The sequence below is a fragment of the Elephas maximus genome, chromosome 12, assembly GCF_024166365.1.
Source record: "Elephas maximus indicus isolate mEleMax1 chromosome 12, mEleMax1 primary haplotype, whole genome shotgun sequence".
Classification (NCBI taxonomy): Eukaryota; Metazoa; Chordata; class Mammalia; order Proboscidea; family Elephantidae; genus Elephas; species Elephas maximus.
Genome location: NC_064830.1, coordinates 60758454 through 60830542, shown reverse-complemented (window position 1 = coordinate 60830542; position 72089 = coordinate 60758454). Strand labels below are relative to the sequence as shown.

Sequence of the window (72089 nt, the reverse complement as noted above, 5' to 3'; positions counted from 1 at the left end):
CATAAGAGAGGGAAACTACAGCCAGCTGTGAGCCACAGGTGGAAAAGGCTTTCCCTGTTCCCTTTGTAAATAAGACTCTCAGAACAGCGGAAACAATAAGGATATATGGGGTGAGCATGCAAATGAATGCAGCAATTATTATCAGCCCTGCTACGGTAAGAATCATCAAGTCGTTGACGTGTGTGTCAGAGCAGGAGAGTTTCAGGAGAGGAGTCACATCACAGAAAATGTGGAAGATCGTGTTGTCTGAACAAAATGAGAGTCGAGCCATCAGCAGGGTATGCAACAGAGCATTCAGATTGGCAATGACCCATGACCCAGTGACCAGCAGGGCACAGAGCTGATGGGTCATCTCTGTTGTGTAGTGTAAAGGGTGGCACACAGCAACAAAGCAGTCATAGGCCATCACAGCCAGGAGGAAATTGTCTGTGCCACCAAACACAATGAGAAAATACAGTTGTGTGAGACACCCTGAGAAGGAGATGATCTGACAGCATCTTTGGGACAGTGGTGGAGGAGAAGCAGACATCCACAAAGGACAGGTTGCTGAGGAAGAATTACGTGGGGGTGTGCAGGTGGGAGTCTGCACTGATGGCCAGGATGATGAGCAGGTTTCCCAAGACTGTACATGCTCAGAAAGAGCACAAAGAGGAACTACTGCTGCTGGGGCTGCCTGGAGAGCCCCAGGAGGAGGAACTCGGAGACATTCAACTGGTTTACCCTGATCATGGGCATAGGGACCTAAGTCCACATGCACATAAGATGGGATCAATTTTAAAACCTGGAAAAGAATTGTTAAGGTGGGAAAATTAAGAAGATTGCAAGTGGAAATTTCTGTGTGACATAGGTAAGTTGTTAGAATTTTACTTCCTTGGGGTATCAGCCAGCTACTGGATCTCTCTGAGCCTCCATTTCTTCATTAGCAAAATCAAAACAAACACTTATGCATACATAGTACCTCTGAAAGGATGCTCTGAAGGTTGTGGCTGTGGTTTTATCTGTAGATCCTTTTGTACTGTTTGAACTTTCTACCATTACCATGAATTTTTTTTAAGTAAATGTTATAAAGCACTATAAACATAACATATTAATAGAGACTTCAAGACTTGTTTTAAGTAGTGGACAACATGTATGTACAATAATTACCATAGAGACTGATATGTACAAAGTATTTAATATTGTCAACTTATGTCATCAGTATTTTCAGTGATGTTGCCTCAGAGGAAATGTTTAAATTCTCTGAGTTTCAGTTTCATGATCTTTAACTTGACACGGTATACATTCCTAACACATATGCTCAGAGAATTATATCTGCAATCCCTCCACCACTGCTTCCAAAATGACAGTGATAAATTGCTGGTGCTGTTACTTCTGTCTACCTGGGCTCATGCTTACAGAGACTTTACAGAACCCTGAGTCAGGACTTCTTTGCTGTGTCCACTGAGCTCCCTAAGTCCCACTGGTAAAATTAAAACGGAAATGACCCAAAGGTATAGGCAGAAACTCAGCCAACTAGCGATACCCACAGTCCAGGGACTCATAAACAGGCAGGACACGCACTGGTCATTCCTGGGTGATCTCAAGAAACATCTGACGTGTTTAGAGCTGTGGCTTCACTTAAAAGACTTAGTGAGGAACCCCTCTATAAGGCTTTCCACCCCAACAAGCAGTTATTGATGAAGTCTCCACTGGTGTGACTCTACATGGGAAGAATTGCAGTCCTCACTGTCACCAAGAGTCCCAGGCTCACTTCACTTTTTCAGACCTGGTCAGAGGTTATTAGTCAGAAGGACAGGGACTTGTCACTGGGGTTTGCAGGCTAAGTATGCATGAATGAGGAGCTGGAATGCATGGCCTCAGCACTCAGTGCTGGAAGGGTATTTGGGGGAATCTCAGGGTGAGAACTTTACAGGAGCCTCCACAGCCACTGGGGCCATATTTCCCAAGAGCCTCATTAGCAATCCAACACTGATAATAAAGACCTGTCATCCAAGTTATGTAATTCCTGCCATGGGACTTGGCAACATCAGAAATGATGCATTCTTGGGGTAATCACTGGCAACAACCCTTCTGCTAAAGAGAACTCACAATCCTGTACTTTATACCTCCCCCAACCTTGTGTGGTATCACTGCTGGAAAACATACATGGAGCTGTATAGGGATTACGAGTATCTGTGGATCCACACAGACCTGTACTCAATTCCTGGGTTCACCTTTACCAGTTGTGTGACCTTGGATGTCGTTGTTAGGTGCCATCAAGTCAGCTCCGACTCATTGTCACCTTATGTATAACAGAAGGAAACATTGCCCAGTCCTGTGTCATCCTCAGAAAAATAGGTATTTTTTAGTTCATTGTTGCAGCCACTGTGTCAATCCATCTTATCGAAGGTCTTTCTCTTTTTCACTGAACCTCTACTGTTCTTCTTCAGAGATGTGTCCTGCCTGGTAATATGTTCAAAGTAAGTAGCCAAGCCTTACTGAATTACGTGGTACACATGGCTAACACATACGTTTGGAAAATTTTATCAGCCACCCACCAATCACTGCTTCCAAAGTGGAATAGTTTGTAGAGTGGAGAAATACTATTCACCTTGTAGAGTTGTGAATACTAAATGAGGTAGTTTATATTAAGCACTCCTCGAGTCCTAGCCTCATCAAAGTACTGGGCTAGGACCACACCCACTAGGTAAATATTAAAGATACTAAGTGATATTTATATCCTTCACTCTGCTCGATCACCTGGGTTTTGGATAAATATTATTTGAAAGTAGTGTCACATGCTTGTCTTTGTATGTCAGTAGTCATTTTTATAAAGGGCCAGATACCAAGTCATTTCTTCAATATTTTAATGTTTGGGTAAATTAGGTGGAAGTAGAAAACCTTGAAGAATCCACTTATAAATTGGTAGAATAAGGACTCCGATGAGGAACAGAGAATTCCTGAGTCCAATAGCTGTCACGCTTCAAGAATTTTCCTCTATGGTTTTTCTGAAGACAAGATCTGACTTTAACTTTTCCACAAAGCGTTTGACGTTTGATTATAAAGTTTACTTTCCTGGGTTGATAACATTAAAGAATTGCTCATGAATACATGCACCCTGAGACTAAGGTCGCAGTTGCATCCTGAAATTTGTTCTCTGGACACCAGAGTGTTCCTCTAACTTATCTTTCACTTGGAGTTATTTATAAACAATGTGTTCCTCATTCTGAGTGATATCTTAATAATTAGCATTCACATACTCCCAATAATTCAAGATAAGAACCTCAAGTAATAACGAACCCTCATGTATCCGTCAGACACATATTATCAGGCATCAAGTTCTATCCAGCCTTCCTTAAGGAAAAAAAAAAAAACCCACAAAGGGGGAAATACGTACTGAGTTAGTAATGACATTAGTTTGCAAGTGATAAAAAATCAATTCATATTAGCTTGAGTAGAAGCGGAATCTGTTATGTGCTGAAATTGCAAAGTCCATGGTATCTGCTTGCAAAGCCTGTGTGTTCAGGTAGGGCTAGATTCAAGGACCCAAATAATGGCAACAGGACTTTGTACTTCTCCACTCTGTTTGTGTCTATTCGACTTCATTCTGCATACTCTCTCTCTCCAAGTGGCAGGCAAGATGGCCATGAGTAGCTCTGAACAAACATTCACCCATCATAGCAATCCCAGGGCACATAGAATCCAGGTCTCCTGTATGGAAGGCAGAAATTCTACCACTGAACCACCACTGTCCCCATAAGCCAGTTGCCTTCAAGTTGATTCTGACTCATGCTGACCCTAGGTGTGTCAAACAGAACTGTCCACAGAGTTTTCAAACTCCTGACTATCTACTCTCTATTGAAAGTAGATTATCAGGACTTTCTTCTGAGGCACCTCCTCTCCAAGACACAGTGGAGTTGAACCCCAACCTTTCAATTAACACCTGAGTTTCATAACTGTTTGCAACTCCCAGGGTCTCAGAACTTCTTTCTCTATCGGTGATTATTCATTAATTCTGGGAAAGTTATCAGCCCTAATTAGGTCATCTTTCTAAGCCTGATCCAGCCATTCTGGATGACAGAGTGAGGTATTCTGGTTAGACTGAGTCTTAAACCTGCTCTATGGCAGATGGGGATTCAGTGATGGACATTTTCACTAGGACTAAGTGAAGTAGCGGAGGAGTTTCCCAAACAGAAGTGAAGAATGGAAACGGGAAGTGAAGTCCATGAACAAAGAGTCTAGTTACCATAATCCACTAGAGTCACTCCATCAACAGGGTGGAGAAAAGGATTAGAGAGGGAACACTTAAGGTAGAGAGAGAAATTAGTAAGCTGCTTTCAAAGTTAAGGTGAACTGAAAAGACCTGTAAGCAAACGACAGCCCAGTGTCAATGAGTTCCCATAATACCCAGATCTTTGTTTCTAAGTACCAATCCGTAATAAAATGAAATAGGGTTCCCACTATGAGTTGGAATCGATTGAATGTCGACAGATTTTAGCAGGTTAGAGAAATGGCTGCTTCCAGGTCTGGGACAGAAAAAAGATCAACTGAATCACCATCTCTGTATGGTATTTAATGTACTATTTTTTCAATTTCAGTTTAGGTTTCAAATTTTTTTTTAATGAAAAGCTGTAAATAAACAAAAAATATTGAAGTTGTCAAGGCTTTCATTTCACATGGATCCACAATCAATGCCCATGGAAGTAGCAGTAAAAAAAAAAAAAAAGTTGTATTACGTTAGGCAAATCTGCTTCAAAAAACCTCTTTACAGTGTTAAAAAGCAAAAATGTCACCTTGAGAACTAAGTGGGGCCTGGCCCAAGCCATAATATTTTCAATCACTTCATATGCATGCTAAAGTTGGACAATGAATAAGGAAGACTGAAGAAGAATTGATGCCTTTCAATTATGATGTTAGTGAAGAATATTGAAAATACCATGGACTACCAGACGAACAAAGAAATCAGCCTTGGAAGTAGAGCCAGAATGCTCTGTAGAAGTGAGGATGGCAAGACTTTCTCTCATGTACTTTGGACATGTTATCAGGAGGGACCATTGCCTGGAAAAGGACATCATGCTTGGTATAGGGTCAACAAAAAATAGGAAGGGCATCAGTGAGGTGTATTGACACAGTGACTGCAACAATGGGCTCAAGCATAACAAAGAGTATATGGGTGGCACAGGACTGGGTGGTGTTTCTTCTGTTCCTCGTACGGTCACTATGAGTTGGAAGCGACTTGATGGCACATTACAACAACAGCCAATAAACAGTGTTTTTTGTTTTTTTTAAGGAACACAGATGCTTCTTTGAAAGTGCTCCCCCACTGGCCAAATTTGGAACAATTTCAGTGTCAGAAAGAATAACAACTACAAATGACTATAAAATATTTTTATTGTTGTCAACCAGCTGCTCCTTGGAAACCTTATGGAGCAGTTCTACTCTGTCCTATAGAGTCACTATGAGTAAGGGTTGACAAAAACTGGTTTGGTTTTTTTGTTGAGTCTGTTCCAACTCATAGTGAACCTATGTACAACAGAAGGAAATACTGCTCAGTCCTGCACCATTCTCACAATGTTGCTATGTGTGTGACAATTATCATAAAGGGGTGTTACAAGCAAGAGACAAAAGGTTGTTGGAAACAGGATATTCACGTAGTATCAAATTATATCAGTGTACAGGTTGCTCACTAATTACAAAGGGGAAAATAAACCCTTATGGTAATGTGGGTGATTTCTAGAGGCAGTATTTTGGACTGCTGTTGGTGTTGTTAGTAGCCGTCGGATTGATTCCAGTTCATGGAGATTCTGTGTGTTACAGAGTTGAGTGAATTCCAACTCATGGCGACCTTGTGTGGACACAGTAGAACTGCTCTATAGGCTTTTCTAGGCTGTAATCTTAAAAGAAGCAGATCTCTAGGTCTTTTCTTTTGTGGTACTGCTCAATGGGTTTAAACTTCCAACCTTTAGGACTACTCAGTGTAAATTTATGCCATTCGCTATGACTGTTTTCCTATCTTGTCATTCAGGGTAGATGAAAACTGATGCTAGCACTGAAAGATCTCTACCCGCACTGTAAGTAGTATATTGGTGAGGCATTGACTTTAATGAGCTCTTTCTACACAATGAAAGTTAATGTTCTAGGTAAAGAAATAATACTACAAAAATTTTCAGTTTTTAAATTTAAACTTTTCCGTATAATCTTTTGGGGATGATTTCTGCCTACATATCCACCATAAGCATCAAAAAAATGAGTTGCTGTCCAGTGGATTCTGACTCATGTGTGTCAGAGTAGAGCTGTGCTCTAGAGGGTGAACTCTTCTCCTCTTGGTGGTCATTCTTGTTTTCTTACCATATCAAACTCTGCTGCAATAAAATATCCTGTACACACATTGGGACTTTTATTCTATAAGATGGATTGAATTCATAGGATGGAATTAATGGGTCAAGGAGACTTGTAATTTTAATATGTCTCACTAGAATGCATTCCAAAAAATCAATGACATTTCACATTTTCCCAACAAGGTATGAGAATGCACTGCTCTTTCTTTCTTCCTTTCTTTCCTCAGTATGTTGAATGAGAAGTAAACATTTCACCTTACTTCAATTTGCATTTCCCTCATGCCTAGTGAGATAAGCCATCTTTGTTCTATGGGATTACCGAAATATGAAGTTACTCTTCCAGGTATGTCCAAATTCATATGACAGAGTTAAACTGCCCCATAGGATTTTCTTGTCCATAATCTTTACAGAAGCAAATGGCCAGGTCTTTCTCCCAAGGAGCCAATGTGTGGGTTCGAACCACTAACATTTTGGTTAGTAGCCAAGCACTCAACCATTGAACAATCAGAGCTCCTTCACATTGAGATCAGTGTCTGTCAGTTTGCTGTACTGTGGGGAATTGTGTGTTGCTATGATGCTGGCAGCTATGCTACCAGTACTCAGATACCAGCAGTGTCAGCCATTAAGGACAGGATTCAGCTGAGTTTCCAGACTAAAACAGACTAGGAAGAAGGACCTGGTAGTCTACTTCTGAAAAGGATTAGCCCATGAAAACCTTATGAATAGCAGTGGAACACTGTCTGATGTAGTGCCCGAAGATGAGCCCCTCTGGTTGGAAGTCACTCAAAAGACAACAGGGGAAGACCTGCCTCCTCAAAGTAGAGTTGACCTTAATGACATGGATGGAGTAAAGCTTTCAGGACCTTTGTTTGCTGATGTGGCATGACTCAAAGGGAGAAGAAAAAAAGCTGCAAACATCCATTAATAATTGGAACCTTAAGAGGCAGGGCCAGGATGGCAGAGCAGTCAGACACTTCCAGAGATCCCTACTACAGCAAAGACCAGAGAAAACAAGTGAAAAGATTATATATATGACAAGGTAGAAGACCTGAAAATCAAAGGAAAAGTTAGAAAACAGATTGGGTGGCAGGGGGACAGAAAGACAGTTCAGAAGGGGAGAGGAGGTGCCGGACCTGAATAGTCTGGAACCCTCAGGCACCATTTCCTGTAGTGACCACGGCAGGGCTAGCAGTAGCATTATGGAAGTGATTTTCTCAGGGAGAGACAGTGAACCACACAGTCTACTCACACCATCGGAACCACAGAAAAAGGGCACTCTCCACAAAAGTGAAGTACTTTGTTTATTTTACTGCACTTCCAGCCCCCAAGCTGGTTTTAGTGCCTGTCCATTTCCCTGGGCCTGAGGTAGTTTCTGCTGCATGGCCTGGGCCATTCTCCCGGAATTGGAGAAGGAATAAATTAACAATTGGGGGAAAAGAATATCTGCCAGCTCCAGTAAATTGGGGAGCTCAGGACAGAAGCAGATCCTGTCCAGGTGAAAATGATCCATGGACTTTGAATACCTTTCACTCCTGCATGGACCTGTGTGTGCCCATTTCAAGAGAATAAGCCCTTGTTGGCAGACTGCAACTCTTTCAGCTGTGCAGTGGAGAGGGGAGTGTTTGATGTTTGACACCGATTTGGCTATTAAACAGTGTCCTCATTTATCCATATCAGGGTCCTAAGGGCTGGTGGCTCTACCCACGTCACCTAGCTACCCACGACATGGGTCCAACAATAAGTGGTACCTCCCAGTCCTTACAACCAAAAGTATTGAGTGCCTACGGCCCAACTACAGAACCCACCCACGTTTAAGCTCTAGGGAACAGGGATGCACTTTCCTCACAGACACTCAGGGGATAGTTGTTATCCCCCAGCCTTGTTCAGAGTGTGACCCCATGCTGCAATCAGGCACCTATACATACACCAAGCAACCCTGCCTGTCTAAGACTGTAGGACAGAGCCTGTACCACACACTTCATGGCCAACTACATGGACACCTGAGCTGAATCCATACAAGAAAAGTGAATGGACTCCTAGGCTCATATGCTTGGTAATAGCTCTAGCCACCTGGTGACAGGATGTTAGAGCTTCAAAGGTGAAATAATCAAGCTAGATCACTCAAGCAGCCTATTAGGGCATATCAAAACAAAACAAAGCAAGAAGCTAGGATACAGTAAGCAAACATAAAATAAACTAACACAATAACTTATAGATGGCTCGGAGACAGCAGTCAATATCAAACCACAAATGGAAGCAGGCCACGATCACTTCAACAAGCTCTCAGAACAAAGAATCAAGGCATATTCTGGATGAAGGTGCCTTCCTGGAATTATCAGATGCAGAATACAAAAGATTAATATACAGAACTCTTCAAGACATCAGGAAGGAGATCAGGCAAAACACAGAACAAACCAAGGAACACACAGATAAAGCAGTTGAAGAAATTCAAAAGTTATTCAAGAACATAATGAAAAATTTTATAAGCCTAAAGCATTCATAGAGAGACAGCAATCAGAAATTAAGAAGATTAACAATAAAATTACAGAATTAGACAACTCAATAGAAGGTCAGAGGAGCAGAATTGAGGAAGTGGAAGGCAAAGTTAGTAAGACTAAAGATAAAACACTTGGCACCAATACATTTGAAGAAAAATCACAAAAAAGAATTTTTTTTTTTAAATGAAGAAACCCTTAAAATAATGTGGGACTGTATCAAGAGAAATAACCTAAGAGTGATTGGAGTACTAGAACAGGAAGGGATAACAGAAAATACAGAGAAAATTGTTGAGGATTTGTTGGCAGAAAACTTCCCTGATATGGTGAAAAATTAGAAGATATCTATACAAGATGCTCATCGAACTCCACACAAGGTAGATCTCAAAAGAAAGTCACCAAAACATATTATAATCAAGCTTGCCAATACCAAAGATTAAGGGAGAATTTTAAGAGCAGCTAGGGATAAGCAAAAAGACACCTACAAAGGAGAGTCAATAAGAATAAGCTCGGACTACTTGGAAGAAACCATGCAGGCAAGGCAATGGGATGACTTATATAAAGCATTGGAGGAAAAAAATTGCCAGCAAAGAATCAAATATCCAGGAAAACTGTCTTTCAGATACAAAGACAAAAATAGGACATTTCCAGACCAAGCCTACAAAAAAAACTAAAGAGATTACTCTGGTTAGAAGATCAATAATATCAGATATCACCCCAAGACTAGAACACAGGACAGAGCAACCAGATGTCAACCCAGATAGGGAAATCACACAAATGAATGAAGATTAAAAAAAAAAAAAAAAAAAAAGCTCCAAACAGGGAAACAGCGATGTCATCATGTAAACAAAAAGACAACATTAAAACAATAAAGAGGGACTAAGAAATGTAGTCATAGCTATCTCATATAGAGAGGAAGTCAAGGTGATATAAAGAAATGAAAGTTAGGTTTAAACTTAGGAAAATGGGGGTAAGTATTCAGGTAACCACAAAGAAGACTAACAATCCTACTCATCAAAATGAAATACAAGAAAAAAATAAAGACTCAGCAAAAAGAAAATGACCAACGAATAAGAGGAAAGGCCAATATAAAAAAATAAGCTACTCAGACTGAAAAATTAAGCAGGAAAGAGAAACAGTCAACATCTCACAAAAAAAGACAGCAAAATGACTGCACTAAATTCATACCTATCCATAATTACACTGAATGTAAATGGACTAAATGCACCAGTAAAGAGACAGAGAGTGGCAGGATGGATTAAAAAAAAAAAAAAGATCTGTCTATACACTACCTACAAGACACACAACAAGGACTTAGAGACACAAATAAACAAAAACTCTAAGGATGGAAAAAAATATATCAAGCAAACAACAATCAAAAAAGAGAAGGAGTGGCAATATTAATTTCTGATAAAATAGACTTTAAACTTAAATCCACCACAAAGGATAAGAAAGGATACTATATAATGATTAAACTGACAATATACCAGGAGGATAGAACTCTATTAAATATTCATGCACCCAGTGACAGGGCAGCAAGATACATAAAACAAACTCTAACTGCATTGAAAAGTGAGACAGACACCTCCACAATTAGAGTAGGCGGCTTTAACACACCACTTTCGGAGAAGGATAGGTCTTCCAGTAAGAAGCTCAATAGAGACGCGGAAAATCTAATTGCTACAATCAACCAACTTGACCTCATAGACTTATACAGAACACTCTACCCAACAGCTGCAAAGTATACTTTTTTTTCTGGTGCACATGGAACATTCTCTAGAATAGATCACATATTAGGTCATAAAACAAACCTTTGCAGAATACAAAACATCGAAATACTACAAAGCATCTTCTCAGACCATAAGGCCATAAAAGTAGAAATCAATAACAGAAAATGCAAGGAAAAAAAAATCAAATACTTGGAAACTGAACAACACCCTGCTCATAAAAGACTGGGTTGTAGAAGACATTAAGAAGGGAATAAAGAAATTCATAGAATGCAACGAGAATGAAAACACTTCCTATCAAAACCGCTGGGACACAGCAAAAGCAGTGCTCAGAGGTCAATTTATATCAATAAATGCACACATACACGAAGAAGAGAGAGCCAAAAGCAGAGAATTCTCCCTACAACTTCAACAAGTAGAAAGCGAGCAACAAAAGAACCCGTCAGACACCAGAAGGAAACAAATAATGAAAATTAGAGAAGAATTAAATGAATTAGAGAACAGAAAAACAATTGGAAGAATTAACAAAGCCAAAAGCTGATTCCTTGAAAAAAATCACAAAATTGATAAACCATTGGCTAGAATGACTAAAGAAATACAGGAAAGGAAACAAATAACCCAAATAAGACCTGAGATGGGCCATATCCCAACACACCCAACTGAAATTAAAAGAATCATATCAGATTACTATGAAAAATTCTACTCTAACAAATTTGAAAACCTAGAAGAAATGGATGAATTCCTAGAAACACACTACCTACCTAAACTAACACAATCAGAAGGAGAACAACTAAATAGAGCCATAACAAAAAAAGAGATTGAAAAGGAAATCAAAAAACTCCGAACAAAAAAAGCCCTGGTCTGGACGGCTTCACTGCAGAGTTCTACCAAACTTTCAGAGAAGAGTTAACACCACTACTACCGAAGGTATTTCAAAGCATAGAAAGCGATGGAATACTCCCAAACTGATTCTATGAAGCTAGCATATGCCTGATACCAACACCAGGTAAAGACACCAGAAAAAAAATTACAGACCTCTATCCCTCACGAACGTAGATGCAAAAATCCTCAACAAAATTCTAGCCAATAGGATTCAACAACATATCAACGAAATAATACAACACAACCAAGTGGGATTTATACCAGGTATGCAAGGTTGGTTCAATATTAGAAGAACAATTAATGTAATCCATCATATAAATAAAACAAAAGACAAGAACCACATGATCTCATCAATTGATGCAGAAAAGGCATTTGACAAAGTCCAACACCCATTCATGATAAAAACTCTCAGCAAAATAGGAATAGAAGGAAAATTCCTCAACATAATAAAGGGCATTTATACAAAGCCAACATCATCTGGAATGGAGAGAACCTGAAAGCATTTCCCTAGAGAACGGGAACCACACAAGGATGCCCTTTATCACAGCTCTTACTCAACATTGTGCCGGAGATCCCAGCCAGAGCAATTAGGCTAGACAAAGAAACAAAGGGCATCCGGATTGGCAAGGAAGAAGTAAAATTATCTCTATTTGCAGATGATATGATCTTATACACAGAAAACCCTAAGGAATCCTCAAGAAAACTACTGAAACTAATAGAAGAGTTCAGCAGAGTTTCAGGTTACAAGGTAAACATACAAAAATCACCTGGATTCCTCTACATCAACAAAAAGAACACTGAAGAGGAAATCACCAAATCAATACCACTCACAGTAGCCCCTAAGAAGATAAAACACTTAGGAATAAATCTTACCAAAGATGTAAAAGACCTATACAAAGAAAACTACAAACTACTACTGCAAGAAACTAAAAGGGACCTACATAAGTGGAAAAACATACTTGCTCATGGATAGGAAGACTTAACATAGTAAAAATGTCTATTCTACCAAAAGCCATCTACATACACAATGCACTTCCGATCCAAATTCCAACATTTTTTAATGTGATGGAGAAACAAATCACCAACTTCATATGGAAGGGAAAGAAGCCCCGGATAAGTAAAGCATTACTGAAAAACAAGAAAAAAGTGGGAGGCCTCACTCTACCTGATTTTAGAACATATTATACAGCCACACTAGTCAAAACAGCCTGGTACTGGTACAACAACAGACACATACACCAATGGAACAGAACTGAGAACCCGGATATAAACCCATCCACATATGAGCAGCTGATATTTGACAAGAGCCCAGTGTCAGATAATTGGGGAAAAGATAGTCTTTTTAACAAATGGTGCTGGCATAACTGGATATCCATCTGCAAAAAAATGAAACAGGACCCATACCTCACACCATGCACAAAAACTAACTCCAAATGGATCAAAGACCTAAACATAAAGACTAAAATGATAAAAGATCATGAAAGAAAAAATAGGGACAACATTCGGAGCCCTAATACAAGGCATAAACAGAGTACAAAACATTGCTAAAAGTGACGAAGAGAAACCAGATAACTGGGAGCTCCTAAAAATCAAACACCTATGCTCATCTAAAGACTTCACCAAAAGAGTAAAAAGACCACCTACAGATTGGGAAAGAATTTTCCACTATGACATCTCCGACCAGAGCCTGGTCTCTAAAATCTATATGATTCTGTTAAAACTCAACCACAAAAAGACAAACAAGCCAATTAAAAATTGGGCAAAGGATATGAACACGCACTTCACTAAAGAAGATACTCAGGTGGCTAACAGACATATGAGGAAATACTCTCAATCATTAGCCATTAGAGAAATGCAAATTAAAACTACAATGAGATTCCATCTTACTCCAACAAGGCTGGCATTAATCCAAAAAACACAAAATAATAAATGTTGGAGAGGTTGTGGAGAGACTGAAACACCTAAACACTGCTAGTGGGAATGTAAAATGCTACAGCCACTTTGGAAATCTATCTGGCTTTTCCTTAAAAAGCTAGAAATAGAAGTACCATACGACCCAGAAATCCCACACCTTGGAATATATCCTAGACAAATATGAGCCTTTATATGAACAGATATATGCACACCCATGTTTATTGCAGTACTGTTTACAATAGCAAAAACATGGAAGCAACCAAGGTGCCCATCAACAGATGAATGGATAAATAAATTATGGTATATTCACGCAATGGGATACTACGCATCCATAAAGAACAATGATGAATCTGTGAAACATTTCATAACATGGAGGAATCTGGAATGCATTAAAAAAAAATAAATAAGTCAAATGCAAAAGGACAAATACTGTAAGATCTTGAGAAATATGTTAAACTGAGAAGAAAACATTCTTTTGTGGTTACGAGAGGGGGTACGGAGGGAGGGTGGGAGAGGGTTATTTACTGATTAGATAGTAGATAAGATCTACTTTAGGTGAAGGGAAGGACAGCACTCAATACAGGGGAGGTCAGCACAACTGGACTGGACCAAAAGCAAAGAAGATTCCTGAATAAACTGAATGCTTTGAAGGCCAGTGTAGCAGTTTGGGGACTATGGCTTCTGGGGACATCTAAGCCAATTGGCATAATAAAATCTGTTAAGAAAACATTCTGCATCCCACTTTGAAGAGTGGCGTCTGGGGTCTTAAATGCTAACAAGCAGCCATCTAAGATGCATCAATTGGTCTCAACCCACCGGGATCAAAGGAGAATGAAGAAAACCAAGGATACAAGGTAATTATGAGCCCAAGACACAGAAAGGGCCACATGAACTAGAGACTACATCATCCTGAGACCAGAAGAACTAGATGGTGCCCGGCCACAACCGATGGCTTGCCTGACAGGGAACACAACAGAGAACCCCTGAGGGAGCAGGAGGACAGTGGGACGCAGACCCCAAATTCTCATAAAAAGGTCAGACTTAATGGTCTGGCTAAGACTAGAAGAATCCCAGTGGTCATGGTACCCAAACCTTCTGTGCCCCAGGACAGGAACCATTCCCAAAGCCAACTCATCAGACATAGATTGGGCTGGACAGTGGGTTGGAGAGAGATGCTGATGAGGAGTGAGCTACCTGCATCAGGTGGACACTTGAGACTATGTTGGCTTTCCTGTCTGGAGGAGAGATGTGAGAGTAGGGGGGGTTAGAAACTGGCAAAAGGATCATGAAAGGAGAGACTGGAAAGAGGGAATGCGCTGACGCATTAGGGGGAGAGTAAGTGGGAGTAGGTAGTAAGGCGTATGTAAGTTTATATGTGAGAGGCTGATTTGATTTGTACGCTTTCACTTAAAGCACAATAAAAATTATTTAAATTAAAAAAAAGATCAGACTTAATGGTCTGACTGAGACTAGAAGGACCCCGATGATCATGGCCCCCAGACCTGCTGTTAGCCCAGGACAGGAACCATCCCCAAAGCCAACTCTTCAGAGAGGAATTGGACTGGACAATGGGATGGAGAGGGACGCTGATTAGGAGTGAGCTTCTTGGATCAGGTGGACACTTGAGACTATGTTGGCATCCCCTGTCTGGAGGGGAGAAGAGAGGGTAGAGGGGGTTAGAAGGTGGCAGAATGGACACGAAAAGAGAAAGTGGAGAGAAGGAGTGTGCTGTATCATTAAATATATATATATATATATATATATATATATATATATATATATATATATATATATTTTGGAGAGAAATTGGGAGTATGTAGCAAGGTGTATTCAAGTTTTTGTGTGAGAGACTGACCTGATTTGTAAACTTCCACTTAAAGCACAATAAAAATTTTTCAAAAACTAAAAAAATAAAACCTAAAACAATAAAAATCATGGAAGAAAAATACAGACAAGGCTAGGAGCCCTAATACACGGCATAAACAGTATGCAAAACATTACTAAAAATGCACAAACACCAGAAGAGAAGCTAGATAACTGGGAGCACCTAAAAATCAAACATCTATGCTCCTCCAAAGACTTCACCAAAAGAGGAAAAAGATTGCCTACAGACTGGGAGAAGATTTTAACTATGACTTTTCTGATCAGTGTCTGATCTCTAAAATCTACATGATACTGCAAAAACTCAACTACAAAAAGACAAATAACCCAACTGAAAAATGGGCAAAGAACAGTAATCAAAACAGCCTGGTACTGGTACAACAACAGATACTTGGACCAATGGAACAGAATTGAGGATCCAGACATAAATCCATCCACATATGAGCAGCTGATACTTGACAAAGGCCCCAAAACAGTTAAATTGGCAAAAAACAGTTTTTTTAACAAATGGTGCTGGCATAACTGGATATCCATCTGCAAAAAAATGAAACAAGACCCATACCTCACTCCATGCACAAAAACTAACTCAAAATGGATCAAAGGCCTAAATATAAAATCTAAAATGATAAAGATCATGAAAGAAAAAATAGGGACAACATTAGGAGCCCTAATACATGGCATAAATGGTATACATTATAAAGAAAGTAGAAGAAAAACTAGATAACTGGGAGCTCCTAAAAATCAAACACCTACGCTCATCCAAAGACTTCACCAAAAGAGTAAAAAGACTACCTACAAACTGGGAAAAAGTCGTTAGCTATGATATTTCTGATCAGTGCCTGATCTCTAAAATCTACATGATACTGCAAAAACTCAACTGCAAAAAGACATATAACCCAATTAAAAACAGGCAAAAGATATGAATAGACACTTCACTAAAGAAGACATTCAGGTAGCTAACAGATATATGAGGAAATGTTCACGATCATTAGCCATTAGAGAAATGCGGATCAAAACTACAATGAGATTTCATCTCACTCCAACAAGGTTGGCATTAATCCAAAAAACACAAAATAATCAATGTTGGAGAGGCTGTGGAGAGATTGGAACACTTCTACACTGCTGGTGGGAATGTCAAATGGTACAACCACTTTGGAAATTGATTTGGCGCTTCCTTAAAAAGCTAGAAATAGGACTACCATACTATCTAGCAATCCCACTCCTTGGAATATATCCTAGAGAAATAAGAGCCTTTACACGAACAGATATATGCACACCCATGTTTATTACAGCACTGTTTACAATAGCAAAAACATGGAAGCAACCAAGGTGCCCATCAATGGATGAATGGATAAATAAATTGTGGTATATTCACACAATGGAATACTATGCATCGATAAAGAACAGTGAGGAATCTGTGAAACATTTCATAACGTGGAGGAACCTGGAAGGCATTATGCTGAGTGAAATTAGTCAGTTACAAAAGGACAAATATTGTATAAGACCACTATCATAAGAGCTTGAGAAATAGTTTAAACTGAGAAGAAAACATTCTTTTTGTGGTTACGAGAAGGGGGAGGGAAGGGGGTTGGAAGAGGGGCATTCACTAATTAGATAGTAGATAAGAACTATTTTAGGTGAAGGGAAAGACAGCACACAATACAGGGGAGGTCAGCACAATTGGGCTAAACCAAAAGCAAAGAAGTTTCCTGAATAAACTGAATGCTTCGAAGGCCAGCGTAGCAGGGGCAGGGGTCTGGGGACCGTGGTTTGAGGGGACATCTAAGTCATTTGGCATAATAAAATCTATTAAGAAAACATTCTGCATCCCACTTTGAAGAGTGGCATCTGGGGTCTTCAATGCTAGCAAGCAGCCATCTAAGATTCCTCAATTGTTCTCAACCCACCTGGATCAAAGGAGAATGAAGAACACCAAGGACACAAGGCAATGATGAGCCCAAGAGACAGAAAGAGCCACGTGAACCAGCGACTACATCATCCTGACACCAGAAGAACTAGATGGTGCCCAGCTACAACCGATGACTGCCCTGACAGGGAACACAACAGAGAACCCCTGAGGGAGTAGGAGAGCACGGGGATGCAAACCCCAAATTCTCATAAGACCAGACTTAATGGTCTGACTGAGACTGGAAGGACCCCAGTGCTCATGGCCCCCAGACCTTCTATTGACCCAGGACAGGAACCATTTCCGAAGCCAAGTCTTCAGACATGAATTGGACTGGACGATGGGTTGGAGAGGGATGCTTGTGAGGAGTGAGCTTCTTGGATCAGGTGGACACTTGAGACTATGTTGGCATCTCCTGCCTGGAGGGGAGAAGAGAGGGTGGAGGGGGTTAGAAGCTGGCGAAATGGACACGAAAAAAGAGAGTGGAGGGAGAGAGCGGGCTGTCTCATTAGGGGGAGAGTAATTGGGAGTGTGTAGCAAGGCGTACATGGGTTTCTGTGTGAGAGACTGACTTGATTTGTAAACTTTCACTTAAAGCACAATAAAAATTATTTTTTAAAAAATGGGCAAAGGATCTGAACAGGCACTTCACTAAAGAAGACATTCAGGTAGCTAACAGATACACGGGGAAATGCTGACGGTCATTAGCCATTACAGAAATGCAAATCAAAACCACAGTGAGATACCATCTCACTCCAACAAGGCTGGCATTAACCCAAAAAACACAAAATAACAAATCTTGCAGAGGGTGTGGAGAGACGGTAACACTTATACAGTGTTGATGGGAATGTAAAATGGTACAACCGCTTTGGAAATCGATTTGGCGCTTCCTTAAAAAGCTAGAAATAGAACTACCGTACAATCCAGCGATCGCCCTCCTTGGAATATATTCTAGAGAAATAAGAGCCTTTACACAGACAGATATATGCACACCCATGTTCATTGCAGCACTGCTTACAATAGCAAAAAATGGAAGCAACCAAGGTGCCCATCAACAGATGAATGGATAAATAAATTATGGTATATTCACACAATGGAATACTATGCATCGATAAAGAACAATGATGAATCTGTGAAACATTTCATAACATGGTGGAATCTGGAAGACATTAGGCTGAGTGAAATTACTCAGTTGCAAAAGGACAAACATTGTATGAGACCACTATTGTAAGAACTCGAAAAATAGTTTAAACACGGAAGAAAATATTCTTTGATAGTTACGAGAGTGGGGAGGGAGTAAGGGAGGGAGAGGGGGGTATTCACTAATTAGATGGTAGACAAGAGCTATTTTAGGTGAAGGGAAAGACAACACACAATACAGGCAAGGTCAGCAGAACTGGACTAAAACAAAAGCAAAGAAGTTCCCTGAATAAACTGAATGCTTCAAAGGCCAGTGTAGCAGGGGCAGGGGTTTAGGGACCTTGGTTTCAGGGGACATCTAGGTCAGTTGGCATAACAAAATCTATTAAGAAAATATTCTGCATCCCACTTTGGTGAGTGGAATCTGGGGTCTTAAATGCTTGCAAACGGCAATCTAAGATGTGTCGATTGGTCTCAACCCATCTGGAGCAAAAAAGAAGGAAGAACACCAAAGATACAAGGTAATTATGAGCCCGAGAGACAGAAAGGGCCACATAAACCAGAAACTACATCAGCCTGAGACCAGAAGAACTAGATGGTGCCTGGCTATAACCAATGACTTCCCTGACAGGGAACACAGCAGAGAGCCCCTGAGGGAGCAGGAGAGCAGTGGAATGCAGACCTCAAATTCTTGTAAAAAGACCAGACTTAATGGTCTGACTGAGACTAGAAGGATACCGGAGGTCATGGCCCCCAGACCTTCTGTTAGCCCAGCACAGGAACCATTTCCAAAGCCAACTTTTCAGACAGGGATTGGACTGGACTATGGGATAGAAAGTGATACTCGTGAAGACTGAGCTTCTTGGATCAAGTAGACACTGAGACTATGTGGGCAGCTTCTGTCTGGAGAGGAGATGAGAAGGCAGAGGGGGACAGAAGCTTGCTGGATGAACACAGAAATACAGGGTGGAGAAGAGTATGCTGTCTCATTAGGGGGAGGGCAACTAGGAGTGTATAGCAAGGTGTATATAAATTTTTCTATGAGAGACTGATTTGATTTGTAAACATTCACTTAAAGCACAATAAAATAATAAAATCGGAACCTGGAATGTATGAAGTATGTATCTAGGAATGCATAAACGTCAATATCCTAGGCATTACTGAGCTAAAATGGACTGGTACTGGCCGTTTTTAATCAGATAATCATATAATCTACTATGCTGGGAATGACAACTTGAAGTAGAATGGTGTTGCATTCATCTTCAAAAAGAACAATTCAAGATCTATCCTGGAGTACAAGGCTGTCAGTGATAGGATAATAAGTCTACAAGAGAGACCAGTTAATACAACTGTTGTTCGAATTTGCACACTAAACACTAAGGCCAAAGATGAAGAAATTGAAGATTTTTATCAGCTTCTGCAGTCTGAAATTGATCAAACATGCAATCAGGATGCATTGATAATTACTGGTGATTGGAATGCGAAAGTTGGAATCAAAGGAGAAGGAACAGTAGTTGGAAAATATGGCCTTGGTGATAGAAACAATGACGGAGATCGAATGATAGAATTTTTCAAGACCAACGGCTTCTTCATTGCAAATACCTTCTTTTGCCAACATAAACTTCACCAGATGGGATACACAGGAATCAAATCGATTATATCTGTGGAACAAGACGATGGGAAAGCTCAATATCATCAGTCAGAACAAGGCCAGAGCCAACTGCGGAAGAGACCATCGATTGCTCATGTGCAAGTTCAAGCTGAAACTGAAGAAAATCAGAGCAAGTCCACGAGAGCCAAAGCACGACCTTGAGTATATCCCACCTGAATTTAGAGACCATCTCAGGAATAGATTTGACGCATTGAACAATAATGGCTGAAGACCAGAAGAGTTGTGGAATAACATCAAAGGCATCATACATGAAGAAAGAAAGAGGTCATTGAAAAGACATGAAAGAACGAAAAGACCAAGGTGGATGTCAGAGGAGACTCTGAAACTTGCTTTCAAACATCAAGCACCTAAAACACAAGAAAGAAATGAAGTAAAAGAACTGAACAGAAGATTTCAAAGGGCAGCTCAAGAAGACAAAGTAAATTATTATAATGACATGTGCAAAGAGCTGGATATAGAAAACCAAACGGGAAGAACACACTCAGCATTTCTCAAGCTGAAAGAACTGTAGAAAAAATGCAAGCCTTGAGTTGGAATAGTGAAGGATTCTATGGGGAAAATATTAAAGGACGCAGGAATCATCAAAAGAAAATGGAAGGAATACACAGAGTCATTATACCAAAAAGAATTTGTTGACGTTCAGCCACTTCAAGAGGTAGCATATAATCATGAACTGATGGTACCGAAGGAAGAAGTCCAAGCTGCACTAAAGGCATTGGTAAAAAACAAGGATCCAGGAGGTGACAGAATACCAACTGAGATGTTTCAACAAACGGATTCAGCACTGAAAGTGCTCACTCATCTATGCCACAAAATTTGGAAGTGAGCTACCTGGCCAACTGACTGGAAGTGATCCATATTTATGCCTTTTCCCAAGAAAGGTGATCCAACTGAACATGAAAATTATCGAACTAGGGCTGTCATTGCTGGTGTCAAATGGATCCTGGCTGAAAGCAGAGAATACCAGAAGGATGTTTACCTGTGTTTTATTGACTATGCAAAGGCATTCGACTGTGTGGATCATAACAAATTATGGATAACATTGTGAAGAATGGGAATTTCAGAACACTTAATTGTGCTCACGAGGAATGTGTGCATAAGTCAAGAGGCAGTTGTTCGGATAGAACAAGGGGATACTGAGTATTTTTAAGTCAGGAAAGGTGTGAGTCAGGGTTGTATCCCTTCACCATACCTATTCAATCTGTATGGTGAGCAAATAATCTGAGAAGCTGGACTATATAAAGAATGGTGCATGAGCGTTGAAGGAAGGCTCATTAACAACCTGCGTTATGCAGATGACACAACCTTGCTTGCTGAAAGTGAAGAGGACTTGAAGCACTTACTAATGAAGATCAAAGACCACAGCCTTCAGAATGGATTACCTCCACTAAAGAAAACAAAAATCCTCACAAATGGTCCAATAAGCAGCATCATGATAAATGGAGAAAAGATTGAAATTGTCAAGAAATTTCATTTTACTTGAATCCACAATCAACACCCATGGAAGCAGCAGTCAAGAAATCAAAAGATGCATTGCATTGGGCAAATCTGCTGCAAATGACCTCTTTAAAGTGTTCAAAAACAAAGATGTCACCTTGAAGACTAAGGTGCTCCTGACACAAGCCATGGTATTTTTAATCGCATGTGAAAGCTGGACAACAAATAAAGAAGACTGAAGAAGAATTGACGCCTTTGAATTGCGGTATCGGAGAAGAACATTGAATATACCATGGACTGCCAAAAGAATGAACAAATCTGTCTTGGAAGAACTACAACTAGAATGCTCCTTAGAAGCAAGGATGGCGAGACTACGTCTCACATAATTTGGACATGTTGTCAGGAGAGATCAGTCCCTGGGGAAGGACGTTATGCTTGGTAAAGTGCAGAGTCAGCTAAAAAGAGGAAGACCCTCAATAAGATGGATCAATGTAGTGGCTGCAGCAATGGGCTTAAGCATAACAATTGTGAGGGTAGCACAGGACCAGGCAGTGTTTCGTTCTGTTGTACATAGGATCTCTGAGTTGGAACCAACTCGATGACACCTAACAACAACATAATGTGATCACTTCCCTGTTGAAATTTGATATGTGACCACCCCCAAGATGGAATCTGCTGAGTGGTACCAACAGGGGTGGGGCCTATGACAGCTCACTGCCCCCTCAGCCTTCATCTCTCCACCCTCCACAGCCTGCTTCCTTCCTGCTCACCTTGCCAATCCTTTTGGCTTATTCTGGATCCTGCGGCTGCCTCTTGTTCACCTGACCTCTGGTTCTTGAGAGTTGAGCTGGCACCTTACCTGTCAAACGTGGGATTTGTTGATCTTCACAGCTTGTGAGCAAGAGTCTTGCTCTCCAACCTGCTGATCTTGGGTTTGCCAGCGCCAGCAGCTACGTGAATCAGGAGAAGCCTTGTGGTCTTGTCTGCCAATCTTGGGATTCATCAACCTTCACAGCCTGTGAGCAAGAGCTCTGCTCTCTGCCCTGACAATCTTGGGTTCGCCAGCCCCTGTGGCTACATGAATCAGGAGAAGCCTCTATCTCGATCCACTGACTTGGAACATTCCAGCCTCTACAATCATATGAGCTGTTTCCTTGGTGTATATATATGTATATTTACTTATTTATTTATATTTATATGTATTTTTATATATTATATATATTTATATGCTTTACTGGTTTTGCTTCTCTAGAGAACCCAGCTTAAGACACTGACACATTGTGAAAAATGAAACTAATGTCACTGAACAGTTTGTATAGAAATTGTCAAATGGGAATCTAATTTACTGTGTAAACTTTCACCAAAAACAAAATAAAATATATTTTTTTTAAGTGCTGATAGGCAATTAGGTAATATGTGTTAAAATGTAAACTATCATCCCAAATTCATTTTTGAGAAATTTATCCTTAGGAAATAATCAAGGATGCATACAGAAATATATTTACAAAGCTGTATATTGACATATTATGTATAAGAGCAAAAAATCAGAGTAAATGAGGATTGAATTGGAGGAGCCATGGTGATGAAATGGTAAGTAACCACTTGGCTTGGCTGCTAACTGAAAGGTCAGCGGTTCAGCAGTTTAAACTCACCCATTGCCCCACAAGAGAAAAATGTGGCAGTCTGCTTCCATAAGGATTACAGCCTAAGAAACCCTTTGGGGAAGTTCTATTCTGTCCTGTAGGGTTCCTATGAGTCAGAATAGATTCGTCAGCAGTAAGTATTCAAGTATGTATTTCTAAGAATGTTTTAGGATTTTGTGTTTTATGAATTAGTGTTAATGGTAAAAGAAGACACAAAACTTAGGTGTTCATGGGAAACAAGACCAAGGATATGCAGATAAAATAGATTTTTCAAACTAGAAAATTGTTGGAATTGATTATGAATCCAAGAATTGGTTGGGAAGAAATAAATGGTACAAGTCTCTACTAAAAGCAATCAAGAAAAATATGAATAACGTTAGAAACAAAAATAGTAATAAATATAAAAAGATTTTTAAACATATATAGAAATACTAGGCACAATTACATGTTAATATATTTGAAAACCTAGTGAAATAGATGATTTTCTGTAAAAATGTAAAGGTAGCAAAAACTAATATACATGAAATAAAAAGCAAAATAGCTTACTAAGTGAGGGAGACATTTAAAAACATCACCCCCTCTCTCACCCCCACCCTTTCCACATGCCCACATACAAACCAAAGGCTGGTGATTTCTCTCACACTTTCAAGGAACACACACTTTCTATCATTTTATGAAGAATTTGTGGATATACAGGCTAAATATTGAAAACATTCCAGTGTTGTCCAGGCATGCACCAGTAACTTGAAATTTGCTTCCAAAATTGGAGTGTGCCGAGAGACCAAAGAAAGAGGTGGGCAACTCCAGTGTGGTGGCAAGAGAGTCTCTACTAGAGAGATTTGCATAACTAGGCAGTGGTTCCTGGCATAAGGAGGACCAAGGCAGATCTCTGCACGCAGCAGCAGGGGGATAGAGGTTTTATAGTGGTCAAAGCCAAAGGTGGCTCCATGCCAGAGGGTTACATAAGACTACCTCAGCAAGGTCACATAACAGGGGCTTGGAAGACAGCAGTGAACTAACAGAAACAGCAGTGTACTAACGGAAAGCATGAGAGCAGCCATGTTCAGCTTCCCAAAACCTGCTTTCCCCATATCATGTATTCTTCAAGGTGAACATCTTAATACACAAATCTGGTAAGTATAAAAAAGAAAATCATGTTAAACTCAGAAAGTTTCAAGTATTTCTCAATTTTTTATTTCCCACAATTTTTTCAAAATAAATTTGAAGTAACATTTTAGATAATAAATTCCCATTATGTTTTAAGGCAGGAACAAAATTACTAGCGAGTAAATTTTGCAAAAGGAGCTTGATGGAAACATATGAAAGCAGTAAAATAGAAACTGGAGATTGAATGGCAATTTGGAAAAGGTTTGTTATAAAATGAAAATGGAAAGCAGGATATAAATTAGGATCTAAATACAAACACCTAAGCACATTGACAGAAGACAAGAAAAAGCTGAATTTAGCATGATTGGGCATTGGGGTTGAGGGAGATAGTTCTTTTTTGTTTAAATGACCCATATTCCTGCTATAATGTTGTATGATACAAAAAGCTCAGGTTCAAAGGTAAGAATAATTAGTTCAAATGCCTGGCAGAATTAGGACTTCTGGGGCCCTAAATGAACCCTTCCCCTGTTGAGCATAGAAAAATTCACAGAACATCAGTATCAGACAAGGTCCCTCTGTGACTCTGATGGATCAAAGCAAAACAAGACCACTGTGGTCATGTCCAAACACAGACAAAATCATAAACATTGTCCAAGCCACAGAAATGACCAAACTTCCCCATTCTGGCTGATATGAGTGATTGTTGATTCCTTACCAGTTATAGCTTTCACCTCCCTCTAGCCTTCCCTCCTAGATAAGATATTGACATGCCCAATAAGATTTACCTCTGATTTCTGACATCTAATTCAGCTCAAAGCCCTGATTCCTTAAATCCTAACAAAAATCAGCTCACACTCAAATCTTATAAGACTTTTCTAACACTTCCTACTAAGAAGTCCTACAGTTCCACATTGAATGTGTTCTTTCTTGTTGTAATGAATGATAAAAAACAATAAGCTAAAGGTGTGTTCCTGGTGGTTTTGGCTGGAGGGCACTGGCACTTGGAGTAGTTGAGTCATTTGGTAAAAGGATCTCTCTTTCCCTCTTTCACTTGAAGACTCTGTATCAAGAGTTTCGTTCCCCCAAAGCAAATACATAAATGGACAACTGTTACATTTCAGGGAACAGGGGGAAAAAAAGTTTTTATTACAAACTGGTTTCCTTTATGACATTCAGTGTCCATGTCATTATTGAACAGAACATACTTTCATAGAAATCACTTTTCTTAGGGCCCCTTTCATGTCCTTGTTCTGAGGCTGTAGATGAAAGGGCTCACTCAGTATAGCAGTCACCACTGTACATCACAGCGGCTGCAACATCTTTCTCAACTGAGTGGGAGGATGAAGGGTTAAAATACACAGCAGCGATGCTGCCATAGAAGAGGGAAACCACAGCCAGGTGGGAGCCACAGGTGGAAAAGACTATTTTCCCTTTGTGGATGGGACTCTAGGGACAGCAGAGGTGATGCAAATGTAAGAAACCAGAATGCAAACAAACAGTGTGATCATTATCAGGGCACCCTCAGTAAGAACAATCATCTCATTGAGGTGAGTGTCAGAGCAGGAGAGTCTCAGGAGACTAACTCATAGAAGTGGGGAATTATGTTGTCTGCACAGAATGAGAATTGAGCCATCAGCAGGGTATGCAACAGAGCATTCAGATTGACAATGACCCATGACCCAGCTACCAGCAGGGCTCAAAGCTGATTGGTACACAGCAACAAAGCAGTCATAGGCCATCACAGCCAGAAGGAAATTGTCCATGTCAGCAACGTAGTGAGAAAATACAGCCGTGTGAGACAACAAGAGAAGGAGAAGTTCTGCCTGGTGAATATATGATTGGTCAACATCTTGGGGACAGTGGTGGAGGTGAAGCAGATGTCTACAAAGAACAGGCTGCTGAGAAAGAAGTAATGGGGGTGTGCAGGTGGGAGTCTGTGCTGATGGCCAGGATGATCAGCAGGTTCCCACAACTGTGGCCAGGTACCCACTCAAGAAGAGCATGAAGAGGAGCTTCTGCTGATGGGGTTGCCTGGAGAGCCCCAGGAGGAGGAACTAGGAGACACTCAGCTGACTGGTTTAACCCTCTCATGGGCATAGACCCAAGTTAGTACACAATAGCAAATTCAGAAACCTGTGCATGGATCATTAAGATACGACAAATCGAGGCAGAGCCAAGATGGAGGAATAGACAGACGCTTTCCGCGAGCCCTCTTTACAACATGAAAAAACAAGTGACAAGCTGGGAGCCCTGAGCATCAAAGGTAAGCTTAGACAACGAGCTGAGGGGCAGGGGAAGGAAGACACCATTCAAAACTGGAGAGGAGTTACCGGACCTGAATCACAGGGAGCCCTCAGGCACCATTCCCTGAGCGGCAGCCACGGCGGCGGTGCTGGGCAGCCAGCCACACAGCCTACTCACACCACTGGAACCTGAGGAGAACTGCACGCTTTTGGCCAAAGCTAAGTACTTGTGTATATTTTACCATGCCACCCCCCGACCCCCAAGCCGACTTCAGTGGCTGAATCCCTGGGCCTGAGATAGACCCTGGTGGGCACCTAGAGCCACCTCTCGGCCTTGGGGAAAGAAATATTTGCAATTGGGGGGAAAAGATAATTTCCTAGCTCCACTAACCGGGGCAGCTCAGGGCAGAAGTGGCTCCTGTCTAGGCATAAACCGTCCGTGGACCTTCAGCACCTTTCCCTTCTGCATGGACCTGTGTCAGCCTATTTCGGGAGAATAGGCCCTTGTTGGCAGACTCCAACCATTTCAGCTATGCGGTGGAGAGGTGGGTATTTGACATTTGACACTGCTTTGCCTATTAAACAAGGTCCTGACCTACCCAAATCAGGGACCGAAGGGCTGGAAGCTCCACTCAGGTCACCCAGCCACCTGCGACAGGGGTCCAAAGATAACTGGTACCTCCTAGTCCTTACAACCAAAAACTTTGGGTGCCCATGGTCCCTCTGCAGAACCCACCCACCAGCATACTCTAGGAAACAGAGATGTGTTTTCTTTAGAGACACTTGGGGGTTGGTTCTCAGCCCTCTGCCTTGTTCAGAGTGTGACCCCCTGCTGCAATCAAATACCGGTATATATGCCAATCAGCCCTGCCCCTCTAAGACTGTAGGACAGAGCCTGTACCACACTTGATATCAGCTACCTGGAAACCTGAGCTGAACTCATACAAGAAAGCTGAATGGACTCCTAGACTTATATACCTGATAACAGCTCTAGCCAGCTGGGGACAGGACACCAGAGCTCCAAAGGCGAAAACAATCAAGCTAGCTCACTCAAGCAACACGTAGGGGTATACCAAAACAAAACAAAGCGAGCAGCTACAACACAGTAAGCAAGCATAAACTAATACAATAACTTATAGATGGCTTGGAGACAACAGTCAATATCAAGTCACATAAAGAAACAGACCATGATCACCTCAACAGGCTCTCAAAACAGAGAACCCAGGGATCTTCTAGATGAAAGTGCATTCCTGGAATTACCAGATGCAGAATACAGAAGTTTAATATACAGAACCCTTCAAGACATCAGGAAGGAAATGAGGCAATACGCAGAACAAGCTAAGGAACACACAGATAAAGCAGCTGAAGAACTCAGAAAGATTATTCAGGAACATAATGAAAAGTTTAATAAACTGGAAAAATCAATAGACAGACAGCAATCAGAAATTCAGAGGATTAACAATAAAATTACAGAATTAGACAACTCAATAGAAAGTCAGAGGAGCAGAATTGAGCAAGTAGAAGCTAGAATTTCTGAACTCAAAGATAAATCACTTGGCACTAAAATATTTGAAGAAAAATCAGATAAAAGAATTTAAAAAAATGAAGAAACCTTAAGAATCGTGTGGGACTCTATCAAAAGAAATAACCTACGAGTGATGGGAGTACCAGAACAAGGAGGGATAACAGAAAATACAGAGAGAATTGTTGAAGATTTGTTGGCAGAAAACTTCCCTGATATTGTGAAAGATGAAAAGATATCTACACAAGATGCTCATCAAACTCCACATAAGGCAGATGTTAAAAGAAAGTCACCAAGACATACTATAATCCAGCTTGCCAAAACTAAAGATAAAGAGAGAATTATAAGAGCAGTGAGGGATAAATGAAAAGTCACCTACAAAGGAGAGCCAGTAACAATATGCTCAGACTACAAGGCAGAAACCATGAAGGCAAGAAGGCAATGGGATGACATATTTTAAAAATTGAAGGAAAATAATTGCCAGCCAAGAATCATATATACAGGAGAACTGTCTCTTAAATATGAAGGTGAAATTAAGACATTTCCAGACAAACACAAGTTTAGGGGATTCATAAAAATCAAACCAAAACTACAAGAAATACTAAAGGGAGTTCTTTGGTTAGAAAATCAATAATATCAGGTATCAACCCAAGACTAGAACACTGGGCAGAACAACCAGAAGTCAACCCAGAAAGGAAAATCCAAAAAAACAAAGCAAGATTATAAAAAAAAGAAAAGCCCAAAACAGGGTAACAGTGATGTTACTATATAAAAGAAGACAACATTAAAATAATAAAAAGGGACTAAGAAATGTAATCATACACCTTCCATATGGAGAGGAAGATACGGTGATACAAAGAAATAAAAGTTAGTTTTAAATTTAGAAAAATAGGGGTAAATAATAAGGTAACCACAAAGGAGACAAACTATCCTACTCATCAAAATAAAATACAAGGGAAAAATACAGACTCAGCATAAAAGTAACCTGGAAGGCACTATGCTGAGTGAAATTAGTAGCCTGCAAAAGGACAAATATTGTATAAGACCACTATTATAAGAACTTGAGAAATAGTTTAAACTGAGAAGAAAACATTCTTTTGCAGTTATGAGAGGGGGGAGGGAGGGAGGGTGGGAGAGGGGCATTCACTAAGTAGATAATAGATGAGAACTACTTTAGGTGAGGGGAAAGACAGCACACAGTACAGGGGAGGTCAGCACAATTGGGCTAAACCAAAAGCAAAGAAGTTTCCTGAATAAACTGAATGCTTCGAAGGCCAGTGTAGCACGGGCAGGGGTCTGGGGACCATGGTTTCAGGGGACATCTAAGTCAATTGGCATAATAAAATCTATTAACAAAACATTCTGCATCCCACTTTGAAGAGTGGCGTCTGGGGTCTTAAACGCTAGCAAGCAGCCATCTAAGATGCCTCAATTGGTCTCAACCCACCTGGATCAAAGGAGAATGAAGAACACCAAGGACACAAGGCAATGACGAGCCCAAGAGACAGAAAGGGCCACATGAACCAGAGACTACATCATCCTGAGACCAGAAGAACTAGATGACTCCTATGGTGTCATTTCCAAAGCTGGCTAAGGATCTGCTCAGCTAAAGACAGACAGGAGCAAAGGCAGCAATTTTCCTTTATTTGGGACAGCGACCTCTGACTAAATCTAGACTGAGAACAGCTACTTTCTCTCCTTATCATGGTCATGCTCATGTTCTACCGTCTTATCTATATCCTGAAGGACAGGGACCATAAGGGTACACTGAAGAAGCTTCTGGGCGGGGGGTGGGGGGAGGGAGGACTCAGGACACACATGACCAGGGCAACTGAGAAGCAAAGTTCTGCCCTTGCTTCTTCCCATGCTGAGGTTCTTCTTTGTCTTTCTCTCTGTCCTGTCAATACAGTTACTTGCTTACTCTGCCCTCTGAATAGGGAGGCAGCAAGGTAGCTCCCGAAAGTTCATGACAATAGAGGTTTGGAGACTTGAGGTTTTGGTGCACTCTACAACAAATTAGCTAGGTAACTACAGGATTTCTCCAGTCCTCTGTTTTGTCATCTGTAAAATGGAACACTGTAAGAATCCTTTATTTGGATCCACAATCAATGTGCATGGAAGCAGCAGTCAAGAAATCAAGCTACATACTATATTGGGCAAATCTGCTGCAAAAGATCTCTTTCAAGTGTTAAAGAACAAAGATGTCACCTTGAGGACTAAGGTACACCTGACCCAAGCCATGGTCTTTTCAATCATCTCATATGCATGCAAAAGCTGGACAACAAGTAAGGAAGACCAAAGAAAAATTGACACCTTTGAACTGTGGTAGAGACAAAGAGTACTGAATATACCATGGACTGTGAGAACTAAAAACAGGTCTGTCTTGGAAAATGTATAACCAGAATGCTCCTTGGAGACAAGGATGGCGAGACTTCATCTCACACACTTTGGACATGTCATCAGGAGGGACCAGTCCCTGGAGAAGAACATCATGCTTGGCAAAGTAGAGGGTCAGTGAAAAAGAGGAAGACCCTCGACAAGATGGACTGACAGTGGCCGCAACAATGGGCTGAGGCATAACAATAATTGAGCAGGACAGGGCAGTGTTTCATTCTGTTGTACGCAGGGTTGCTATGAGCTGGAACCGACCTGACAGCACCTAACAACAAGGATCAAAATAGATAATGCGTGTGATAGTGCTTAGAAAACTGCTTATTGTTACTTAATCGAAGATGGAATACTTTCCCTAAGAAGGTTTATCAGTCTATTTTACACCCCTCCTCCCTCCATTATATCCTGATTGAGAATCACTCCTTCTTTGTGCTCTGAGTCTCCAAAACTGATGGTTGGATGAAGGGGGGTTAAACTGAAAGCAGAGAGACCACCTACGAGGCTCTTGTAATAAATCAGGGAAAAACTTTAGTGTTATCTCCCACTCTTCTTTTTCCCACACTCCACATCCCAACCCATCAGCTCCCTCTTAATATATCTAGCATATGACCCTTCTCTCAATCTTCTCTACTGTTATCTTTGTTTAAGCCACCTTCAGTGTTCATCCAGATTACTATAATAGCTTCCTATCTTAGTTGTCTAGTGCTGCTATAACAGAAATGCCACAAGTGGGTACCTTTAACAAACACAAATTTGTTTTTCCATAGTTCAGGAGGCTAGAAGTCTGAAATCAGAAGGGTGACTCTAGGGGAAGGTTCTCACTCTCTATCAGTTCTAGGGGAAGGTCCTTGTCTCTTCAACTTCTAGTCCTTGGCTCCTTGGTGATTTTTATGTGATCTGGCATCCATCATCTCCCATCTCTGCTCTCTTCTTGCTTGTTTTATCTTTTTTATACCTCATAAGAGATTGACTTCAACAAAGACACAAGGTAGTTATGAGCCCAAGAGACAGAAAGGGCCACATAAATCAGAGACTACATCAGCCTGAGACCAGAAGAACTAGATGGTACCTGGCTACAACCTATGGCTGCGCTGACAGGGAACACAACAGAGAACGCCTGAAGGAGCAGGAGAGCAGTGGAATGCAGACTTAAATTCTCATAAAAAGACCAGTCTTAATGGTCTGATTGAGACTAGAAGGACCCTGGAGGTCATGGTCCCCAGACCTTCTGTTAGCCCAAGACAGGGACCATTCCCAAAGCCAACTCTTCAGGCAGGGATTGGACTGAATTACAAGATATAAAATGATACAGGTGAGAAGTGAGCTTGTTGGATCGAGTAGATACATGAGACTGTGTTGGGCAGCTCCTTCTGAAGGGGAGATGAAAAGGCAGAGGGGAACAGAAGCTGGCTGAAGGGACACAGAAACAGAGGGTGGAGAGGAGGAGTGTGCTGTCTCATTAGGGGGTGAGCAACTAGGAGTATATAGCAAGGTGTATATAAATTTTTGTGTGAGAGACTGACCTGATTCGTAAACTTTCACTTATAGCACAATAAAAAAATTTTTTAATTAGAAAAAAAAAAGATTGTCTTAAGACACACCCTACATTAACACTGTCTCATTAACATAACAAGAAAACCCATTCCCAAATGGGATTATAACCACAGGTACAGGGGTTAGGATCTACAATACATAATTTAATTTAGGGGGACACAATTCAGTTCATAACACCTCCTAAATGGTCTCCTGGCTTCTTCCCTTCCTCACTACACTCATTCTTCACCCAGTAGCCAGGGTGATCATTTCAAATTAGATAGTGCCCCTCTTCTGCTCAAAACCTCACATGGTTTTCCATCCCACTTTGCCAAAGTCCCTACATCAGCATACAAGACCTGACACAACCCAGCACCCAGCTACCTCCTTCACCACCTCCCCTTCCCCCTCTCCCCTTGCACAGGCTTCTCCAGCCACACTGGTCTCCTGCTTATTCCTTGATCTAGCATACACCTATCTCAGGGCTTTGCAATTGTCATTGCTGTGATCTGAAACGCTCTTCCCCCAGATATCATCATCCTTTGCTCACTCTGTTCCTCCAGTTCTCTGTTCTAATGCCCCCTCATCAGAGAGGCCTTCCCTGACCACTTTATCTAAAATGATACCTCCCTGCCATTCTAGCCCCTTTACCAGTACCAGTTGTCATGGAGTTGATTCTTACTCATGGCGACTCCATGTGTGTCAGAGTAGAACTGGGTTCTATAGCATTTTTTAATATAATTTTTATTGTGCTTTAAGTGAAAGTTTACAAATCAAGTCAGTCTCTCACACAAAAACACATATGCACCTTGCTACACACTCCCAATTACTCTCCCCCTACTGAGACAGCCCGCTCTCTCCCTCCACTCTCTCTTTTCGTGTCCATTTTGCCAGCTTCTAAGCCCCTCCACCCTCTCATCTCCCCTCCAGGCAGGAGATGCCAACATAGTCTCAAGCATCCACCTGATCCAAGAAGCTCACTCCTCACTAGCATCCCTCTCCAACCCACTGTCCAGTCCAATCCATGTCTGAAGACTTGGCTTTGGGAATGGTTCCTGTCCTGGGTCAATAGAAGGTCTGGGGGCCATGACCACCAGGGTCCTTCCAGTCTCAGTCAGACCATTAAGTCTGGTCTTTTTATGAGAATTTGGGGTCTGCATCCCACTGCTGTCCTGCTCCCTCAGAGGTTCTCTGTTGTGTTCCCTGTCAGGGCAGTCATCAGTTGTACCAGGTACCATCTAGTTCTTCTGGTCTCAGGCTGATGTAGTCTCTGGTTCATGTGGCCCTTTCTGTCTTTTGGGCTCGTAATCGCCTTGTGCCCTTGGTGTTCTTCATTCTCCTTTGATCCAGGTGGGTTGAGACCAATTGAGGCATCTTAGATGGGTGCTTGCTACCATTTAAGACCCCAGATGCCACTCTTCAAAGTGGGATGCAGAATGTTTTGTTAATAGATTTTATTATGCCAATTGACTTAGATGTTCCCTGAAACCATGGTCCCCAGACCCCTGCCCGTGCTACACTGGCCTTCGAAGCATTCAGTTTATTCAGGAAACTTCTTTGCTTTTGGTTTAGCCCAATTGTGCTGACCTTCCCAGTAAAAAAAAAAAAAAAAAAAAAAAAATTCCCCTGTATTGTGTGCTGTCTTTCCCCTCACCTAAAGTAGTTCTTATGTACTATCTAACTAGCGAATGCCCCTCTCCTACCCCCCTCCCTCCCCCCTCCTGTAACCACAAAAGAATGTTCTCTTCTCAGTTTAAACTATTTCTCAAGTTCTTGTAATAGTGGTCTTATACAATATTTGTCCTTTTGCAACTGTCTAATTTCACTCAGCATAATGCCTTCCAGGTTCCTCCATGTTATGAAATGTTTCACAGATTCTTCACTGTTCTTTATCGATGCGTAGTATTCCATTGTGTGAATATACCATAATTTATTTATCCATTCATCCATTGATGGGCACCTTGGTTGCTTCCACCTTTTTGCTCTTGTAAACAGTGCCGCAATACACATGCGTGTGCATATATCTGTCTGTGTAAAGGCTCTTATTTCTCTAGGATATATTCCAAGGAGTGGGATTGCTGGATCATATGGTAGTCCTATTTCTAGCTTTTTAAGGAAGTGCCAAATCGCTTTCCAAAGTGCTTGTAACATTTGACATTCCCACCAGCAGTGTAGAAGTGTTCCAATCTCTCCACAGCCTCTCCAACATTGACTATTTTGTGTTTTTTGCATTAATGCCAACCTTGTTGGAGTGAGATGAAATCTCATTGTAGTTTTGATCCTCATTTCTCTAATGGCTAATGATCGTGAACATTTCCTCATATATCCTTTAGCTACCTCCATGTCTTCTTCAGTGAAGTGTCTATTCATATCTTTTGCCCATTTTTTAATTGGGCTGTTTGTCTTTTTGCAGTTGATTTTCTGCAGTATCATGTAGATTTTAGAGATCAGGCGCTGATCAGAAATGTCATAGCTAACAACTTTTTCCCAGTCTGTAGGTAGTCTTTTTACTCTTTTGGTGAAGTCTTTGGATGAGCATAGGTGTTTGATTTTTAGGAACTCCCAGTTATCTACTTTTTCTTCTACATTCTTTATAATGTTTTGTATACTGTTTATGCCATGTATTAGGGCTCCTAACGTTGTCCTGAGTTGGAAAATATGGCCTTGGTGATAGAAACAATGCCAGAGATTGAATGATAGAATTTTGCAAGACCAGCGACTTCTTCGTTGCAAACACCTTCTTTCACCAACATAAACTGCGACTATACACATGGACCTCGCCAGATGGAACACACAGAAATCAAATTGACTACATCTGTGGAAAGAGACAATGGAAAAGCTCAATATCATCAGTCAGAGCAAGGCCAGGGGCCGACTGTGGAACAGACCATCAATTGCTCATATGCAAGTTTAAGCTGAAACTGAAGAAAATCAGAGCAAGTCCACAAGAGCCAAAATACGACCTTGAGACTATCCTACCTGAATTTAGAGACCATCTCAAGAATAGATTTGACACATTGAACACTAGTGACCGAAGACCAGACGAGTTGTGGAAGGACATCATCCATGAAGAAAGCAAGAGGTCACTGAAAAGACAGGAAAGAAAGAAAAGACCAAGGTGGATGTCAGAGGAGACTCTGAAACTTGCTCTTGAGCATCAGGCAGCTAAAGCAAAAGGAAGAATTGATGAAGTAAAAGAACTGAACAGAAGATTTCAAAGGGCCTCTCGAGAAGACAAAATAAAGTATTATAATGACATGTGCAAAGAGCTGATGATGGAAAACCAAAAGGGAAGAACATGCTCAGCGTTTCTCAAGCTGAAAGAACTGAAGAAAAAATTCAAGCCTCAATTTGCAATAGTGAAGGATTCCACGGGGAAAATATTAAATGATGCAGGAAGCATCGAAAGAAGATAGAAGGAATACACAGAGTCACTATACCAAAAAGAATTAGTCGATATTCAACCATTTCAAGAGGTGGCATATGATCAGGAACTGATGGTACTGAAGGAAGAAGTCCAAGTTGCTCTGAAGGCATTGGCGAAAAACCAGGCTCCAGGAATTGATGGAATATCAATTGAGATGTTTGAACAAACAGATGCAGCTCTGGAGGTGCTCACTCATCTATGCCAAGAAATATGGAAGACAGCTTCCTGGCCAACTGATTGGAAGAGATCCCATATTTATGCCTACTCCCGAGAAAGGTGATCCAACCGAATGTGGAAATTATAGAATATCACTAATATCACACGCAAGCAAAATTCTGCTGAAGATCATTCAAAAACAGCTGAACCAGTATATCGACAGGGAACTACGAGAAATTCAGGCGGGTTTCAAAAGAGGACATGGAACCAGGGATATCATTGCTGATGTCAGATGGATCCTGGCTGAAAGCAGAGAATACCAGAAGGATGTTTACCTGTGTTTTATTGACTATGCAAAGGCATTCAACTGTGTGGATCATAACAAACTATGGATAACACTGCGAAGAATGGGAATTCCAGAACACTTAATTGTGCTCATGAGGAACCTTTACATAGATCAAGAGGCAGTTGTTGGGACAGAACAAGGGGATACTGATTGGTTTAAAGTCAGGAAAGGTATGTGTCAAGGTTGTATTCTTTCACCATACCTATTTAATCTATATGCTGAATAAATAATACGAGAAGCTGTAGTATATGAAGAAGAACGAGGTATCAAGATTGGAGGAAGACTCATTAACAATCTGCATTATGCAGATGACACAACATTGCTTGCTGAAAGTGAAGAAGATTTGAAGCACTTACTAATGAATATCAAAGACCACAGCCTACAGTATGGATTGCACCTCAACATAAAGAAAAAAAAAAATCCTCACAACTGGACCAATGAGCAACATCATGATAAACGGAGAAAAGATTGAAGTTGTCAAGGATTTCATTTTACTTGGATCCACAATCAACACCCATGGAAGCAGCAGTCAAGAAATCAAAAGACGCATTGCACTGGGCAAATCTACTGCAAAGGACCTCTTCAAAGTGTTGAAGTACAAAGATGTCACCCTGAAGACTAAGGTGCGCCTGACCCAAGCCATGGTATTTTCAATTGCATCATATGCAGGTGAAAGCCGGACAATGAATAAGGAAGACTGAAGAAGAGCTGACACCTTTGAATTGTGGTGTTGGCGAAGTATATTGAATATACCGTGGACTGCCAAAAGAATGAACAAATTCGTCTTGGAAGAAGCACAACCAGAATGCTCCTTAGAAGCAAGGATGGCGAGACTGCATCCTACATACTTTGGACACGCTGTCAGGAGGGATCAGTCCCTGGAGAAGGACATCATGCTTGACAGAGTACAGGGTCAGCGGAAAACAGGAAGACCCTCGACGAGGTGGATTGACGCAGTGGCTACAACAATGAGCTCAAGGATAACAACGATTGTAAGGATGGCGCAGGACTGGGCAGTGTTTCATTCTGCTGTGCATAGGGTTGCTACGAGTCGGAACCGACTCGACGGCACCTAACAACAGCAACAGCAACAACAACGTTGTCCCTATTTTTTCTTCCATGATCTTTATCCTTTTAGATTTTATATTTAGGTCTTTGATCCATTTTGAGTTAGTTTTTGTGCATGGAGTGAGGAATGGGTCTTGTTTCATTTTTTTGTAGGTGGATATCCAGTTATGCCAGCACCATTTGTTAAAAAGACTGTCTTTTCCCCATTTAACTGTTTCTATAGCATTTTTAATGGCTGATTTTTGAGAAGTAGATCACCAGCCCTTTCTTCTGAGGTGCATCCGGGTAGACTTGAACTTCTAACCTTTGGATTAGCAGCCAAGCATGCTGATCATGTGCACCACCCTAGCCCCTTACCCTACTTTATTTTTCTTAAGGGCATTTGTAGTCATTGGCTATACATTTGTTTGCTATTTCCCCTCTCCATAACGTAAGTTTCACAAGAACAGGGACTTTGTCTATTTTCTTCAATGGTGCAGATAAGAAGACGAATACAAGCAATACAGAGGAGATGGAATTTCACAGGATTTGGTGACTGACCAGTGCAGGGGATGATTGAAACGAAGAAGTCTAGAATAACTCAGGTATCATATTTAAGTGTGTGGGTGAATAGTGCTGTTACCTAACAAAACGGAATATAGGTGCAGGAGTAGTGTATAAAGGAAAATGAAATGAGTATCTGTACTGACAACTTCGATAAGGCAGTTGTGAGAATCAAATACGATCATTATAACCAAAAGCCCTATATGAACACTGTAAACCAAACCCAAACCCATTGCCATTAGTCAATTCCGACTCACAGTGACCCTACAGGACAAAGTAGAACTGCCCCATAGGATTAACAAAGAGCACCTGGTGGTGCTGACCTTTTGGTTAGCAGCTGAGCTCTTAACCACTACACCTACCAGGGTTCCCTGATCTATACAAATACAAGGTACCTTAAGAGCTGTAACTTCAAATTTCCCCAAACCTTCTATCCACTCAGGTCTATGTGGCCAGTGTTCCCGGTTGTGAACTCTTAATCTTTTACCTACTATCAAAAGTTCTCTTGTGGAGCTCTCTGGAAGTCTGGGTCTAATAACCTCCTTTACATTGAGGTGTTGATGGCTGAGATTGGTTTAATGTCTAATCTCTCCTGAGGTTTTTTCATTTTAACATGGCATTCCCTATTGGCAAAATTCTAGGCAGTCAGTGGAGATTTAAGGATAGAGACCGTTTCCATGTCCCCATCACATAGCTGTTCACCTAGTCTGCTTGTAAATTGCAGGCCCCACCAAAACTACCTGTAGACCCACCCTTTGTTAGAGGAGAAAATGCACTGAACTCCTCAAATGGACAAAAATTAAAATATTGATAATAACCAGAGTTGGCATTGGGGGACAATCAGGCATGTGTATATCCTTTGATCTAGCATTTTTACTATGTCAGCCTACAGAAAATAATTACATTTATGATCAAAGATACACATACAAGAATATTTCTAATAGTATTCAGAGAGAGACAGGAGGAAAGTTTCTGAATGTCCGTCACAAGGGAATTAAATGGTTGAAGGCTGATCATGCTACCTCCCTACACGGAGCAGTTTAAGAAAAAAAAAAAAAAAAAAGAGGTAGACAAAATAGAAAAACCTTAAAAATGTAGCAAATGAAAAAAAGCAGGTTATGATTTAAGGTCCAGAAAAATACACAAACTATTAACAGTTATTTCCTTTGGGGAGGGTGTGTAGTTTGGGAAGTACGGGACAAAGGGAAACTTCTTTTTTACAGAGAGAATGTTTTTTACAGTACTTGCATGATTTTAAAAGCAATTTAGACAGAAAAACTATTCCGTCAGAACTGAGTTCTAGTCCTACTTCTGCTGTTAGAAAGTCACTTAAACTTTGTGCCATGGTTTCCTCATCTGGAAAATGAAAATAATAATCATATTGACTTCCTTTTCCAAGGTGCGTCTGACCCAAGCCATGGTCTTTTCGATCGCCTCGTATGCATGCAAAAGTTGGATATTGAAAAAGGAAGGCAAAAGAACTAATGCGGTGTTGGTGAAGAATACTGAATACACCGTGGACTGCCAAAAGTACAATGAGTCTCAGAATACAACCAGAATGTTTTTTAGAAGTGAAGGTGGTAAAAACTTCCACTAGTTTACTTTGCACATATCATCAGGAAAGGCCAATAACTAGGAAAGGACATCATGTTTGTTAGACGGCCAAGGAAAATGAGGGAAACCCACAATGAGATGGATTGGTACAACAGCCAGAGCAACGGCCTCAAACATACCGACGATCATGATGGCTCAGGACTGGGCCACGTTCCGCTCTGTTATATGTAAGGCTGCCAGGATTTGGAGTCGATTCTACGGCAACTAACAACATTGACTTCCTAGGGTTGTTGTGTTCCTATTACTATTGTTACCACCTCATCTGTTCAATAAGGTGTCTGCCAGAATTGATGGATTGATGAACACCCGGATCCTAGGCCGCGGCTCTCAGACATTGTGATTGGTCCTAGGAAATAACTCGCAAGAAGATCCTGTCTTATCATTGGCGAAGAGTGCTGTCTGTTAACAGAGGGCGGAAACCAACTGGAGTGGGTGGTGCTTTACTGCAGTGCTTGCCAACCTGGCGCTGCGCTTTTTGGATACAGGTCTTAAGTGGCCTGCGGCATCTTCCAGTGTGGCATTGAAGGAGAAGGTGGCTGGCTGGTGAATCGGAATGTGAAGTGAGTTTTTTCCTGACAGTGTTACCTGAATAAAGTTCTTGCCTCTCACTGGCCAAGAATGAGCAGGTAAGGCACCTAGAGTTTTTCACAGGAGCAAAGCTTTATTGAAGAGGCTCGCAAGCTGAGACAAGGAGGGCCTAAGCAACACATACCCCCATCTCACAGAACAAAAGAGGGGCCTGAGTTTTTAAAAGTTTGGGGCTGGAAAAGATTCATGTTTATTCATAGGCACAGGCGGGGATTTGTTAACTTCCTTCTGTGAGCAGCAGCTTTCCAAGATGGCTCTTGTCCCGGAGGCCTCTGGGATTCCTAGCAGGATTTATTATGGGGCGTTCTGCCTGCACAGTCTCCCAGCTGCTGCTGCAGCCCCTCACTGCCCCTGATAGAAGGTCACACAGCGGTCACAGGTGGATGTTCTGCGCATGTCCCTGGGGCTGGTTTTCTCTGGCTGCTTCTGAAAGACAACTTTAAAAAAGTTTGCGGGCTATTTTCTGATACCTTGCCCCATTGTTCTGGGGAATGGCTTTGTTTCTTGCCCTGGCCCATTTATTGTTACTTCATTTGCAGATTTGGGGGCCCCTCTGTTCCCTGTCTTAACTGGACGGTGTGGGTCTGAGGGCTGCGGCCCTTTGCATCCTGGTGTTCTGGGAGGCAAAGACTCGAGTGGCGATGGGCTGGGGCCTCCTCCCTTAGTTTGGTCAGGTTTGGGAGCTGGGTAGCCCAGGTTCCTTGGGGAAGACTCCTTTGAAAAGCTCCTGAGTTTTTCTCATGCAGTTGAATAAAAACGTTGGTTCACTAAGGTCCCTTTGCATGCGTCGTGTTTATGCTGGACACCGGGGGCACGAAGATCACTCAGACACACTCCTTGCCCTCAGAGAGCTTCTCAGCTGGTGAAGGACATAAACCCACAAGAAACAAATTCTCCTATTAGGTGGGACAAGATAAGGCACCCTGGGAGAGAGTTATAGACAGGGCCCAAAGATCAGGAGACTTTGAGAATGGAGTGATGTTGCTTTAACCAGTCCTCATCGTGTAGATTTCTTGTTTTCTTTATGCACTCCTTCACATAGAATTTTTCTTATTTCTGCATTTCTTTAATGTCTAGCTTCAGGTGCCCTTCCTTCCCCGGTTGGGAGGGATGCAGACCGGCAGTCCCTGTGTTGAGTGTCAATGGAATGAGTGTATCAGACCATAAGGAAAGAGTATCCCAGGCAGGAAAAGTTTGTTGAGCAAAGGTACTAAGGCTGGAAAGCACAGAGCCTGTTCCGAGAACTAGAGCCCTTTCAGAATGTGTGTGAATAGAGGGCAATACAGCTAGAACAGCTGAGGCCTTGAATGCCAGGGAGAGCCTTGAAGGCTTGATCTTTGGCTTATTTTGGTGGTAGTAGGAAGTCATTGGGAGCCCCGGTGGCTCAGTGGTTAAGAGCTCAGCTGATAACCGAAATGTTGGCAGTTTGAATCTACCAGTTGCTCCTTGGAAGCTCTATGAGGCAGTTCTACTCTGTCCTATAGGGCTGCTGTAAGTTGAAATTGACTTGATGGCAATATGTTCGTTTTTGGGGGGTTTAGGAAGTCATTGATGGCTTTTGAGCAGATTGGTTGTACAATTGGACCTGCTTTGAGGAAAGAATCAAGAAGTCCAGATCTGCTCTGTAGGAAGACCAGGTGGAAGACTCTTATACCAGCCCTGTCTAGTGATGTGTCTCTAGAGCAGCGGCTCCTAATTGGGAGGGGTGGATTTTGCCCCCCAGGGGATATTTGGCATTGTCACAACTGGGGGCGTGCTACTGACATCTAGTGGGTGGAGGCCGGGGTGCTGCTGAGTATCCTACAATGCACAGAACAACCTCTGACAAAGAAATCTCTTGCCCAAAATGCCAGTAATGCTGACATTGAGAAGCCCCACCCTAGAATGACAGCAGTGGAAATGGAGAGGGGACAGATGTCAGAGACATCTCGGACAGAGACCAGTATTAGCCTCCTTCTGTATCCTTTTTGGTGCTTAAGTGCTTGACACCCAGTAAGTACTTGTTGATTAATCAGGTCTGATTAGCCCAGCCTTCTTATTTTTCCACCCATTTATTCTTATCTGAAATACTTATTTAATACCAGACACGAAATGTTCAAGATGCTGGGATTCAGCAATGAACAGAACAAAGATCTTGCTCTCGAGGATCTTACTTTCTTGAAGGGAGTGACAGATACTAAACATATACATGTATGTTAGGTGGTAAGATAAGCTATGAAGAAGCCCCTGTAAGATGGGATTTGTCTTACTACCACCACGTACCATTTACTCAGCATCTTCTAAGTGCCAAGCACTGGGCTTCATGTTTTACAAATATAATTCCTAATGTTGTCCTCAGTCCCACAAGGTGGGTAATGTTATCCTCAGATGATAAAAGAGGCTCAGAGAAGTTGAATAATTTGCCCAAAATCAGTATGGGGTCAAGCTGGGCCTTGAAACTAAGTCCACCTAACCGTCAAAGTCTGCAATGTTTCCATTATATAACACTATGTCTCATATACCACACTGATTTGGCAGGGATGAGAAATGTATACCTTCTTTCCTAGTGAGTAGGAAAGTGAAAAAGAAATGGACTCTCACATTAACCGCTTTCTCTTTCCATATTGGAATTTTTAATGGAGAGGCTAGCTGGAGATGATTCATTAGGGTTGTCAGAACTGAATTTGGAGCCACAGATCTACCTCATTTGTAGTGGGATTCCTGTCCACTCCTCACATTCTCTCAGGCAGATGATGGCAGAGCCTAACCTCTCAGGAAATTGGCGTCTTGGAGATCTCCCACCAACCCTTCAGACTCTCCAGTTATCAGCAAGTGTCTGGGACTCGCATAGCCTTCTGCCAGCTCTGGGAGCTCTGTTGTGAATGGCTGCAGTCCAAGCTACACTCAAGGAGAAGATCCTGGGGCTGAAATAGTTTCTGACCATGCTACTCAGGAAGATCCAAGCCTGAGGTACAGGAGTATCATCTGGAAAGCAGTGAGAATGCATGGTGCAAAATTTGGAGCAAGGACCTGGGAAACTAAGGCAATGAGTGAGTAGGAGAGTATGTAAAGAGAAAAAGGAGATCAATTTGTAGAGGGTCCAGGTTAGGGGACAGGCAGCTGGAACAAAGGGGAGAAACTTGATCTTGCTGCCGCTTCTTAAGCACTTGATTATTTTCCACGCCAACTTATGTCCGTGCCAGCTTCCCCAAGAGAACAGCCTTTCTTCTCCTTTGCACGAAGGAGGGTGAATGGCTTCACCAGTCACTGAGCTTACAAAAAGTTTCTATTTCCTCTTAGGAAGTGAAGGAGGGGAGACGTTTGTCCCCTGTAGAACTTTACATCAACGCCAATGGAGGCAACAGCCAAGAAATCAAATGACATATTCCATTGGGTACATCTGCTGCAAAAGATCTCTTTCAAGTGTTAAAAAGCAAATATATCACTTTGAGGACTAAGGTGCGCTTGACCAAGCCATCGTATTTTCAGTCGCCTTTTTTTTTTTTTTTTGTATGCATGTGAAAGCTGGACGATGAATAAGGAAGACCAAAGAAGAATTGATGCCTTTGATTTATGGTGTGGTGAAGAATATTGGATACATCATGGACTGCCAGAAGAACGAACAAATCTCCCTTAGAAGAAATACAATGAAAATGCTCCTTAGAAGTGAAGATGGTAAGACTTTGTCTCATGTACTTTGAACATGTTGTCAGGAGGGACCAGTCCCTGGAGAAGGACATCATGCTCGGTAAAGTAGAAGGTCAGCGAAAGAGAGGAAATCCTCAATGGGATGGATTGACTATGTGGCTTGATGGATTGAGCAACAACGGGCTCAATCATAGCAATGATTGTGAGGATGGTGCAGAACCAGGCAATGTTTCATTCTCTTGTACGTAGGGTTGCCTGAGTCGGAACCAACTCAGCGGCACCTAACAGCAACAGAACTCTACCTTTCTCCTGTGCAGGTTGTGTCCCTCTCAGCTAGCTCTGTGGAGGAGAATCTTCTGGCTCTCGAAATGCCTGCTCGTAGATGAAGGGATTGCAATCATGCCTAGCAAGCTGTGGCGATTTAGGTTATGTCCTTAGTGTCTAAGTCACACATAACAGGCCTTGGGCTGCTTTTGGAAGGGTATGCTTGCAAGGTTAGCCCCCTTGGCTGGCATTTGGGAACTTAGATTTCTAGGGTTCCCACCATTCCCTAATTGTTACAGGCATTTTACTGTGCCTCGACTGTGTAAACAGTTGAATACTTGTTTTCCTTCTGGAGGTTTGGAATTTTCGTATGAGCTGGACGAGGATACCTGCATGACCAGCCCCCAGTAAAACCCCTGTGCCCTGAATCTCTGATGCGTTTACCTGGACAGAAACATTGTACACTTGTTTTTGTGCTTTTCCCTCCACAGGAAGGAGAAAGCATAAGGAGGGCTGTGCATGGATTTCCCTAGACTTCACTTGTCTTTTTCCCTTTGTGATCCTATTGTGTATCCTCCTGTAATAAACCATATGCAGAGTCTTGGGTCCTAATGAACCACTGACCACGTGGGTGGTCTTAAAAAAAAAAAAAAAAACAACCTGTTGCAGTTAAGTCAATTCCGACTCATAGCGACCCTGTAGAACAGAGTAGAACTGTCCCATGGGGTTTCCAAGGAGTGCCTGCCTGGTGAACTCAAACTGCCGACCTTTTGGTTAGTAGCCGAACTCTTAACCACTACGCCACCAGGGTTTCCTACCCCTAAAACAGGATCCTTCACACTATATTCAGATATGCTGTGATATCTCTCATGATTTAAAAATACGTTCTTGACTGCACATCTTCCTGTACCTGTTGCCCTATTCCTCCACGTGTTTTCCTGACATTTGCTCTTCTGTAATTTTTTTTAATCCAGCTTCTGCTACTACCATTCAACAAAAATTGCCCCTGCTGAGGACTCTATTGACTTACATGTTGCCAAATCCAATAAACACATTTTGGTCCTCAACTTATTTGAGATCACTGGCGTTCAATTCAATTGATCACTGCCTTTCCCTTTGAAATTCTTCTCCTGACTTCTTTGACGCATGTTCCTGGCTTTCCTCCAACCTCTCTGTCTATTCTTTCCAAATACTGCTCTTCTTACATGGCTTTAAATGTTTCCCAAGGTTTGGTCTCTTAGCCAGGATTTCTAAAAATTAAATGGGCATAAATATCATTTCAGGAGAACTTTTAACAATAAACCAGTTTTAAAATGGGCAAATTATTTGAATTGACATTTCTCCAAAGAAGATATACAAATACCCACTAACTACATGAAAAGGTGCTGAATGTCATTACTGCAAATAACGTGTTATACATTTGTGGGTTTTTTTTTTTTTTTTTGCCAGCTGAGCACTTCCTCCCAAGAGGCATTTTCATCAGCCTAATATGCTAATTTTTTTACCATGTTGCTATCAAAAAATCAGCATAGCACTTGTGGGGGGAGAGTGCTCAGGAAATGCAAATCAAAACCACAGTACCACTTTACACCCACTAGGCTGGCTCTAACCAAAAAGAGGGACAGTAACAAATGTTGGCAAGGATGTGGAGAAATTAGAACCCTTATACACTGGTAGAAGAAACCCTGGCGGTACAACAGTTAAGTGCCTTTCAGTTGGCTGTTCAAACCCACCAAGCAGCTCTGCAGAAGAAAGATTTGGCTATCTGCTCCCATAAAGATTACAGCCTAGAAAACCATGCAGGTCAGTTCTACTCTGTCGCATGAAGTTGCTATGAGTTGGAATTGACTTGACACTTAAATGTAGCGTTCCCATGACCCAGCAATTCCACTCCTAGGTAAGAGAATGGAAAACATGTCCACACAAATGTTCATAGCAGTATTATTTGTTTTATATATATATGTATAGAGTTGATTGTTTAAGGGAGTATATTACTCACAGGTGATATTGTTTATTTTATAAGCCAATCTATTTGGTTAAAAGCTGACCTACAGAACTAGCTTCAGTTCTAAGTTTAAAAGGTATCTTAGGGCAATAGTCTCAAGTGTTCCTGTAGTCTCTTTTCTGTCCAGTAAGTCTGGCCTTTTTTAGGAATTTGAATTTTGTTCTACATTTTTCTCCCATTTTATCCGGGACCTTCTGTTGTGTCCCTGGTCAGAAAAGTTGGCAGTGATAGTCAGGCACCATCCAGCCCTTCTGGTCTCAGGTTAAAAGAGACCGTGGTTCATGTAGGCTATTAGTCCTGTGGACTAGTGTCTTTGAGTCTTTGGTTTCCTTCATTCTCTTTTGCTCCAGATGAGTCAAGGCCAATAGTTGTATCTTAGATGGCCACCACTCACACTTTTAAGACCCTAAAGGCTATTCACTGAACTAGGATGTAGAACATTATAAATTATGCTGTGCCAACTAAGTTATCCCATGAGACTCTGGTCCTAAAACTTTTAACCCAGTAAATCCCATGAGTTGTTTGGCTATGTCTAGGAAGTCTCTCTAACTATACCTCCTATGTGGTCTTATTATATGTATGGATACATATGCAGCACACACAGTGCCTCCATCTGCCTACAACACACCTATACGTGCATGTGCATTTGCTCACATATGGCTTCCTGTAAACATACATGCATACATATCTACCTGTGTAACCATGCACATATTTTTTGGTTATTACTATTGTTGCAAAATTGTATATGTTATAGCGTTTTCTGAAATTGTACCTTTTTCTTACGTACTTCTTAGTGTCTTCATTTACACTGGTCATGTTGTGCAGAGTTTATCCATATTTGGTATTATTGCTTTCTTATCACCAAAAATAACAAGTGTCTGCTATCTAGAAAGTGACTCCCCCTGCCTCCCCCTCCCATTCCTGGTAACCATCAAAGAACATTGCATTCTACGTGTACATCTATTCTTGACTATTTATGACAGTGGGACCATACAGTATTTGTCCTTTTGTGGTTGACTTACTTCACTCAGCATAATGTCCTCCAGATTCACCTGTGTTATGTTTTGTGGACTCATTTTTCTTTATAGTTGTATAGTATTGTATGTATGCACCACAGCTTATTTATTCATCCTTTTATGGGCACTTAGATTGTTTCCAACTTTTTGCTATTGGGAATAATACTGCAATGAAAATAGGTGTGCGTATGTCTATTTGTGTCACTGCTCTTAACTCTCTTGGATATATACCTAGGAATGGGATTGCTGGGTCATAAGGTATTTCTGTCTCTAGCTTTTCGAGGAAGCACTATTCCGTTTCCGTAGTATTTGAACCATTTTAAGCAATATTATTCTTAATAGCCAAGAAGTGGAAACCCAAATGCCCATCAACTGACAAAGGGATAAACAAAATGTGGTACAGCCATACAGTGGAATATTATTCAGCCATAAAAAGGAATGAAGTACTGATACATGTTATGACATGGATGAAACTTGAAAACATGCTAAGTGAAATAAGTCAGACCCAAAATGGAATTGCATGATTTCATTTATATGAAACCCCCAGAATAAGCAAATCCATAAAGAAATAAAGTGGAGAGCATATGCAGGAAGGAGTGGGGTGGATCAGGCTGGGTTCACCCTGAGGAAACACTTAAGTATATTCTTCTGTTTCTGCTTCTTTTTTTCCCAGAATGTTGATTTTTTTGGATTTTAGGTAGAATGTATATTTTCCTTTACTCCCATTTCATTCTTCAAAAAGGCCCAAGCAGAGATCATGCTGGTTGCCTTTCACCACCACTTAGGGTGCTAACACCTTGCGTGCACAGGCCAAGAACCACGGACAACGTACCCATCTTTTACCATTTTTTTTTTTTTAATCCATGGAGTTCTCATAAAAGCTTAAATACCTATGACTTGTTCTTAATCTGTAAGTTTTAAATTTGGCTCTTACTCCTCCTCACACCCGTAGCTGGATTTGACTGCTACTCTCTTTGCGGTCAAATCCCACTAAAGGCCTGTATTTTCTTTATTCCTATGATCTTCCTTCTCAGTGCTGACTCAAACTCTTCCAACCCCAATTCTGTTTGTCTTTTGCCCATTTCCTTCCCCTTATTCCTTCTCTACACATCCTGCTACCCTAAGGTAGAGTCTACAGTTGGATCCTCTTCCGGACCCTCCAGGCTTCTGCATGAGCATGAAGTGTCACAATGATTAAGCACTTAGCTAAATGAAAGGTTGGCTGTTCAAACCTACCCAGTGCCTCCATGGGAGAAAGACCTGGCAATCTGCTCCTGTAAAGATTAAAGCCTAGAAAACCCCACGAGGCAGTTCTACTCTGTCACATGGGTCGCTATGAGTCAGAATAACTTCACGGCACCTAACAGCAACAACAATAGACAAAGTTACAACCAAAGCGCAAGGAAATGGAGGCAAAAACACCTTTATTTTCATTAGAAATAGTAATGCTTATAAACTTTATCCAATGGCCTAACTTATCCTTCCTCTCCTCTGTCTTCTTTTTGGTGGTGGCTGGGTTACGAAGAATAATGACCTTCTACTGTGAAAATAACAGTAGTATATAACAGTAGGGATCTAGAGGCCAATTACTGGTTTAGATAAAATATAAGCTGTTAACTTGTAGATATGCTTTCGGTGAGGGGGAGAATTTCTTTCTCAGCCCTTTGTGAGACCATTTGTGCCACACACTTACCTGGCCCAGAAACACTTCTCACACCATTAGCCACCTATTCTTGGTGTTAAAAATAGGGACGCCTCGGTTTCTTTGCTGGAATTATGAATCCTATAACCTCTCCTTCAAACGAGGATGTAACACTACAGTGACATAGGGCTCTGGAGTCATGGGCATAGATAAGGGAGATCAGCATTTTTATTCTTATTTCTATTGGTGGACGTGATTTTTTTTTAATTGTGCTTTAAGTGAAAGTTTGCAAATCAAGTCAGTCTCTCATAAAAATTTATATACACCTAGCTATATACTCCTAGGTGCTCTCCCTGCAATGAGACAGCACACTCCTCCTCTCCACCTTCTATTTCCATGTCTATTCACCCAGCTTCTATCCCCCTCTGCCTTCTCATCTCACCTCCAGACAGGAGATGCCAACATAGTCTCATGTGTCTACTTGATCCAAGAAGCTTACTCCTCACCAGTATCATTTCCTATCCTATAGTCCAGCCCAATCCCTGTCTGAAGAGTGGTTTTGGGAATGGTTCCTGTCTTGGGCTACCAGAAGGTCTGGGGGCCATGACCTCCGGGGTCCTTCTAGTCCACTCGGATCATTAAGCCTGGCCTTTTTACGAGAATTTGAGGTGTGCATCCCACTGCTGTCCTGCTCCTTCAGGGGTTCTTTGTCGTACTCCCTGTCAGGGCAGTCATCCATTGTAGCCAGGTACCACCTAGTTCTTCTGGTCTCAGGCTAATGTAGTCGCTAGTTTATGTGGCCTCTTCTGTCTCTTGGGGTCATAATTACATCGTGTCTTTTGTGTTCTTTATTCTCCTTTGCTCCAGGTGAGTTGAGACCAATTGAGGCATCTTGGATGTCCACTTGCTAGCGTTTAAGACCCCATATGCCAGTCTCCAAAGTGGGATGCAGAATGTTTTCCTAATAGATTTTATTATGCCAGTTGACCAAGATGTCCTCTGAAACCACGGTCCCCAAACCCCTGCCCCTGCTACACTGGCCTTCGAAGCATTCAGTTTATTCAGGAAACTTCTTTGCTTTTGGTTTAGTCCACTTGTGCTGACCTCTCCTATATTGTGTGTTGTCTTTCCCTTCACCTAAAATAGTTCTTGTCTACTATCTAATTAGTGAATACCCCCTCCCTCCCTCCCCCGTCCACTCTCATAACCATCAAAGAATATTTTCTTCTCTGTTTAAACTATTTTTCGAGTTCTTATAATAGTGGTCTTATACAATATTTGTCCTTTTGCAACTGATGAATTTCACTGAGCATAATGCCTTCCAGTTTCCTCCATGTTATGAAATGTTCCATGGATTCATCATTGTTCTTTATCAATGTGTAGGATTACACTGTGTGAATATACCATAATTTATTTATCTGTTCATCCACTGATGGGCACCTTCGTTGCTTCCATCTTTTTGTAGATGTAAACACTGCTGCAGTGAGCATAGGTGTGCATATATATGTTCGTGTAAAGGCTGTTATTTCTCTAGGATATATACCAAGGAGTGGGATTGCTGGATCGTATGTTAGTTCTATTTCTAGCTTTTTAAGGTAGCGCCAAATCAATTTCCAAAGTGGTTGTACCATTTGACATTCCCACCAGCAGTGTATAAGTGTTCTAGTGTCTCCACAACCTTTCCAACATTTATTATTTTGTGATTTTTGGATTAATGCCAGCATTGTTAGACAGAGATGGAATCTCATTGTAGTTTTGATTTGTATTTCTCTGATGTGAGCATTTCCTCATGTGTCTCTTAGCTACCTGCATGTCTTCTTTAGTGAAGTACCTATTCATATCCTTTGCCGATTTTGTCTTTTTGTTGTTGAGTTTTTGCAGTGTCATGCAGATTTTAGATATCAGATGCTGATTGCAAATGTCATAGCTAAAAACTTTTTCCCACTCTTTGTAGGTAATAGTTTTACTCTTTTGGTGAAGTGCTTGGATAAGCACAGGTGTTTGATTTTTAGCAGCTCCCAGTTATCTAGTTTCTCTTCTGGTGTTTGTGCATTGTTAGTAATGTTTTGTATACTGTTTATGCCATGTATTAGGGCTCCTAGCATTGTCCCTGTTTTTTCTTCCATGATCTTTATCGTTTCAGATTTTACATTTAAGTCTCTGATCCATTTTGAGTTAGTTTTTGTGCATGGTGTGAGCTATGGGTCTTGCTTCATTTTTTTGCAGATGGATAGCCAGTTATACCAGCACCATGTGTTAAAGAGACTGTCTTTTCACTATTTAACTGACTTTGTGCCTTTGACAAATGTCAGCTGCTCATATATGGATGGATTGATGTATGCATTCTCCTTTCTGTTCCATTGGTCTATGTATCTGTTGTTGTACCAGTACCAGGCTGTTTTGACTACTGTGGAGGTATAGTAGATTCTAAACTCAGGTAGTGTGAGGCCTCCCACTTTGTCCTTTTTCAGTAATGCTTTACTTATCCAGGGCCTCTTCCCTTTCCATATGAATTTGGTGATTTGTTTTTTCATCTCATTAAAAAATGTTATTGAAATTTGGATCACAATTGCATTGTTTGTATCTATTGATTGCTTTTGGTAGAATAGACATTTCTACAATGTTAAGCCTTCCTATCCATGAGCAAGGCATGTTTTTCCACTTATGTAGGTCTCTTTTGGTTTCTTGCAGTAGTGTCTTATAGTTTTCTTTGTACAGATTTTTTTACATCTCTGGTAAGATTTATTCCTAAGATTTTAGAACCTGTTATACTGCCACAGCAGTCAAAACAGCCTGGTACTGGCACAACAACAGATACATGGACCAATGGAACAGAATTGAGAATCCAGACATAAATCCATCCACATATGAGTAATTGATATTCGAAAAAGGCCCCAAAACAGTTAAATGCAGAAAAGACAGCCTTTTTAAGAAATGCTACTGGCACAACTGGATATCCATCTGCAAAAAAAAAATGAAACAAGAACCATACCTCACTCCATGCACAAAAACTAACTCAAAATGGACCAAAGACCTAAATATAAAATCTAAAACAGTACAGATCATGGAAGAAAAAATAGGGACAACAGTAGGAGCCCTAATACATGTCATAAACAGTATACAAAACATTATAAAGAATGTAGAAGAAAAACTAGATAACTGGGAGCTCCTAAAAATCAAATACCTATGCTCATCCAAAGACTTCACCAAAAGAGTAAAAAGACTACCTACAGACTTGAAAAAAGTTTTTAGCTATGACATTTCTGATCAGAGCCTTATCTCTAAAACCTACATGATACTGCAAAAACTCAACTGCAAAAAGACAAATAACCCAATTAAAAAATGGGCAAAAGATACGAATAGACACTTCACTAAAGAAGACATTGAGGTAGCTAAAGGATATATGAGGAAATGTTCACGATCATTAGACATTAGAGAAATGCATATCAAAACTATAATGAGATTTCATCTCACTCCAACAAGGCTGGCATGAATCCAAAAAACACAAAATAATAAATGTTAGGCTGTGGAGAGGTTGGAACACTTCTACACTGTTGGTGGGAATGTCAAATGGTACAACCAGTTTGGAAATCGATTTGGTGCTTCCTGAAAAAGCTAGAGATAGAACTACCGTACGATCCAGGAATCCCGCTCCTTGGAATTTATCCTAGAGAAATAAGAGCCTTTACACGAACAGATATATGCACACCCATGTTTATTGCAGCACTGTTTACAATACCAAAAACATGGAAGCAACCATGGTGCCCATCAATGGATGAATGGATAAATAAATTGTGGTATATTCACACAATGGAATACTATGCATCGATAAAGAACAGTGAGGAATCTGTGAAGCATTTCATAACGTGGAGGAACCTAGAAGGCATTATGCTGAGTGAAATCAGTCAGTTACAAAAGGAGAAATATTATATAAGACCACTATTATAAGAACTTGAGAAATACTTTAAACTGAGAAGAAAACATTCTTTTTTAAAAAAAAAAATTTTTATTGTGCTTTAAGTAAAAGTTTAAAAATCAAGTCAGTCTCTCACACAAAAACCCATATATACCTTGCTACACATTCCCAATTACTCTCCCCCTAATGAGACAGCCTGCTCTCTCCCTCCACTCTCTCTTTTCGTATCTTTTTCGCCAGCTTCTAAGCCCCTCCACCCTCTCATCTCCCCTCCAGGCAGGAGATGCCAACATAGTCTCAAGTGTCCACATGATCCAAGAAGCTCACGCCTCACCAACATCCCTCTCCAACCCATTGTCCAGTCCAGTCCATGTCTGAAGAGTTGGCTTCGGGAATGGTTCCTGTCCTGGGGCAACAGAAGGTCTGGGGGCCGTGACCACCGGGGTCATTCCAGTCTCAGTCAGACCATTAAGTCTGGTCTTATGAGAATTTGGGGTCTGCATCCCACTGCTGTCCTGCTCCCTCAGGGGTTCTCTGTTGTGTTCCCTGTCAGGGCAGTCATCGGCTGTAGCTGGGCACCATCTAGTTCTTCTGGTCTCAGGGTGATGTAGTAGCTGGTTCATGTGGACCTTTCTGTTTCTTGGGCTCGTAATCACCTTGCGTCCTTGGTGTTCTTCATTCTCCTTTGATCCAGGTGGATTAAGACCAATTGAGGCATCTTAGATGGCTGCTTGCTAGCGTTTAAGACCCCAGGCGCAGCTCTACAAAGTGGGATGCAGAATGTTTTCTTAATAGATTTTATTATGCCAATTGACTTAGATGTCCCCTGAAACTGTGGTCCCCAGACCCCTGCCCCTGCTACACTGGCCTTCGAAGCATTCAGTTTATTCAGGAAACTTCTTTGCTTTTGGTTTAGTCCAATTGTGCTGACCTCCCCTGTACTGTGTGCTGTCTTTCCCTTCACCTAAAGTAGTTCTTATCTAATAATTAGTGAATACACCTCTCCCACCCTCCCTCCCTCCCGCCTCTCGTAACCACAAAAGAATGTTTTCTTCTCAGTTTAAACTATCTCTCAAGTTCTTATAATAGTGGTCTTTTACAATATTTGTCCTTTTGCAACTGACTGATTTCACTCAGCATAATGCCTTCCAGGTTCCACCATGTTATGAAATGTTTCACAGATTCCTCACTGTTCTTTATCGATGGGTAGTATTCCATTGTGTGAATATACCATAATTTATTTATCCATTCATCCATTGATGGGCACCTTGGTTGCTTCCATCTTTTTGCTATTGTAAACAGTGCTGCAATGAACATGGGTGTGCATATATCTGTCTGTGTAAAGGCTCTTATTTCTCTAGGATATATTCCAAGGAGTGGGATTACTGGATCATATGGTAGTTCTATCTCTAGCTTTTTAAGGAAATGCCAAATCAATTTCCAAAGTGGTTGTACCATTAGACATTCCCACCGGCAGTGTAGAAGTGTTCCAATCTCTCCACAGCCTCTCCAACATTGATTATTTTCTGTTTTTTGGATTCATGCCAGCCTTGTTGGAGTGAGATGAAATCTCATTGTAGTTTTGATCTGCATTTCTCTAATGGCTAATGATCGTGAACATTTCCTCATATATCTGTTAGCTACCTGAGTGTCTTCTTTAGTGAAGTGTCTATTCATATCTTTTGCCCATTTTTTAATTGGGTTATTTGTCTTTTCGCAGTTGAGTTTTTCCAGTATTATGTAGATTTTAGAGATCAGGCACTGATCAGAAATGTCATAGCTAAAAACTTTTTCCCAGTCTGTAGGTAGTATTTTTACTCTTTTGGTGAAGTCTTTGGATGAGCATAAGTGTTTGATTTTTAGGAGCTCCCAGTTATCTAGTTTTTCTTCTACATTCTTTATAATGTTTTGTATACTGTTTATGCCATGTATTAGGCCTCCTAACATTGTCCCTATTTTTTCTTCCATGATCTTTACCGTTTTAGATTTTATATTTAGGTCTTTGATCCATTTTGAGTTAGTTTTTGTGCGTGGAGTGAGGTATGGGTCTTGTTTCATTTTTTTGCAGATGCATATCCAGTTATGCCAGCATCATTTGTTAAAAAGATTGTCTTTTGCCCATTTAACTGTTTTGGGGCCTTTGTCAAGTATCAGCTGCTCATATGTGGATGGATTTATGTCCGGATTCTCAATTCTGTTCCATTGGTCCATGAATCTATTATTATTATTGTACCAGTACCAGGCTGTTTTGACTGCTGTGGTGGTATAATAGGTTCTAAAATCAGGTAAAGTAAGGCCTCCTACTTTGTTCTTCTTTTTCAGTTATGCCTTATTTATCCGGGGCCTCTTTCCCTTCCATATGAAATTGGTGATTTGTTTCTCCATCTCATTAAAGGACGTCCTTGGGATTTGGATCGGAATTGCATTAAATGTATAGATCGCTTTTGGTAGAATAGACATTTTTATAATGTTAAGTCTTCCTATCCATGAGCAAGGTATGTTATTGCACTTATGTAAGTCTCTTTTGGTTTCTTGCAGAAGCGTACTGTAGTTTTCTTTGTATAAGTCTTTTACATCTCTGGTAAGATTTATTCCTAAGTATTTTATCTTCTTGGGGGCTACTGTAAATGGCATTGATTTGGTGATTTCCTCTTCGATGTTCTTTTTGTTGGTGGAGAGGAATCCAACTGATTTTTGTATGTTTATCTTGTATCCTGATATTCTGCTGAACTCTTCTTTTAGTTTCAGTAGTTTTCTGGAGGATTCCTTAGGTTTTTCTGTGTATAGGATCATGTCATCTGCAAATAGAGATACTTTGACTTCTTCCTCACCAATCTGGATGCGCTTTATTTCTTTATCTAGGCTAATTGATCTGGCTAGGACTTCCAACACAATGTTGAATAAGAGCTGTGATAAAGGGCATCCTTGTCTGGTTCCTGATCTCAATGGGAATGTTTTGAGGCTCTCTCCATTTAGGGTATGTTGGCTGTTGGCTTTGTATAAATGCCCTTTATTATGTTGAGAAATTTTCCTTCTATTCCTATTTTGCTGAGAGTTTTTATCATGAATGAGTGTTGAACTTTGTCAAATGCCTTTTCTGCTTCAATTGATAAAATCACGTGATTCTTTTGTTTTATTTATGTGGTGGATTACATTAATTGCTTTTCTAATGTTGAACCATCCCTGCATACCTGGTATGAATGCCACTTGGTCATGGTGAATTATTTTTTTGATATGTTGTTCAGTTCCATTGGCTAGAATTTTGTTGAGGATTTTTGCATCTACATTCATGAGGGATATAGGTCTATAATTTTCTTTTCTTGTGGTGTCTTTACCTGGTTTTGGTATCAGGGATATGGTGGTTTCATAGAATGAATTTGGTAGTATTCCATCGTTTTCTATGCTCTGAAATAACTGTAGTAGTAGTGGTGTTAACTGTTCTCTGAAAGCTTGGTAGAATTCTGCAGTGAAGCCGTCCGGACCAGGGCTTTTTTTTGTTGGGAGTTTTTTGATTACCTTTTCAATCTCTTCTTTTGTTATGGGTCTATTTAGTTGTTCTACCTCTGTTTATGTTAGTTTAGGTAGGTAGTGTGTTTCCAGGAATTCATCCATTTCTTCTAGGTTTTCAAATTTGTTTGAGTATAGTTTTTCATAATAGTCTGATATGATTCTTTTAATTTCAGTTGGGTCTGTTGTAATATCGCCCATCTCATTTCTTATTCTGGTTATTTGCTTCCTCTCCTGTTTTTCTTTTGTCAGTGTGGCCAGTGGTTTATCAATTTTGTTGATTTTTTAAAAAAACCAGCTTTTGGTCTTGTTAATTCTTTCAATTGTTTTTCTGTTTTCTATTTCATTTACTTCAGCTCTAATATTTATTATTTGTTTTCTTCTGGTGCCTGTGGGTTTCTTTTGTTGCTCTCTTTCTATTTGTTCAAGTTGTAGGGATAATTCTTTCATTTTGGCCCTCCTTTTTGTATATGTGCATTTATTGATATAAATTGACCTCTGAGCATCACTTTTGCTGTGTCCCAAAGGTTTTGATAGGAAGTGTTTTCATTCTCATTGGATTCTATGAATTTCTTTATTCCATCCTTAGTGTCTTCTATATTCCAGTCTTTTTTGAGCAGGGTGTTGTTCAGTTTCCAAGTGTTTGATTTCTTTTCCAGTTATTGATTTCCACTTTTATGGCCTTATGATCAGAGAAGATGCTTTGTAATATTTCAGTGTTTTGGATTCTGCTAAGGCTTGCTTTATGACCTAATACGTGGTCTATTCTAGAGAATGTTCCATGTGCACTAGAAAAAAAAGTATAGTTGGTTGCCGTTGGGTGGAGTGTTGTATATATGTCTACAAGGTCAAGTTGGTTGATTGTGGCATTTAGATGTTCCGTGTCTTTATTGAGCTTCTTTCTGGATGTCCTGTCCTTCACCGAAAATGGTGTGTTAAAGTCTCCTACTATTATTGTGGAGCTGTCTATCTCACTTTTCAATGCTGATAGAGTTTGTTTTATGTATCTTGCAGCCCTATCATTGGGTGCATATATAATTAATATGGTTATATCTTCTTGGTGTATTGTCCCTTTAATCATGATATAGTGTCCTTCCTCATTCTTTCTGATGGATTTAACTTTAAAGTCTATTTTGTCAGAAATTAATATTGCAACTTCTGCTCTTTTTTGATTGTTGTTTGCTTGATATATTTTTTTCCATGCTTTGAGTTTTTGTTTGTTTGTGTCTCTAAGTCTAAGGTGTGTCTCTTGTAGGCAGCATATAGACAGATCTTGTTTTTTAATCCATTCTGCCACTCTCTGTCTCTTTATTGGTGCATTTAGTCCATTTACATTCAGGGTAATTATGGATAGGTTATGAATTTAGTGCTATCATTTTGATGTCTTTTTTTGTGTGTTGACAGCTTTTTTTTCCCACTTGATTTTATGTGCTGAATAGATTTTCTTTTTATATTGTCCTTTCCACATCTTTGTTGTTGTTGATTTTGTTTCTGCTGAGTCTGTATTTTTCCCTTAGATCTTATTTTGATGAGTAGGATAGTTTGTCTGCTTTGTGGTTACCTTATTATTTACCCCTATTTTTCTAAATTTATAACTAAATTTTATTTCTTTGTATCGCCATGTCTTCCTCTCCATATGGAAGGTATATGATTACATTTCTTAATCCCTCTTTATTATTTTAATGTTGTCTTCTTTTACATAATAACATCGCTGTTACCCTGTGTTGGGCTTTTTTTTTTTTTGGATTTCCCTATCTGGGTTGACTTCTGGTTGCTCTGTCCAGTGTTCTAGTCTTGGTTAAATACCTGATATTATTGATTTTCTAACCAAAGAACTCCCTTTAGTATTTCTTGTAGTTTTGGTTTGGTTTTTACAAATTCCCTCAACTTGTGTTTATCTGGAAATGTCTTAATTTCACCTTCATATTTAAGAGATGGTTTTGATGGATATATGATTCTTGGCAGGCAATTTTTTTTCCTTCAATTTTTTAAATATGTTATCCCTTTGCCTTCTTGCCTGCATGGTTTTTGCCGAGTAGTCTGAGCTTATTCTTCTTGGCTCTCCCTTGTAGGTGACTGTTCTTTTATCCCTCCCTGCTCTTATAATTGTCTCCTTACCTTTGGTTTTGGCAAGCTTGATTTTAATATGTCTTGGTGACTGAAGAAAACATTCTTTTGTGGTTACGAGAGTGGGGAGGGAGGTAGGGTGGGAGGGGGGCATTCACTAATTAGATAGTAGATAAGAACTACTTTAGGTGAGGGGAAAGACAGCACACAATACAGGGGAGGTCAGCACAATTGGACTAAACCAAAAGCAAAGAAGTTTCCTGAATAAACTGAATGCTTTGAAGGCCAGCGTAGCAGGGGCGGGGCTCTGGGGACCATGGTTTCAGGGCATATCTAAGTCAATTGGCATAATAAAACCTATTAAGAAAACATTCTGCATCCCACTTTGTAGAGCTGCGCCTGGGGTCTTAAACGCTAGCAAGCAGCCATCTAAGATGCATCAGTAAGTCTCAACTTCCTGGATCAAAGGAGAATGAAGAGCACCAAGGACACAAGGTGATTACGAGCCCAAGAGACAGAAAGGGCCACATGACCCAGAGACTACATCGTCCTGAGACCAGAAGAACTAGATGGTGCCTGGCTACAACCAATGAAAGCCCTGACAGGGAAAGAGAACCCCTGAGGGAGCAGGACAGCAGTGGGATGCAGACCCCAAATTCTCATAAAAAGACCAGACTTAATGGTCCGACTGAGACTGGAATGACCCCAGTGGTCACGGCCCCTGGACATTCTGTTGCCCCAGGACAGGAGCTATTCCCGAAGCCAAGTCTTCAGACATGGATTGGACTGGACAATGGGTTGGAGAGGGATTCTGGTGAGGAGTGAGCTTCTTGGATCAGGTGGACACTTGAGACTATGTTGATGTCTCCTGCCTGGAGGAGAGATGAGAAGGTGAAGGGGGTTAGAAGCTGGTGAAATGGACACGAAAAGAGAGAGTGGAGGGAGAGAACGGGCTGTCTCATTAGGGGGAGAGTAATTGGGAGTGTGTAGGAAGGTATATATGGGTTTTTGTGTGAGAGACTGACTTGATTTTTAAACTTTCACTTAGAACACAATAAAAATTATTTAAAAAAAAAAAGATACAACAAATCAAGCTCCAGGGTGGACCCCATTGCAAAGTAAATAACCTCGTGGCCAAGACAAGATCTGTTCACCATACATACATGCCCATTTTCCAACACTTAGTCCTGATGCTATTCCTACTGGGCTCACTGACTCTTGTATATTTCACACTGCAAAGCACACAGGCAAATACACAATCCAACTCTATGACTCTATGTGTCTCTCTTACATTTCCCAGTTCCATCCCCAACAAGTTAATTGCTCCTAAAGAGACCAGAGAAACAGCTTATTATTACTGGGTTTATCACAATCTCCAGTTGATGGATTCATGACTCCTACTATTGCTTCATGGATCTGCAAGGATTAGGAAAAGGGAATTTCTAAACTTTACTCCTTAGTAAAATAGTATTAACATCTCCACTGCTATAGTCTTACCTAGTCGTCTCTCAGTTTGTGGTACTGTAGTGGCTTGCATGTTGCTGTGATGCTGGATCAAAAACTACAGCCTTCAGTATGGATTACACCTCAACACAAAGAAAACAAAATCCTCATTAATAGGCCAATAAGCAACATCAAGATAAACTGAGAAAATATTGAAGTAGTCAAGGATTTTATTTTACTTGAATCCACAGTCCACACCCAAGGAAGCAGCAGTCAAGAAATCAAATAACTTACTGCATTGGGCAAATATGCTGCAAAAGACCTCTTTAAAGTCGTTAAAAAGCAAAAATGTCATCTTGAGGACTAAAGTGCACCTGACTGAGGCAATGGTATTTTCAATTGCCGCATACGCTTGCAAATTCTGGGCATTGAATAAGGAAGAACAAAGAAGAATTGATGCCTTTAATTATGCTGGGGAAGAATATTGAATATATCATAGACTGCTAGAAGAACAAACAAATCTGTCTTGGAGGAAGTACGGCCAGAATACTCGTTAGAAGTGAGGATGGAAAGACTTAGTCTCACATACTTTGGATGTGTTATCAGGAGGGACAGGCCCCTGGAGAAGGACTTCACACTTCGTAAAGTAGAGGGTCAGCAGAAAAGAAGATCCTCCACAAGATGGATTGACTCAGTGGCTGGAACAATAGCGAAGAATGGATAGTGCAGAACTGGGCAATGTTTTGTTCTGTTGTACATAGGGTAGATATGAGTTGGAACCAACTCGACAATACCTAACAATATAACAACAGTAATATAGCCTTACCTGGGAGAAGCGGGTACCATCACTATGAAGGGGCCAGTGCTCCACTATATCCTAAACATGGGAAAGTTTTGGAAATAAAGGCAAATCCTGAGTAAGTGAAGACAGGAGGCTCATGGCCTTGGCCCTTTGTGCAGGAAGAATGTTTGGGGCAATCACAGAGCAGGCATTTACAAGAGCCTCCATGGCCACTGGGACCAGATTCCTTGAGAGCCTCATTACGGATAAGCAAAAAGTAATTGTACCATCTACTTCCTAGTCCCTTTGGATACAAGAATGATAACAAAGAATATTAGGTAGCTCCTTGTAGCACAGTGGTTAAGAGCTCGGCTGCTAAACAAAAGGTCAGCAGTTTGAATCTACCAGCCACTCCTTAGAAACCCTATGGGGCAGTTCTACTCTTTCCTATAGGGTTGCTATAAGTCAGAGTCAACTTGACAGCAATGGGCTTGAGCCTCAGTCAGAACTTGGAGATAAAGCAACCTGGGTGGACACAATTCCCAGATAAAACTCTCTGGGGCCTCAAATATCATCACCTTGCTGATCTGGGCTTATGTTTATAGGTTTGGAAATTCCATTATTAAGATATTTTTCTGCTTGCTTTCTTAGCTCAGAAACTGAGAGAATTACAGTGTTATCTCTGTAAACCTGTTTTCTTCTCATGTCTGGTCATCTACTGCATGGACTCAGTGATGCCTTTGCCAATGGGAATGCTGAGGTGCATTATAAAGTTGTCCTTACTCCTTAAAGCATTTGGTGTGAAGGATAATTTGTGTGTAATGGGTAGAGTGAAGAAGGAGAAATATCAGTAAGTGCATGGGATGCCGTGATTGAGGAACCCCAGGCTTGTGGAGTAGATTTATCTTGGGATGTCCTCCCAACTCACAATAAATCACCCTATTCAGAAAGTGTCCTCTAATCCATAGATTCACAAGTGTATTTCTCCTTTCAAGGACCTATATTCTTATAGAAGACCCCCCAAGGTACAAACAACTGCAAGAGAAGTTTGAACAGATCAAGCAATTCCATTGGGGTGGGTGGAGAAAAGTAAAGAAAGACGCAAGTTTTAAACACAAATAGGTACATTTCAGGAAAGGGAGGTCAGTTTGGGGAAGGAGGCTTGTGAAGATATTACAGGCAGAAGGAAGTTAGTGTGGCCATCAGGGAACCTAGTCTATTGGAAAAGGAGCAATCAAGTTTGAGTGGACTTAGAGTGTACAGATTAGAGCAGGGAAAGAAAGGCATGGAGCAAACAACAGATCATAACGTCTGTCTTAGTCATCTAGTGCTGCCATAACAGAAATACCACAAGTGGATGGCTTTAACAAAGAGTAATTTATTTCTTCATAGTAAAGTAGCCTAAAAGTCCAAATTCAAGGCATCAGTTCCAGGGGAAGGCTTTCTCTCTCTGTCAGCTCTGGAAGAAGGTCCTTGTCCTCAATCTTCCCATGATCAAGGAGATTCACAGGAATAGGGACTCCAGGTCCAAAGGAGGCACTCTGCCCCTGGTGCTGCTTTCTTGGTGGTACGAGGTCCCCAACTCTCTGCTTGCTTCCCTTTCCTTTTTATCTCTTGAGAGATAAAAGGTGGTGCAGGCCACACCCCAGGGAAACTCCCTTTACATCGGATCAGGGATGCGACCTGGGTAAGGGTGGTGTTACATTCCCACCCTAATCATCTTAACATAAAACTACAATCACAAAATGGAGGACAACCACACAATACTGGGAATCATGACCTAACAAAGTTGATATGAATCCTCTGCAAAGACTTCCCCTGCTCTGCTGCATTCTCTGCCCCTCTTGCAGCCCACCAAGCCACAACTTCTAACTGTGGTTTGGCCTGGCCATGCTGACCATAAAGATGAGTACCCTACAGCCTTCCTCGAAAGAGTTTATAGAGCCTTTAGACAATATACTGATCAGAATCCAGAGGACACAGGAAATGCTCACATGGTCAATAGTATTTTTATAAGACAGAAAAAACAGCCTTCCTCAAAAGAGTTTATAGAGCCTTTAGACAATATACTGATCAGAATCCAGAGGACCCAGCAAATGCTCACATGGTCAATAGTATTTTTATAAGACAGTGTGCCCCGGATATTGGGAACGAACTTCGCAAGATAGAGGGAGGAGTAACTATGAGTATCAAACACCTAGTCGAGTTGGCATTCAAGGTCTATAACAACAGGGAAGAAGACAAAGGCAGGAAGTGCCAGGTTGCCCTACCGGCAACAGCAGCAACAGTACAAAAATGGTATAGGCCCCCTGGGAGGAAAAGACCCATGGACCCTAGCAAGGCAGGGCCCTGACCCCCGCTGGGAGCGAACCAGTGTGCATACTGTGAGCAAGAGGGCCACTGGGAAAGAAAGTGTCCCAAGAGAAAGAGTGAGTACAGAGTAACTCAATACCAGACCTTTCTGGTTGGTAATACCAGTGCATCGGTCCAATCTGTTGCCATTCCAGATCTGGCCACCCCTCTTCCCACTCTGTGCCTGGGAGACTCCATCCATCATGACTGCATCCAGATGGTGGGCCTGGTCCATGCCAGCTGTCCAGACCCACAAAATCAGCCTCTAGCAGATACCAGTTTAGAGATCTTCATAGGTGGGAGTAGCTTTGTCAAGGGTGCCCAACGAACAGTGGGCTACGCAGTTGTCAACCACACCAAGGTCCTCGAGGCAAACACTTTCCCAAATGGAACATCGGTGCAAAAAGCCGAGCTGGTTGCAGAGATCCAGGCCTTGTGGCTGGCCAAGTCCAAGCAAGTGACCACTTATATAGATTCGGAGTACATGTTGTCAGTTTTATGTGTATATGCGACTTTGTGGAAGCAAAGAGAGCTTTTAAATTGGGTCGGTAAAGAAATCAAACACAGCCAACAGATTTTACAACTCCTTGATGCAGTGTCACTCCCCACCGCTCTGGCTGTGGTACACTGCAAAGGACATCAACAGAAAGATACGGTAGTGGCCCAAGGCCACCAAACGGCCAACTTAGAGGCCAAGTGGGCAGCTAGAACCATGACCCTAGCAGCAGTGACTGATTCTAGCTTGCCACAAGCTACAGAAGACCTTTATAGTTGCAAAAATAGGGGCCGGACAGGGAAGAAACAACTGAAGAGGCTTGGGAGAGTAAAAGGTTAGAGAACAAGAAGAATGAAGACAAATGGAGAAAAAGAAAAGGCAAAGAAGAAAAGAAAGATAAGAAGTGGAATAGCTAGAGAAGGAAGAAAAAATAAGGAAGTGAAAGAAAGGTGAGAAGGAGGTAGAAAAGTAGAGAAGAAAGGGAGGGATGGCTCCAGACCGGACTGTCCTAGGTTTCCAGGAAAAAACCTAAATGTAAATATATTAATTTATTCTGCTACTGGATCAGGTTTTGGAGTTTTGTGAGCAACTGGCTCTGCACTGCTTGTCACTCTCTATGGTCCCTCTCAATATTAAAGACCACTACTTAAAAAAAAAGAGAGAGAGAGACAGCAAAATCTTCTTGGCAGCGTTAAGAGGAGACTGAGCACCAAAAATATGTTCCAGAAAAAGATTGCAAGAAAAAGGTTAACCAGACTATTGAAGCCCACCAGGCCAAACCTTGCAAGAAGACCAAATTAGCAGGGGCTAAGACCTTTCCCTTGGCTCTGTTCAGGACTAGGGTTGCACCTCAAACCAAACTTAAGGTAAGCCTTTTTGAGCTTATGTATGGGTGTACCATCCTCCATAACTTGTGGGTGGGTCCCAAAGATACCTTAGAGGCTAGAGACACGCACAAAGCTAGCTCACTATTAAACAATATTTGTATTCTGTGGCAAGGGTGCTTGACTCTCTTTACAGGTAACTGACATGATAGACACTTCCACAACCTGAAGCCTCTCTCTCCATGTCAGGACCTGGAGCACTATAGACCCGGTAGGAGAACAAACCCCTGGCACTACAATCGAGATTGCCAAAAAGGAAGCATGGATCCACAACTGTTGCATGGAGCCGACCCCTACTCACGATACTGACCAACAAGCCCAGCAGAACAGTAAGAATTGGCAAGACAGTAATAATTGAAAAAGTCAGGCTTCAGAAGATTTAAAGTAATATACGATTGTACCAGCTGATTGTCATCCCCTGGCAATCGTATGATTTGTTATTCATGACTCTGTTCAAGTTTACCACCTTATATCCTGCTTGTTTATTTCCTGTGTCTCTCTAGAATAAAAACAGGGCCCCCAGAATGGCAGGATAATTATCTCATAAACACCTCAAATGCTCTCCATTTAAAAGATCACTAAGTCTGCTTCACCCCTACCCGCCGCCCCCCCCCCAACCAGAACTAAAGACAATGTAGAGGCAGTCCTGGTCCAGGTGCCTCCACCTACTAAAAACACCTCTAGATTCCCCATACAATGGGTCACCCCCTGGGCCCATCTTTGATTAATCACAATAGGGACTTTGTTCAACAGACTATCCAAGGTATCACTGATTCCACTGCTAAAACCCCAGACAATTGGAATGAGACAACTTATCTCCGGATGAATCTGACCAACCAAGTCTATTACATGGAGATACCTACTGAGAAAAGATATCCAAAAATTTCCCAAGAACTTTTTATTTGCTCCTTGACTATTGCTTGCCCAACAACATGGGGCCTGTACCCCCAGACACACTCATTTACCTCCAAAACACATTTACAATGCTACAAGAAAAAAATACCAAAGCCCCAAGTGCCGAGTATGCTAACCTGGGCTTTGTGGTCCCCTGGCCCCAAACTTGTGGAGCGACACTTGGCTTCAATGAGCTAGTGCCACCTCGGTGGCTGTGCCATCACTGAATCTTCCTGTGCCCCATAGATGTGTCTGAGTATATGGGTCTGACTCATGCCTGGGTGGCCTCAGCCTGGCTTGTTGTTGTCCTGGCTGTAGATGTACAGCTTCTTACGTTGGCCCTGTCACAACCACTGGTCAGTGTTCCCTAGGATTTGTTTCTCTCAGGCACCAGTGCCTACATGTACTGGGTCTCCAGCAGAGCCTCAGGTTGTAGACTAAAGAGGGCACTGGGCTTAGCCCTAACTGGGACAGGTTCAGTAATAGGGCTCCTGGCCCCTTGTTGAGGACTCGAGTCCCTCCATAATAAATGGCTACACAGGTTCAACCAAGGCCCAACTTCACAAGATATCTGAGACATAGTAAAGGCAGCAATTCTGAACTTAACATGCTGTCTTCCCCTTCCGAGATCCTTGGCCATGGTGGTCCTGTTGCTTGTATTCAGGCCTTGTTTGTTTAGCCTTTTAGTAAAGTTTGTGTCTTCCAGGCTTCAAAAGTTCAAACAGCAGATGACGCTGCAACAAGAATAGCACCCCATCTCCCCCGAGCAGGTTCCAGCTAGAGCTCAGTTCTACACCAGCACCCCTAGCCAGCAAGAAGAAGCTACAAAAGATGAGACTTTCAGCCCTAAACCCCTTTCGAGATTAAAAGGAACCTGTTAGTGGGGGAATTGAAGATTTCACCAAGACTTTCCCCGCTCCGCCACATTCCCCACACCCCTCGCAGCCTGCCAAGAGACAACTTCTAACTAGAGTTTGGCCCAACCATGCTGCGGCCCTGACCACAGTTTGAATTTGGTGCCAGAACCCTACGTATGCATGAACCAAGATTTTGGTGCGTGCACAGGACCTGCAGAGCTGTGTCCTCAATCTGTCCTTGAACCTGAACATCACCGATATGATTCAACATCCAGACCTCCAAATGTGGACAAGGGAGGGCTAAGGGCAGAGAGTTCCAGGCACCAAACCCAACCCCCAGAAGCCATTGGAAATAAAAAGCTCCCCAAACCCCTCAGACAGCGAGCACATGGCCTTATGGTCCCTAGACCCCACATTGCTCCTTGTCTACGCAGAAAATAAATTTCCACTTTCTGTTTCCCTTGCAACTGGTGGTATGAAGTTGGTCTTATTTCAATCAGCTAATAGGACAGGACAAGAACCCTCATTCCATTACAGATACAGACATTTTTGGGGTGACATAATTCAATCCATGACAACATCCCTGAAAGGTGGGTGATCGTGCAATTTGGTTTGCCTGGCAAGTCTGATTTTACCTCTAATTATTGATAAGCCTCCTTTTACTCAATCATTGTTTGCATGGTAAATTATATAGTAACCCTACAATAAACCATGTTAAAATGTTTGGATTTTATCCTGGAATCAGAGGGAAAGCCTTCAAAGTTTGCAATCCCAGGAAGGATATGATATGATTTCGTCGTAGAAAGATCCCCGTGACTGTAGTGTGGTAAGTGGATTCAGAGAAGGGAAACTCTGAGGCAGGGAGACAAATATTAAGTATTGTCATAGTTCAGTAAGGTGTGCGACCCTCAATGATGGCAAACATGGAGAATAAGGAATATCATGAGGGATGCTGAGGAGGTAGAATACAGAGAATTTAGTGGCTGATTGGCTACGTGGGCTGAGAGAGAGTGTAGAGTGATAGCCAACATGGTGGCACCATCAATTTGAGACAGGTCTGGGGTCCTGAGGTAAAATTAACCCTCTTGTGAACAAAGGCTGTAAAAAAAATTCCAAAGCAAACAAGATATGGCGTAGGCCGACACGAGGAAACCAGTACCTCAACCTGAGGCTAAATTCTAAGTGATAACCATTTAGATTTCCCTTAACTCTTCCTCTTAGGATTGTTTTTCAGGTGAACCAACTGAAACCAGAACCCTCACAGGAGCAGAAACAATTTTGATTGACCTCTGGAAGTCCCCATCCCATAATGAGTCCTGCCTAGAAACCAAAAGACTCAGGCAAGGAAGTAAAATCACTAGATTTACGTCATCTATTAAACTATGCCTTTTTAAATCCACTTGACTCTTAGTTATTCTTAACAAGAGAACGAGCGGTGGGCCCTTTGCGTTTGGTAACAAATTGTGATAGGCAATGCAGGCCGGAGAGAAGTATGAGTTGTGTTTGCACATGTGGGCTGGCTTGTGGTGCTGATGTAGGCAGCAGGAAATGGTGGGTGTGAAGTTGTATAAGACATGCAGATAGAGTTGTCCAAGAGGTGGGTATTATGGGTCTACACTGAAGGGGAGTCTGATGGATATGGATTTAGATGTCACCATATCCAGTTCAATTACAGACACCAAAATGAATGTAACTGTCCAGGGAAAGAATGTAGAGTGAGATGGAAGAAGTCCAAGAACAAAAGTCAGAAGGACATGACATATATAGGGATGATAGATGAGGAGGTGACAAAATAAATGAGGCAAGGACACAGGGAGCAAGGAGAAAATAGTTGTTAAGACTCTTAACAGACTTGTGAGTTTTAAAAAGAAATTAATGGTAAACAATACCAAATGCATGAGAAACGAAGTAAGATTAATGGATTATTTTCAGGTAAAATAATAAATGATGTTTTCAGTAAATAGTGATTTGGCAAATAGACCAGGTCCCGGTACCTAAACTCTGACCAGGCAGCATAATGTAGCTTTTCTTTTTCATTGTAGTTGTCTTAGCTTCTTAGTGTTGCTATAACAGAAATACTAAAACAGATTTTTTTTTCTCACAGTTTAGGCAGCTACAAGTGTGGATTCAGGGTGCCAGCTCTAAGGGAAGGCTTCTGGTCTGTTGGCTCTGGGGGGAAGTCTTTGTCTTTTTACTTCTGTTCCTCCATTCTTTGAGGATCTTCATGTGGCATTGCATTTATCTTCCCCCCATCTGTGCTTGCTTGCTACTGTTCCTAATCTGCTCTTTTTACATCTCAAAAGTGATTGGCTTAAAACACACCCTACGCTGATATGGCTTCATCAACGTAACAGTGAAGGCCCTTTTCCCAAATAGGATCCCATCCACAGGTATTGGGTTAAGATTTACAACACGTATTTTTAAGGACACAATTCAGTCCATAACAGTGGCCATGCAGTTGTTGTTACTGATGTTAAAATGTTGCCTCAGCTTGGGTTCTCCAAAAGCACATGCTAAAGTGGTGTTTGGGGTACAAGATGTTTACCAGAAATCAACACCTGTGGAAGAAGGAGGTGGAAGCAAGATTGTGGGATGAGAAGCATGAAACTCCAATGCAGGCTCCAGACAACCGTGGTTTCTCTTGGAAGTGTATGTCCATGTAATCCTTATTCTCTCATAGACACAGAAATCATGCTGTAAAACACCCTTAAAGGTATATCTTGGAGTTCTTTCCATATAAGAATGTAAAAATCTGGATTCTCTTTAATGGGTATATTGGATTCCCTTATAAGAATGAATCATAATCTATTTATTGGTTCCCTTTTTTTTTTTTTAGATAGTTTTTTTTTTTTTTTTTAGATGGATATTTGAGCTCTTTCAGGTGTTACGTCTGTGTATGTTTACAACAATAAACATTCTTGTACGTGTATTTTGGCATAGTTTTGCAAGAATAATTTACCAGATATTGCAAAGTATTATAAAGCCTCTCCCTCCAAAAAAATCTCCTAAAAGCAAAAAGGCCCAGCACTGGCACAATAACAAAAACTCAAATCAATGTAGCAGAACGGAAAGCTAAAAACATATCTATATCTATATAACTGGCGTAGTGGTTAAGTGCTACGGCTGCTAACCAAAAGGTCAGCAGTTCAAATCCACCACGCACTCCTTGGAAACTCTATGGGGCAGTTCTACTCTGTCCTATAGGGTCGCTATGAGTCGGAATTGACTCGATGGCACTGGGTTTGGTTTTTTTTTTTTTTTTTGGTTTGTATCTTTCTATCTGTATCTCCCTATATATTGAGCCGTGGTGGTGCAGTGTGTTGGCAGTTCAAATCCATCGGCCATTCCTTGGAAACCCTATAGGGCAGTTCTATTCTGACCTATGAGGTCGCTATGAGTAGAAATTGACTTGATGGCAACAGGCTTGGTTTTTCTACATATACAGATACACATGAATTTACAGAGTTGTTCAGAGGATGTACTTGGTCATGGAGTTGGATATGTCACAGTCCTGGCTCCATCGTGACCTTACTGCAGGACCTTGGCAAATCACTGACTCTCTCTAAACCTGGGATATCTTCAGTGGGGATGATAATGATACTTACCTCATTCCTGTGATTATTAAAACAGATAGATACCTTAGAGAAAGGACCTGGTCAACTGCCTGGAACATAATAAGTTCTCAACACATATTCAACATAATAGCATTTTGCAGTTGTTAAGAGTAGTGTTACAAATCACTGAGTACAGGGAAGGTAATTAAAAATGAACTGAGAGAGATAACTTGATCAACATTTGAGAAGATGGAATTATATTGATTGTAGATTTATTAAAAAGTTAAATGTAAAAACTAAAAGCTAGAAGAAAATATAGCTGAAGATTTAAATAATTACAGAATAGGAAGAGAAGATAAACCATAAGAGAAGTGGGAGAAACCAAAAAAGAAATGGTTGCTAGTGGTGATCACATAAAAATTTAATTATTTTATATACCCAAAAAACCATTAACAAGACCAAAAGGCCAAGTATAAACTGGTAGAAGCATTTTGCATCATTTGTGAAAAGATGTCTGATATACTCAATAAATATTATTTAACAATTTATTATCGAATCAATATTTTATAAACTCATAAGTAATAATTCAAGAGAAAAACCATTGAAGGATAAGATGGACAATTTAAAAGAATAAGTGAAAAGGTTTGTTCTCGTTAGCAAAAAGAGAGGAAATACAAATTGAAGCATGAATACAATTTGAAACAATTCAGTATTGTTTTATTTAATAAATTGGCAAAACATTAAAATGCTGGGGCTGATGAGAGTGTGGTGAGAAGGCAATCTCACATCTTGTTGTTAGGAAATAATTTGATAAAAATGTTCTGGAACCTGTGAGTACGGTACTATTAAAAAAACTACGTATAACCAAAAGGTCAACAATTACTCTAAATCGAAGATGTGAAGATAAGGGGGAGAGAAACTAGAGCACTGGAAATGGAACACAACTGAGAGAATGCTGATACACTGTGAAAAATGTAATGTCACTGAACTATTTGTATAGAAATTGTCAAATGGGGACCTAATTTACTGTGTAAACTTTCACCAAAAACACAATAAAATACTCAAAAAAAAAAGTTCTGATAGGCAGTTGGTAATACATATTAAAATGTCAACTATCATCCCAAATTCCTTTTTGAGGAATTTATCCTTAGGAAATAAAAGACATCTACAGAAATATATTTACAAAGTTGCCTATTGAGATATTTATGTATAAGAGTAAAAAATCAAAGTAAATGAACAAAATACAATTGAATTTGTAGAGCCCTGTTTGCACAGGGGTTAAGTGCTTGGCCATTGTCACGGATTGAATTATGTCCCCCCCCCACAAAAAAAAAATTTTTTTATTGTCACGGATTGAATTATGTCCCCCCCCCACAAAAAAAAAATTTTTTTTTAACCCCTGTGCAAACAGGGCTCTACAAATTCAATTGTATTTTGTTCATTTACTTTGATTTTTTACTCTTATACATAAATATCTCAATAGGCAACTTTGTAAATATATTTCTGTAGATGTCTTTTATTTCCTAAGGATAAATTCCTCAAAAAGGAATTTGGGATGATAGTTGACATTTTAATATGTATTACCAACTGCCTATCAGAACTTTTTTTTTTGAGTATTTTATTGTGTTTTTGGTGAAAGTTTACACAGTAAATTAGGTCCCCATTGTGTGTATTAACTTGGTTAGGCGATGATTCCCAGTATTCTGTGGTTGTCCTCCATATTGTGATTGTAATTTTATGTTAAAAAGGATTAGGGTGGGACTGGGTAATGCCCTTACCAGGTCACATCCCTTATGTAAAGGGAGTTACCCTGGAGTGTGGTCTCTGAAGAGATAAAACGAAAGGGAAGCTAGCAGAGAGTTGGGGACCTTATACCACCAAGAAAGCAGTGCCAGGAGCAGAGCACATCCTTTGGACCTGAGGTTCCGGCCCTGAGATGCTCCCAGACTAAGGGAAGACTGATGACAAGGACCTTCCTCCAGAGCTGACAGAGAAAGAAAGCCTTCCCCTGGAGCCGACGCCCTGAATTAGGAGTTGTAGCCTACTAGACAGAGTGAGAATAAATTTCTCTTTGCTAAAGCCATCCACTTAACTAAGACAGCCACTAACCCAAATGTCGATGGTTCTGCCATTTGAATCCACCAGCGTTTCAGCGGGAGATGTGGGAGTCACCTTCTGAGTGATTACTCACAGGAATCCCTGAGGGGCAGTTATACTCTGTCAGATAAAGTGGCTAGGAGTCTGAATAGACTCCCCAGAAATGGGTTTTCTAAGAACATTTTAGGATTTTATGTTACATGAATTAATGATAAAACAAGATACAAAACGTAGATGTTCATGGGAAACAAGACCAAGGATACTCAGATAAAATTGATTTTTTAAACTAGAAAATTATTAGAATTGATTGTGAATCCAAGAACTGATTCAGAAGAAATAAATGGTACAAGCCTCTACAAAAAGCAATCAAGAAAAATATGAATAAAGTTAAAAACAAGAAGAATAGTAATAAATACAAAAAGATTGTTAAACATATATAGAAATACTAGACACAATCACGTTAATATATTTGAAAACCTAGTGAAGTAGATGATTTTCTGTAAAAATGTAAAGGCAGCCAAAACTAACATACATGAAATAAAAAGCAATATAGTTCACTAAGTGAGGGAGACATTTAAAAACATTACTGTCTTCTCTCATCCACATACAAACTAAAGGCTGGTGATTTCTTTCAAGGAACAGGCACTTTCTATCATATTATGAAGAATTTTTGGATATGTAGACTAAATATTGAAAACACTCCCATGCTTTCTTCAAGGCAAACATTAAGCAAATCTGACAAGTATGAAAAAGAAGATCATACGTTAAACTCAGAAACAGCCTCGGATGCTGAATCCTGCCAGTTTGCGCACAAGCTGTCACCCTGACCCATCTCTGAAATGAGAAGGTAAGGAAAACCCAGAGCATCCTGTTCAGTGGTGGTTTACCCAGTTTCAAATATTTCTCAATTTTTTATTTCCCATGATTGTTTTAAAAGTAAATTTGCAATCATATTCTTTTCTTTCTAATCCTTTTTTTTATTGTACTTTAGGTAGTTTTCAGAGCAAAGTAGTTTCTCATTAAACACTTAGCACACATATTGTTTTATGGCATTAACAACCCCACGACATGTCAACACTCCCTTCTCAACCTTGGGTTCCCTTTTACCAGCTTTTCTGTCCCCTCCTGCTTTCTA

At 40.9% G+C, this 72089-nt stretch overlaps 2 pseudogenes; both read right to left on the bottom strand.

The window, feature by feature from the left end:
- The window catches only part of LOC126087473 (olfactory receptor 1361-like), a 3383-nt pseudogene extending 2654 nt beyond the window's left edge, over window positions 1-729 (bottom strand).
- A 24664-nt stretch (window positions 730-25393) lies between these two features.
- On the bottom strand, window positions 25394-62374 carry LOC126087472 (olfactory receptor 1361-like; annotated as a pseudogene).
- Window positions 62375-72089: the final 9715 nt, after the last annotated feature.